The 72,089-nt window shown below is 38.2% G+C and overlaps 2 protein-coding genes across 3 annotated transcripts; both read left to right on the forward strand.

Moving 5' to 3' along the window:
• The first annotated feature begins 32,901 nt into the window (after nt 1-32,901).
• LOC114274306 (uncharacterized) lies at nt 32,902-37,506 on the forward strand. Of its 2 annotated transcripts, none has more exons than XM_082874251.1 (7): nt 32,902-33,433; nt 33,555-33,827; nt 36,071-36,231; nt 36,391-36,496; nt 36,589-36,711; nt 36,940-37,064; nt 37,259-37,506. In XM_082874251.1, the coding sequence occupies exons 1-7, from the start codon at nt 33,242-33,244 to the stop codon at nt 37,284-37,286; spliced, it is 1,008 nt and encodes a 335-aa protein (XP_082730377.1). In that variant the 5' UTR covers nt 32,902-33,241; the 3' UTR covers nt 37,287-37,506. The 2 variants fall into 2 exon arrangements, with proteins under 2 accessions (XP_082730377.1, XP_082730376.1); XM_082874250.1 differs by having other exon boundaries at nt 33,044-33,433; nt 36,038-36,231.
• Nucleotides 37,507-39,046: 1,540 nt separating this feature from the next.
• Nucleotides 39,047-40,865, forward strand: LOC114274342 (blue copper protein). Its single transcript, XM_028216251.2, has 2 exons — nt 39,047-39,994; nt 40,329-40,865. The coding sequence occupies exons 1-2, from the start codon at nt 39,829-39,831 to the stop codon at nt 40,715-40,717; spliced, it is 555 nt and encodes a 184-aa protein (XP_028072052.2). The 5' UTR covers nt 39,047-39,828; the 3' UTR covers nt 40,718-40,865.
• Nucleotides 40,866-72,089: the final 31,224 nt, after the last annotated feature.

Genomic DNA, 72,089 nt, shown 5'->3' on the forward strand with positions numbered 1-72,089 from the left:
TGCTTTTAGCACTATTTTTGATTGATAGTTGCATTTGAGCTTTGTTTTGCATGCTTGTAGTGTAATTGTCCTCATGAGTTTGGTATTTTAGACCTTAGACATCATCTTATTTGAGTTGATTGCATTTATTTATGGCTTTCCATACTTGTGATCACTCTTAATCATCTCCGCAACCTCCCTCCTTTCTTGGCTTTTGTCTTTTTTTTAAAGTAGTTCAAACTACTTGTTTGTTTTAAGCATGAAATTGAGATGTCATGCTTAATGCTTTAATTCCTTAGGGGGTTCATTACCAACGGTATAATGTCTCTTTCATGCCCAAAACAACTCTTGGTTTGAGCCCTCTTTCCATTAGAGGACTTAAACTCATTATTGGACTCAATGAATTAAAGGATGGTTAGTAATTTAAAATGAAGTAATAAAATGGGACTAAAATGGTGTAAGATAAGAATTTGTTTTTGTGTTCAATCGGACGTTAATTGAACACATGGAAGCTTGAGACATTTCATACTCATTAGTGATGAAATGATTCAAATTTTCAAGGTCACCACTTCCCTTGATCAATTCACGAAAGAGAGGAGGTTAGAGTCTTATTTCGTTGCATTTATTGAACTTCCACACTTTGATTCATAAGCCATCATGCAATGAAATTGCTTGAGTTGATGGTTTGTGGACCAAGTTTTGTCTCTCCTTTAATCTGTTCATGATAAGGAGATGTGAGTTGTGCAGACAACCCTTGAGAATACCCTGTGCATGCTCTGTTTGTTCTCTGTTACAGCAAAATGAACCCTGCAGCAGTGGCCGGCAGGCCCTCACTCCTGGCCGGTCGGCCACTAATGCAAAATCCAGCAGTGTGTTTCTTGAGCAGAGCAGAGCTATTCTGGAAGTGGACAAAGGTGTAACTGTTCTATTGTGCAACAAAGGCTTTCTGGAAGCAAAACAGTGGCTTTTCGGGTGGAAACCGGGCACGTACATGAGCATTCCTCACATACCGAGCATGTTTAAGCTTAAATATTTAACTTAGATATTTGTTGTAATTAATTAGTTGTAGCTAGTTAATTTTGTAAAGTGTTGTAATTATTTTAGTTAACTAGAATATTTAATTCATTTGTTGTAATAATTAGTTAAGTAGTTTAGCTAATTAATTTGTTTTGTAATAATTAGCTTAGATTAACTAGTTAGTTCATTCGAACTCTCCTTCGTGAGAGCGCAATGTAATAATGTGTATGTCTTTTAACCCCACATCTTTCTCTCTTTTATTTACTTGCTTATGATGATTAGTTTAGGGACATCATGTTTTGTTTAGCATACTTCATGTTTTGCATCCGCTTGTATTGCATGCACCGAGCCTCGGTTCATCATTCTAACTTGCATTGTCGTTTAAATACTTCTTTGAATACGTGCTTAGACCGCATGCTATTTAATTGATTCATATGCCATATTAGTAGTCAAGCCTATTAGTTGCATATTGTATGCGTTGCATTAGTCATATTGCATAGTTAGGAATCATGCGTTTTTCTAACTCATTTTTTTTTTTGCTTGGAGTACTAGGTGAGCCTTTACTCGCGTTAGCATATCGCATGCGTGTGATTGTTTCCATGTTTAGCATGCTTTCCATGAGGCTAATTGCTTAAGTGCTATAATTGATTGAATGCATGTGGATGAAGGCTAATTGCTTAAATTGGAATAATTTGAGCAATGTTTATATGCGATCACTTTTTCAAGTGGTACATATTTCGAAACAATTTTCAAAACAAACATGAATCGAGATGTTCCAATTCTTGCAAAGTTATTCTATAATTTTTTTGTGCGCATCACATAGCAATGCTAACCTAATAATCAGAACAAGAACATATAATATACATACGATTCATATCATGATTAGTAGAGGCCAATCTTTGATCGGGCGAGCGGGGGTATTCAATTCATGACTTTCCCTCTCGTACCTAAGTTCTCTAGTCGAGACAATCTTGGTGATGACGGACACGTGGCCTTTGGTATGAGTCATGGGTTTCCTAAATTTCTCCAAAACAAAATATTTAGTTGGCAACTCTGTATCTAGCAAAGCAGTCAATTTTTGGCAATTTGACTCAAAATTGATTTTTCAAAAGATTTGTCGGATTGAGACTCTTTGGTGATTATGTATTTCACATTGCACTTGTGGAATCAAATTCAAAACCACAAGAGTCCGATACTGTAGGGCTTTATTCAACTTCCGAAATGGGACGCGAAAAAGTCGAGCTACACACACATCGGCCACTTGCACCAAACCCTGTGTAGGTTTCACACGTCTTGAAAACTGAAGAGAAAACAAATCAACATATCTAGGAGATAGAGATAGAGAGATGGCCACGACCCATAGGACTTAACCCCAACGATGACAACGGCGACTTGGGTGGCTACTGACGACGAAGAAAACCACCCCTGACCATCAACCATGGTCTACCACTCTTCAATTCCTCAGGTTTATCTGAAAATTTCAGCCTCCACCCACCAACAAGCAACTGATTCGTGGGTCACTACTGAGGTATTGCTTCAAACAGATTCTTTGCCTTACATTGGTTGAAATATTTTTGGTTCATGATTTTGATACTGTAGGGCTTTATTCAACTTCCAAAATGGGACGCGAAAAAGTCGAGCTACACACGCGTCGGCCACTTGCACCAAACCCTGTGTAGATTTCACACACCTTGAAAACTGAAGAGTAAACAAATCAACATATCTAGGAGATAGAGAGAGAGAGATGACCACGACCCATAGGACTTAACCCCAACGATGACAACGACGACTTGGGTGGCTACCGACGACGAAGAAAACCACCCCTGACCATCAACCATGGTCTACCACTCTTCAATTCCTCAGGTTTATTTGAAAATTTCAGCCACCACCCACCAACAAGCAACTGATTCGTGGGTCACTACTGAGGTATTGCTTCAAACAGATTCTTTGCCTTACATTGGTTGAAATCTTTTTGGTTCATGATTTTGCTCCTGTTTGCTTCATATCACCAGGCCCTTTAACTTGTTTTAACCATGATTTTGGTGTTTTTGTATTGATACATTCTATGCATTTGTTGAAAGTCCACATAGAAAGATTTTGTTTGGTTATTGATGCATTCTGTGGGTTTAAAGCCATTTTCTGAGTGAATTTTGTCAACTTCACATAATGCATTTGAAGGTTTTGGTCTTTTCATTGTTGATGAACTGATAGTTCAAACATGGATTTAAGTCTAAGAACCTAATTGTTACAAGTGAGGACTATTGTTTTTTATCTTGGTAATTTGCTATTCTGAGACTGTAATTAGGTTTTAGATGTATTGTTAGTTTTATTATGTGTAGAATTTTTAGTTTGTGCTTGTTTTTCTTGTTGTGGAGGTTTGGTTTCTATTTTATTTTCCTATCGGAATTCAATTTTGCATGGTCCAGTTGTGTCATTGTTGGTTTAGTGTTGATTGGTCTTCAAAGGCACTTACTATGGATTAAACTCTATTATGAAAGCTAACATTTGCTTATATCTTTAGGAAACATATTCTTCTAATGTTTGAGTTTTTCTTTCAATTTTAAATGTGGATAAGAAAAAAAAATTAACGGCAGGCCCTCACTTGCTGTATAAGATTTTATGTTTTTCTTCTCTGTCTTTCTTGATTAATTGATTGACTATCTAATTCAAGATGGAACTTATAAAAATTAAAATTAAAAACCCTGCCTGAACATGATTTTCCTAGGATTTAGGTATCTTACTTGAAATTATCATGGAAATTTGATGTTGTGCTATTTACGTTCATTGTTTGTTAGAAGGAAAGTTGCTCCTCATTTTCCATAGTTTTCATAGGAAACAAACAGGAAAAAAAAAAAAAAAAAGAGATCATCATAGAATAAGGGATGAATGAGAGAATTTAAATGCACATGTAAATAATAATTAAAAAAAAATTGCTTATATCACTATTCAATAGAGACACATAGACAGCAAAGGCACAAAGACAGTGCTTGGTTAAGGGAAAATTTAACATCTTGTCTTGATTTTTAAAACTTTAATAAGATGAAAATTTTTATCTTGGAGAACAATACTAGTATAGAATATGAAATTGAAGCCAAAACTGACTAATGTGCTTCATTTTGAATGTAAATTGAGTTTATTCATTTAGAAATACTATTATTATTGCTCTTTTTTAGCACTAACTGAGCCCCATATTTTTCTCTCCATCTATTTTAATTTTTTAATTGAATTTTTTATTTCAATATGAACCTACAAACTTGAAAGAGCAACAAAAGGATGGAAGGTTCAAACAATCCATGTAAGAAAGTTCAAGAACTAGAGAATGGTGAAGTTGAAGAACCTAAGCAGGGGATGTGTTTTACCTCAAAGGAAGAAGTGTATTTATTTTATGCAAAATATGTGAAGCACCTTGGATTTGCTATGGCTTATGGAACACCCAATTTTGGTAATGATGGGAAACTGAAATACTTTTGGAATTGAATGTACTTGGGCGAGGACAAGAAGAAAAATACCCAAAATAAACCCTCTGGAACCATCTTTGTCATCCAAAAATGATTGTAAAGCAAAAGTAAGAAGGAGTCTACAAAAGGATAGAACATTTAAGTTGACAACTGTTGTGCTTGAGCATACTCATGACTTGGTTCCTACTGACTCACGAAATATTGCAATGAATAAAAGAATTCAAACTCCTGTGAAGAGAAGATTAGAAATAAACAATGAGGCAGAGATAAGGGTGGTTAGGAATTTTTATTCTATAGTTGTTGAAGCAGGGGGATATGAGGCGTCAACATTTGACGAATGAGATGCAAGGAATTACATTGAGAATGCTAGAAGATTGAGGCTTGGGGTAGGAGATGCTGAATCAGTTGCACTTTATTTTCATAGGATGCAACAAAAAAACTCAAACTTCTATTCTACAATGGACTTTGGAGAAGGACGCTTGCAAAACTTATTTTAGGTTGATGCAAGGAGTAGGGTAGCTTATTAAACATTTGGGGATGTTGTTACATTTGACACAACCTACCTCACAAACAAATATGACATGTCGTTTGCTCCGTTTGTAGGAGTTAATCACCATGGACAGCCAATTTTGTTTGGTTGTGGGCTGTTATGTAATGAGAACATTGAGATATTTGTATGACTATTCAGAACTTGGTTAAGTTGCATGTTAGACATTCCTCCAAAAGCTATAATAACTGACTAGTGCAAAGCTATGCAAAATGCCTCAACATCATTGGTTCTTATGGCATATAATGAAGAAAATTTTGAAAAAAATTGAGAGGATATTCGCAATATGAATCCATAAATTTTGCTTTGCAAAATGCAATTTATGATTCTTTCACAAAACATGAATTTGATGAAGAATGGCAAGCAATGATTGCAAAGTTCAGTCTAAATGATAACGAGTGGTTGGGGATATTATGCGGTGAGCCCGACATAGGTGGATTCCTGCCTATGTTAAAGACATTTTTTGGATTAGCATGTCAACTGCATAACGAAGTGAGAGCATGAATGCATTTTTTTGATGGATATGTGAACTCCTAGATGACTTTAAAGCAATTTGGTAAGCATTATGACTAGAGAAGTAAGGTGGAGAAGGAGACCAAAATAGACTTTAAATCTCGAAACAAATTGTATGATTGCTTAACGATGTATGCCTTTGAAAAGCAATTTCGTGCAGCCTATACAAATGCAAAATTTAAAGAAGTTCAAACAAAAATGGAATGCCTATTGTACTGTTATGTGACTCTTGTCAAAGAGGAAGGATCAATTTGTACTTATCATGTGAAAAAGGCTGTTTTAGTTGGTGAGAAGATGAGGAAAGTGAAATTTGTTGTGTACTATAATTCAATTGAATATGACATCCAATGTATGTGTCGGTGGTTTGAGTTTAGGGGCGTTTTGTATGCCCATTCACTTTGGGTGCTCCTTAAAGGGTGCATATATGAGGTTTCAGATAAATATAGAACAGATTTGGAAAGAGGGTACACATGCATTCCAACCACATACACTAACTCTGGGCCTGTTCTCAATGCAAAGGTGCATGATAACTACCATGAGACATTGGATGAAATTATAGAAATTGCTTCCAAAGATGATGGTAAACACAAAGTCATTCAACTTGGGTTAATAGAAATCAATGATAGAGTGAGACAAGATCAATCGGGTTATGCAAGTCATATGCCACCTTCTACTACTACTGTCTCACCTTCTGATACTTCCCCCAAAACTGAGCTTGGTCACAGTACTACAAATACAAGCATGACTCGCAAGGTGCTTAGTCCTATGGTTGTTTGCTGAAGAGGCCGTCCATGTACCAATCGAAAGGGTAGCAACGTGGATGAAATTGTGAATCAGTTGAAGGGAAAGAATAAAAAGGCTACAAAGTACAAGTAAATTTTTCATTTTGTTTGATATGCAAATTTCATAATTTTTTTTACTTAGATTATTCACCAATGTGTGTTCCTATAGGGTCGTAAGTTCAATTTTGCTTGTATGGATGGCATGCAAGTGAGTACGCACAAACCGGTATGTGTTTCAAAGTAAACTTCATATTTTTGTATGGTATTTATTTTAATATTTGAAAGTATTAATGAAATTGTGTTACTATGATCATAAGGCTCCGCAAGCTCACCCTAATTATTTTCTTTCTACTGATGACATGCAACTAAGTATGTATGAACCGGTATATCTTCAAGAAAGGACAACCGAGTATTTTTTCATTGTTTTTATTTTCATTTTGAAATTACTAATCAAGAGACTATGTTTGTAAGGTGCCACAAGCTCAACCATACTATTTTCCTTGTATGGACAGCACACAAGAGAGTATGTATGTACCGGTATGTACTAAAGATATGACATGAATTTTTTTTGCTTTTTGTGATTTGCAGATATGTTTGTGACAAAAAATTTTAATATTATTTACTTTCTCATTGAATAGGCACGAGGTAGCCTAATGCAAATGGTGGACAATATTAGAAGCGCGTCTCTTAGTCATTCAGGAATGGTGAACAACATAAGCAGTCAAAGTTCGACAATTGCTTCAAAATTTGTTAACTTGAATATAGATGTGGATCCAAATACCCCATTTTATTTTTAGTTTCGCAGTAGTAATTTTATGACTTTGGTTTGTAAACTTTGGATACTTTAATTTGTAAATGTAGAAATGTTTATGGTTGGACACATTTTATGATTTATGGACAAGTGACATATTGCATTAATCTGGCCCTACTCAAAATTCGATTGATTTGTTATGAGAATGTTTCAATATATGGATGATACAAGTGACATCATTATGAATGTCTATGCTTGTCTGATGGTGGTTCAATATATGGAGAATTGGTTCAATATATGGATAATACAACTGACATCATTATGAATCTCTATTACTTTGTTATCAAGATGATTCACATTTCTATTGCTTTCTCTATGGTTTATTAAACTAGTTTTTTTATTTATTTATTTTTTCTATGTGAAATTAATATATGGTTGTACTTATGATTTGTTGCAGGTGTAATTACATTTAGGGTCACCCAGTAGCTTCTCATTCTAATTGAGCTTTCTCATAAAAAATTGAAGACATATTTCTATTCTATGCTATTGTAACTGATTCGCCAACATCTTTTAATCTCTTCCCTTGTGTGCGTGTTGATTTCTGACCACACAACCAAAGGGGAAACTTAGTTGGAGAGCACCAGCAGAATAGATTAAGCCCGAACAACCTGTCACAGAAATATAAGAATCCGATGGTGGTTCGTCCACCTGGGGCCACTCCGACGCTCAAGTCAATAATCAAATATCTCTCAAAGATAGCAAATTGTGCTTAACTCACAAGAAAGAACTTATTACTCTTAGTATATCACCCATACCCGAGACCCACGGGGGTGCACTACTTTTATAGCTAGCACTGACCTGATCTCTATAGAAGCCTCACTTTAGTAGACTCAGGTTCAATGCTCATCCTGGATGCTCAGCTAGATAGGGATAAACTCCCTAAGAGCTTTATCTTTATCCAGACTTAGATCATCTCCTATTCTAGGACTCTTGTCCCTTATCCGCTCATCTCGGATTCCTGTATCTCCGTAGATAACCTCAGCATCAGGACCAAACCACGTGGCACCTCGACTGACACTTCGGCATCACCTTGGCCACGTGCTGTCATTCACGAAATATGTCCCTACAACTGCCCCCTAGGTTCTATTACCTCGGCAATCTGAGGTGATGGAACCTACACCGTTCGTCCAGATTTTATGTCGGCTAAGAATTCACATATCCTTCTAACAGAGATCATGGCTCGTCGGCTTCATACAACCAGGACTCAACTGTCCATCTTTATCAATGGCCAAGAACCAAGAGCCAAGTTATTTAAGTTCCGTAACCGAGATCGCTCCTTTAGCTAAGGTTTTTGCTTCATTAAATCAAGAATTCCAAGAGTTTGTCTGCGCATAAGCTGTCACGCACGGTTTTTCTCAACTGTTTTTGCCACGCGTCCTTTTCGCATTGGTTCATACCTGACACGCGCTATCAGGTCATGTCGCTTCTGCACACGCCGCCTGACAGACACGTCGCCCAAGGCATATCATTATGGTTTGCCGCCTTTTTATATTTTTGACAAAACTTCTTATTCTCTCTCTGTCTCTTCACTTTTGAGAATTCAATTTGCCTTCAAATTTTCTCTCTCTAACTCTCCTCTCCGAAACCTCCATTTCTGTCAAATTTTCTCTCTCTAACTCTCCTCTCCGAAACCTCCATTTCCGTGCTTCTAAGCTCCTACAATTGCTCCAATCATTTCCTCCAGCAAGCATTTCGTCGTTTGGTTCTAATTGTTCACGCTATCTAACTTTAGCAAGACTTATTCTAGCGTCCCTTCCATCGACTTGATTCGGTAAGTCCTCAGTTTCTTCTTTCTACTTCCTAGTCATGTTCTTCAATACATCTTCCTTTTGAGTTTTGCCATATGCTCCACTCTGTATCTGTTACTGTGGAAGTTATATCTGTTTTCGTAGTTGTATTTTGTTTAGTATGAGTCATTCTCTGTTCTTAAATCTGTCTTGTTCCTCGAAGTTTCGTCATTGCATTTGCTTGTGATTTATGTACATTGCTTTCACACACTCACACAGCGTTTGTAATTCTTCATGTTCTTGGATTTTGTTTGCCTTTGATGCTTCTTGACTCTGAATCATGCTCCTTTTGCTGCTTTTCTTGTTGTATTTCTAGATTTTTCCCTCAATTCCTATTTCTGTAGTTTCTAGGATTGGGATTTTCTTTAGAACCTTGTTCTTTAGGAAAATCAAAACGAATCCCTCTTAGATCTTCAAAAACCCTTGCACCAATGCCTGTTTAGGTTTTAGCCGAGGTATTCAAACCTATATCCATCACTCTGTTACCCAATCCCTTCTTGCCGAGATAATGGGTATGTTCAGGTAGAAGGTAGATGCCCCAGAAAAACTTGAGTACTTTAGGAGAGAGTTTTTTATCCCAGTCGATGTCCAGATTAGGTTAGCTGAAGAGGATGACTCTATCATGCTAGATGGAGACTCCATGCCCTTCCCCGTGGTTGCCTTTATCGAATGTGGACTTCAGTTTCCCCTAGACACTCTCTTTCGCGAAATCCTCCACTTTTTCAAACTTAACCCTATGCAACTTGCCATAAACTCTTATAGGGTCATCAATGGCATAATCGAACTAGCACACCGAGAAAAGGCTAGGATCACTTTAGCGACATCCAATTCTTCTATACCGTGTGTGGCCTTAAGTCTGAAAAATGCTACATATATTACCTCAAGCCCAGGTCCACTACCTACAAATTAATAGCCGACCTCCCAGACTCTAACAAGGGTGCTAAAGATGATTACTTCATCATCTCGGGCAACTGGAAATTTGCGTCTGACGACGATTTTCATCTTTATCCTCTACTCCGATCGGTGTTTAAAGAGGGTGATGGTAAGAGCTAAGTTATCCTTTCAATCATATTTCAGCTAGGACTTGTCAGTATATATTTGTTTTTTGAATGTTTTCTTCTCACTTTTTTTTGCAACTTTTCTCCAGCCAGCAAAGGATTTCCAACAAACCTTCTTCCCCAGCCCTGACCTAAATAGGCTTTTAGGTTTGGATATTAATAAGCCCAAGGCCCCTTTGTTACTTAATTATATCCCGACCTACAAGTTCGCGTTACCCGACGTCCCACGCCGAAGCAAGACTTCCCCATCAGCAACAACTTCAACAATTGTTTCATCGCCAAGGCCAGATCAGGCCTCTTCATCAAACCCAGTAGAGCAACCTTCTACTTCTGCTCCAGCTCAACTAATCTCACCATTTCATCGCCGACGCCGACGTCGTGCTCTACCAAATGTACCAACAGGCAGAACTCGTAGCCGCAAACGACAAGATTCTAAGGCGTCGGCCTACGATCTAGCCAATCCTCCAATCACCATTCCTGCCATTTATTTCGACACCAAAGTTACACTTACCGCCACTGCCGACGAAATGGGCCGCAAACCTGTCGTCGTTGAAGACCTTCTGGCCAATATCCCTGGGGTAATGACTGTGCAGTCCTCCTCTTCTCTCTCTCAATCCAAGCCAAAGCCTAAAAGAGTCAAGAAGGCTAAGGCCAAGGCTATAGTGACTTAGGTTGATTTTGAAGACACTTTACCGTTCTCCAAACTGGCCGAGACTGAAAAGAGTATCCTTATTGCCAACAAGAGGCCAGCCAAGGTCCCATCGCCCGACGTCCCTCCGGAAAAGAAGCCGAGGTCTGACCATCCTGAAGGTAGCAGCAGCTTTCCCCGTAGCATGATCAGGGCGCTCGAGGTCATGGTAGGAGATAGACCTTTGACAGTCGGTGACAACGCGATCCAAGACGTAGAGGTCGACGCCGCCTTGTCAATGGATGTGCTCCTACCATAAGATTTGAATCAAATGGCCAACCTCCACGATTACGAGAACTTCAGCTTGATAATGTAGCACTCTATCTTGGTAAGTTTCCTTATTTACCTTTTTAAAGTTTTTCAATACTTAGTCAAATTTTTCTAATATGTTTCAATCCTTGCAGGCCATCTAGCACGCTCATTCAAACACGATCAAGACAGAGATGACAAGGAAGGAGTTGGCAAAGAAAACTCAAGAAGCTACCAAACTCCTTTCCTCGTTCAATCATGCAAAAGCCAACAATCAAACTCTATTGGATCAAGCCATGGCTTCCAAGGCTACTCAGAACCAAGCTGAGAAAAAAACAAAAACTGTCGAGGCTAACACCGAAACCACTAAGGCCAATCTCAAGGCTACCTAGGCTAAGGCCATTGAGTTAGAGGCCAAACTCCAAGAGGCCCCTTAACTCAAAGGATGTCGAGGTCAAGACGACTGATGAGAAGGTTTTTGAAAAGGGCTAAGCCGCCGTCCGCGACCAGTACAAAAGGCAAGTCAACCTGGCTTGCAACCGAGGTTATTACCTCGGCTAGATGGCGGCGCTCAACAAGATATCTGTCCAAATGAACTCCCCACTTTGAGATATTAACCAACTCCAAGTGCCCTTCCCTCCGGCTCTGAAGGAATCCGATGATGATGCCGAGGAAGATGACGCTGAGGATGAAGAAAAGGCTGTTATTTGGGCCAAGTCCCCAACTCTAAATGAGAAAGTCCTTGACTTGACTCAAGATGAGAAGGATGAGGTCTCCAAGAGTGCCTATCCTAAGAGGACGGCGCCCGAGGCCGAGGTACAGACAGTCGAGAAGAGCCTCGACCAAACTCTTCTTGAGATCGTTGCCAAGATTGAGGAGGAGAAGACTGCTAAGAAGTTTCGCAGCTGTTTGTTGAGGCCGATACACAACCAATCGCCGATGCAGAAGGGTCCACTTAGAATATTTTTCTCTATTTGTACTTTTTTGTAACCTTTTTGTTTGAACAATGTTTTAGCTTTTATATTTGGCCGATGTGCCCCTCGTATTTCCGAACAAGTTTTTCTTTTGCAATTTAGACAAGCAATCTCCTATGCCAGGCCGAAGTGCCTTTTTGTATCCGAACAAGTTGCTTTGCTAAATGCATGCCTTGTTTCCTTCTAAGCGTTGTATGTTTTCTTTTCCTTATGCTTTACTGCTCCCATACTTAGAATAATTTTCCACTTCTTCAAAGTACACCTTAATTGTGTATTCACCTCGGGGTAAAGTACCTCAGTTATACCCTGACTTTTTGTCTCAGCCAACAACTGGGATACCTAAGCTGACACTTAAAAATGTCTTGAAACATTTTTACAAGTGTTGTTTCTTTAAACTTTATGTAGTATACTTGCTTCTTCACTTCCACTTACTGTCTTCTATCAAGACTTCACCCTTCCAAGCTTGGCAACCTGGTTAGTTATCTCGAGTAATATGTGCCTCAGATACTTCTTTCATTATTACCTCAGCTAACTTCAACTTGTAAATTTTTCTGAAATTTCAACAAGTGTTAAGCCAATTCTAACTTGTAAATTTTTTTAAAAGATTTCAACAAGTCCCAAACTCTTAAGTTTATTCATCATTCCAGCTCCCTACCCCCTAATGTGAACCTAAGTTCCACTTAAGTTCACATTCTGTGTTTATAGTCTTTCGTCGAAGTCAAATTCAAACAAAGACTAGCCGAGGTGTTCAACCTTGGTTTCTTTATTAATCCAACTAAAGCACATTTAGTTCCATTTTGAGTTTAACTCTGGCAACATGGCATGCCTAGATTAATTTAACTTAATTCAACTCTATTATATGCAAGTATAATTCAACTCTGCCATATAATAAATCTAAGTTATTCGTCATGTTTCATTCAAAAACATCGCCAACTTAGTTCAACTCTATTATATGCAAGTATAATTCAACTCTGTCATATAATATGTCTAAGTTATTCGTTATGTTTTATTCAAAAACATCACCAACTTAGTTCAACTCTATTATATGCAAGTATAATTCAACTCTGCCATATAATAAGTCTAAGTTATTCGTCATGTTTCATTTAGAAACATTGCTAACTTAGTTCAGCTCTATTATATGCAAGTATAATTCAACTCTTCCATATAATAAGTCTAAGTTATTCGTCATGTTTCATTCGGAAACATCAGACAAATTTCTAATTCAAAAAAAATCAAAGTAACATTTTATTATTACTTCAGCTAATAAAATTATGATATAAACTTCGCAAAAACAAAAAAAAAAAAACAAAAAACTAATGATAAAAAAACTTCAACTTTCAAGTGTTCTAAGGTCCTGGCAACTCTTTGCCCCCAGTGTCTTCAAGCTGATATGCCCCATTGGCGGCAACTGAGATGATTCTGTAAGGCTCCTCCCAATTTGGGTAAAGTTTTCCCTCCCTAGGATACTTCTTGTTGCCGACGACCTTTCTTAGGACGAGGTCCCCAATCTTAAGCTCTCTTGGGTTGACCTTCTTGTTGTAAGCCCTAACAAGTTGTTGCTAGTATGCCCCCAGCCGAATTGCTGCTCTTTCTCTTTTCTCTTCTAGTAGGTCTAGATCTCGGGCTAGGAATGCCTCATTAGTCCCATTTTCCACTCGCTGGGTTCTGATCCCAAGGATGCCGACTTCCAATGGAATAACTACTTCAGCGCCATAAGCCATGGAAAATGGAGACTCCCCAGTTAATCTTCTCAGCGTAGTTCGATATGCCCAGAGTACACTGGGCAACTCGTCCACCAATTTTCCCTTTGCTGTTTCCAGCCCTTTTTTGATCCCATCCAAGATAGTCTTATTGGATGTTTCTGCTTAACTATTGCTCTGAGGGAAACTTGGAGTAGAGTAGTAATTCTTAATTTTGTACTTTGAACATAAGTTTTTGATTAGCTTACTGTCAAATTGTATACCATTGTTTGCTATTATTGCCTTTGAGATCCCAAACCTGGTGATGATGTTCTTCCATATGAAGTTTTTCACATCAATATCTTAAATATTTGCAAGGGGTTCAGCTTCTACCCATTTTGTAAAGTAATCAGTTGCTACCAGCAGAAACTTTCTTTGCCTAGTTACTTAGGGCAGTTGCCGAACAAGATCCATGCCCCACTGGGCAAATGGCCAAAGGCTGGATACTAGGTTTAAATCTACTGCTGGTTGATGTATCAAAGGTGCAAACCTTTGACACTTCTCGCACTTTCTGACATAGGCTTCTGCATCCTTCTGCATGTAGAACCACCAGTACCCCTAAGTAATGGCCCTGTGAGCAAATGATCTGCCCCCAGCATGGCTTCCGTATACTCTTTCATGTATTTTATACAAGAAGTCTTCAAATTAGAAGGGATGCACACACCTCAAAAGGGGACCAGTGAAGGATCTCCTATTAAGGTGGTCATCTGCCGTTAGGCTAAACCTGGCTGACTTCAACCTGATCTTATGTGCCTCTTTTCGGTCGTCTGGTAGCTTGTCATCCGTAAGGAACATCACTATTACATCCATCCAACTTGGACCCATCTCTACACACATTGTTTTTACTCTATGATCAGTGATTCCACACTTGGGCCGGACAAATAATCAACCATTATTGTCCTTGCCTCTCCTGATTTCATTGCACTAGCCAGGTTTGCCAAGCATTAGCATGACTGTTATTATCTCGGCTAACCTGCTGTAGCCGGCAATCCTGGAACAATGCCAGCAGTTTAACAACTTCTTTGACATAGACTATCATTCTTTCATCCTAGGCGGCATACTCTCATGTTGCCTGATTCACAATAAGTTGGGAGTCATAGAAGACTACCACATCATCGACTTCCATTGATACTACTAACTTCAACCCTACGATCAGTGCCTCATACTCTACTTCATTATTTGAGGCTTTGAACCCCAAACGAATAGATTGCTCCAACATCCGCCCATCTGGCGATACTAACACTATTTCTGCCCCCACTCCTTGACGGTTTGAACTTCCATCAATAAACAGACGGAAGGAGTCACCAATGTAGATGTCGCAAGGCTTTGGTTTCTCTTCTTTCTTCTATTTTGCTTGTGGGGTTCTTTGGCTCCAACTGGGTTTCTTCTTGCTTTGTTGGGCACCCCAAACTGCGGCTTACCGGAGTCCAACGTGGGATGGCACCAGGTGTGAACTCAGCCACAAAGTCAGCCAAAACTTGGCCCTTAATTGTTGTGCTGGGCCTAAATTCCAGGTCATATTGGCCCAACACTACTGCCCATCTGGCTATCCTACCTATCAGATCTCCTTCCTGCAACAGGGATTTCAAAGGATGTTCAATTATTATCACAATTTTGTGGGCTTGGAAGCAGTGATTCAGTTTTTTTGAAGCCATCACCAAGGCTAGTGTCAACTTTTCCAGGGGTAAGTACCTGGTCTCTACACTTGCTAGGGTTTTACTCACATAGTATACTGCCCTTTGTTCTCCCTTCTCTTCTCTGATTACCACTGCACTCACTGCGTGCTCTGAAACTGCCAAGTATAAGAATAGTTCCTCTCCAGGTACTGGATTTGACAGAGTTGGAGCTGTTGTCAGGTACTTTTTTAAGTCGGCCAAGGCGACTTCACACTCTTCTGTCCATAAAAAATCTGTGGCCTTTTTTAACAAACTAAAAAATGGTTTACACTTGTCTGAACTTCTGCTTATAAACCTATTCAAGGCGGCGGCCCTTCCAGTCAACATCTCCACTTGTTTTGCTGATGTCGAGCTTTTCAAGTCAAGGATGGCCTTGATTTGATCCAGGCTTGCCTCGATGCCCCTTCTGGTAACCAAGTATCCCAAGAATTTACTAGACTCGACTCTAAATACACATTTCGAAGCATTGAGTCGGAGCTAATATAGTCTCAGGATATCAAATACTGCTTTCAAGTCGGTAAGATGACTCCCAGGTTCTTTGGTCTTCACGACCATGTCATCAATGTACACTTCTACTATCTTGCCAATCAAATGTCTAAACATCTTGGTTACTAGCCTCTGGTAGGTTGCTCCTGCATTTTTCAACCCAAAAGGCATCACTCTGTAACAGTACAGCCCTTTTTGGGTGATAAATGCAGTCTTCTTCTCATCAGGGGGATACATTGCTATCTGGTGGTATCCCTTGTAAGCATCCAGGAAGCTTATCTGTCCATGCCCTGAAGTGGCATCTATTAACTGATCAATCTTGGGGAGTGGAAAACTATCCTTGGGGCAAGCCTTATTCAGGCTGGTGAAATCGACACAAACCCTCCACTTGTCGTTTTTCTTTTTCACTACTACAGTATTGGATAGCCAAGTAGGGTAGTTCACCTCTCAAATGGCTTTGGCTTCCAGCAGTTTGTCCACTTTCTCCTCAACTGTCTCAACATGCATTAACGTCGGCCTCTTTGCTCGTTGGATGACTGGTTTAGCCAACCTATCTTCATTGAGCATATGACATGTGTCCTCGGGGTCAATGCCTGGCATCTCGTATGGCGTCCAGGCAAATACTTCTATGTTGGCCCGTAAGAAAGCTTCCAAATCCTTTTCCTCATCCTCGGCCAGGCCTAAGCCAAGAAGGAGGAAGCGTTCTTCATCTCCTTCTTGGACCAAAATTTTCTTCAAGACTTCCTCACTCTTCTCGGCTGGTTCTTTGCTGACATCATCTATAACCTCCACGTCTTCATCTTCAATTTCTACTATTTCTGTCTCTCGCATGTTGCAGGTGGATTTCATTGCTGCCATGGAGTAATTTTTTGCCTGCACCTGATCTCCTCTGACCTTCTCAATTCCATGCTCTGTTGGGAATCGCAACAGTTGGTACAATGTTGAGGGAACAGCCCTCATTGCGTGCAACCAGGGCCTTTCCAAGATAATATTGTAATGGAAGAAGGTGTCAATTACTGTAAACTCTGTGCTTGCTTTCCCGGTGCCCGCCTGCACCTCCAGATTCATTGCCCCTAAAGGCCATATTGGCGTTCCATTAAACCCAACCATTAGGCTATTGGACTACTCCAAATCATCGCGATGAAAGCCAAGCTCCTTATAACACCTGACATACATGACCACCAGAGCATCGTTGCATGGATGCTATACCATGTCTAGGTCTGCCTCAGTGAAGGACACCATCGGTCCCCGGTACTCATTTGTCCTAGGCATTTTTTGCTGGACCTGACACACATGCTGTAAGTGTTTTACCTTCTGGGTCTCTCATCGTATAGCGATCCCGATTGTCCCTTTACTGTTCTGTTGTATTCCGGACTCAGTTCCGTGGAGTTGGTAGTTGTATCTATCTTGTTGTCGTCCTTTAATTCCATTTGTTTGAGTTTTAGGATGTGTAGGGCATGTTTCGAACTGGTGGGTTGAACCTTGGTCTAAAATCTTGTTGCCAGGTTTTTTGTCGTTCCGCTCGAGCAGGCCTTGTTGCACTCGAGCGGAGATGGCACACTCCTAGTATTTCGTGTCCCTGCAAAACTTCTGCAGGTGTGATTTTTACGCTCGAGCGGGTTTCTTTACGCTCGAGCCGTCGCGCTCGAGCGGGTACTCTGGCGCTCGAGCGGGTAGTACTTTTTGGTGTAAGTTTTGGGAGGGGGAAATCTACGCTCGAGTGGACTGGTTTTCGCGCTCGAGCGAATGCACTTTATTCTTGTGTCTTGGCGCTCGAGCGGGCCTTCTTGCGCTCGAGTGTACCTAGTTTTTTGTTCTTGACGCTCGAGCGTTGTGTTCTCCGCTCGAGTGGGAATGTCGTATATCAGTTGGCAGTTGGGCATTTTAAAATCACTTTTTACATTCTCTCTCTCTATCTTACTTTCTAAAAAGATATTTTGAGAGCTCCTCTCTCTAGAAACTCCCTTCTCTCTAGGGTTTGATCTAGTTAGAGTGTCTTCCTATCCTCCGGCCTTTGCAAAAAGTGTGTTGATCGTCGAGGGCTCCATTTTGATCCGTGGATCTTTGAGTTTGGAATGTCATATATCAGTTGGCAGCTGGGCATTTTAAAATCACTTTTTACATTCTCTCTCTCTATCTTACTTTCTAAAAAGATATTTTGAGAGCTCCTCTCTCTAGAAACTCTTTTCTCTCTAGGGTTTGATCTAGTTAGAGTGTCTTCCTATCCTCCGGCCTTTGTAAAAAGTGTGTTGATCGTCGAGGGCTCCATTTTGATCCGTGGATCTTTGAGTTTGGAGCATTTTGGTTTTCTTCAACTTCCCCATTTGAGCTCTAACTTCGAGGTAGGGATATCCTACTCCTCTTTATGAGCTTTGTCTTTGAATTTTAGCATTTTGATATGTTGGGGGTTGTTGGGTAATTTTGAGAAAGTTTGGGTCTTTGTGTAATTTTACAAAAGATGGGGTTTTATTTATGTTTAAACCTATATGCATGCTTGGCATAGAGAAATGATATAGATGATGAACTATGGATGAAAGTGGAACCTTGGGGTTGTTATGTTAATTATGGAAAAATGCCCTAATTAGTTGGATAAATTAATTTGTATAATTAATTTTGAGAAATGAGGAATTGAATTGAGAGTATTCAAATTGAAAATATTATGGGATAAACGGGTGTAGTCGGATTCATTTAATCGCTCACCCAGATTGAATGTTGATAATCTATCCATTTGGTGCATTTATTTCCTGTTTAGAAATAACTACTTTGGGCTATCGGTGGAGGATAGTCTTGATTGTTGTAGACAATGCATGATGATTAGGCAAACTAAAACTAATCAATTGAGTATGCTATTGAATATAGCGGTTGGAATAATACATCGATTTTATGTATTGATTGTTTGTGTATATGATCTATGTTTATATACATTGTTTGTATGTGGGAGGAGATAGGGGATGTACTCCACGGTTTAGGGAAAGATAGGGGATGGACCTCTAAGCCGGACTGTGTGTGACATTAATACAGCACTACCATGTGTATCAAGTGTTGATTATGGAAGTGTTTAAATTGATTTGATATAGCACTAAAATGTATATCGTTATCAATTGTGAGATATAGAAATGTTTCTATGTTATGTTGATACAGTACCAAAATGTGTATCGTTCGTATAGTATGGAAATGGCTTATGTGTTATTGATACAGCATCAAAATGTGTATCCACCATGAATTTCGAAAGTGTTTTAAGATGAATCTTATTCTCATCAAGTTATTTGGCTAAGTTTTGAACCTTGTTTTCAAACTCAAAGTTGAAAAAGAAATGAGAAATGAAATGTAACATGGACTTAAATGTTATGAAATCGGGATGTGATATAAGTGAGTGTATCGGTGTTGACCATCTATCAACTGCTAATCTTTTAGTCATTGTTCATAGCTGGTTTAGCGTATTCCTGCTGGGCTGTGGCTCACCCTTTATGGGACATCATTTTCAGGTACAGGTAGCATGCCACCTCCAAGGACATAGCTTGGGAGGCTAGAGGCAGACAGACTACTTTGTTATTTGCTTTCTTTTGATGTATTACACGTAAATTCAAGCCAAGGGCTTAATATGTATTAAGTTAGCACTCTTCTTTTTGTAACCAAGTGTTAACTTGGAAAGCTGTAAGCCCGTAGGGCATTTGCTTTTGTTGTTAACATGTAATACTTTTGTAAGAACTACTCAGATTAATGGAAAGATGGTTGGTTTCTTTGTATCAATGCATGTCTACAGAGATGGGTTTTATGTATTTTTTTTGAGGGCATTACAACTTGGTATCAGAACTTACCGGGTTTGAATACTTTGGGTACGTGAGAAGTGATTAGTATCACAATGGGTTTGTCTCGCTTGTTAGAGACTTATGTGCGACATTATGTGTTTATTTGATAACATGTTTATGTGACTACTTGGGTATGGGATTTAGTTTCTAGGATGTTGATTGGATCCTTGGGTTTCTGTGAGTCTTGTTGGAAAAGCACTTGATCAATGTTGTTTCTAACCAGAACTCTAGTAACACCGCGGGACTATCATTATCCGGAAATGAAATTCGTAAGTGCTTATGTGTTTATGTGCTTACGTGGAGTGAATTACAGTTGTCTATGTATTAGGACGCGAGTATTTAGTTTTGGCACATTTATGAATGTGCTAACGTTCTTCGTTACCTTTATTAGGATGTCAGGACGAGGACGTGGTAGACGTGGCAGACGTGGTAGGCAGGAGATGCCTTTATCGGATGATATTCCGACACAGCAAGAGGGGGTTGGCCAGGCCAATGTGGCCGAGCCAACAGGTCAGGAGGCTATGGGCGCTTTAGCCCTAGGGATAGCCGATGCTTTGAGGGAGTCTGGAGTATTTTCCCAGCTGAGAATCCAGTTCAGGCTCCAGTTCAGGCCCAGGTTGTTGAGGCAGGGCCTTCCTTCTTGAAAAGGGAGTTCTTCCGGTCTAACCCAGACGAGTTTATTGGGGATTCGAAGGAGCCACTGAAGGCTAACGAGTGGTTAGAGCAAATGAGTAAGACGTTCGAGATGCTTAGCATCGAGGACGGAGCGTTGAAAGTGACCATGGCATCCTTCCAGCTTAAAGGGGGTGCGGGTCAGTGGTGGAAATACATGAGGGGCCGTATTGCTGGCACGTGGGAGGCTTTTGTGGAGGCCTTTCAGGAGAAGTATTTGTCTCCAGCAGTTAGGGAGAAGCTGAGAGACCAGTTCTGTCAGCTTTTGCAGTTGAGTTCTTTAGTAGCCGAGTATGAGGCTGCTTTTACTAGCTTGTCCAGGTTCGCGCCTGAACTTGTGGCGTCCGAGGAACGCCGCTGTATCGAGTTCGAGAAGAGGTTGAGGCGCGGCCTCAAGATGAGAGTTAGAGGTTCGATGATCCGAGATTATGGGCGCTTGGTTAATGCTGCAGTCCATATGGAGATCATGATGCAGGAAGAGGAGGGACAGAGAGGCTCCAAGAGGAGCCAAGATGGTCAGGGTGATGGCAGGAGATAGAGGGGTGCTAACCCTCAACAGTCTCAGGGTGGTGTTGCTAGGTCGACCTTTCCAGTGCCGAGTGCAGGCTCGCGGAGAGGAATTAGGGGGAGTTCACCTGTTACAAGTGTGGTCAGTTAGGCCACAAGGCTTCAGTTTGCCCACAGAGGGAGGAGGTCAGAGAGCTGCTTCATCTTCAGCTAGACCGCAGAGCCAGAGTCAGGGCAGGGGTCAGCCTTTGTCTTGTTATCAGTGTGGTCAGCCTGGGCACCTGAAGAGGTTTTGCCCACAGTTGAGTGCCACTTCGGGCGCGTCTGGTTCTAGGCAGACGCAGGGTTTTCAGTCAACTCAGTCTGTGCAGGCCTCGAGGGCCAATCCGGGAGCTTCGTCGTCCCAGTTAGTGCAGCAGTCGTTTGCTCCGAGGGGTGAGCAGTTGGATCAGGGGCCTACAGGACGCGTGTATGCTATTACCACGCAGGACCTAGTACCGGCTCCATCAGTAGTGAGAGGTACCTTTCTGTTTTGCAACTCGGTTGCTAGTGTATTGATTGATATGGGTGCATCTCATTCTTTTGTATCTACTGCATTTGCATCTGTTTTGGAATTGGAGTTGGCACAGTTAGCATCTCCTATATGTGTAGTATCGCCTGTTGGTGGTGAGTTGATCTTGAAACAAGGTGTTAGAGGTTGTGATATAGAGGTCGCCGATCATAGGCTTCCTTTTCCTTTTGTTGTCATGCCCATGAAGGGTTTTGATGTTATTTTGGGTATGGACTGGCTATCGTCATACCGAGCTGTTATTGATTGCTACCACCAGAGGGTCACAGTTTGTACCTTGAGCGGGGAGTGTTTCCATTTCTTGGGGGATCGGGTTGGTAGTGTGTTGCCACCGATGTATGATCCACAAAGGCGGAATAAGCTTAGTGGTCTACTTGCTAGCTTTATAAGTGGTGAGTGTGATGAGACCCAGATTGTATTGCCGATGGTGGTTTGTGAGTATTCGGATGTTTTTCCCGAGGATCTCGTTAGTTTGCCACCTCACCGAGAGATAGAGTTCTCTATTGATTTAGTGCCCGGCACAGCGCCGATTTCTATGGCACCTTACCGTTTTGCCCCAGCCGAGTTGAGTGAGTTGAAGATTCAGCTCTAGGAATTGCTAGATAAGGGTTTTGTTCGCCCTAGTGTTTCGCCGTGGGGAGCACCGACCCTCTTTGCTAAAAAGAAAGATGGTGCCTTGAGATTGTGTATCGACTACCGAAAGTTGAATCAGGCTACGGTTAAGAATAAGTACCCTATGCCCCGTATAGATGATTTGTTCGACCAGTTGAAGGGTTCCCGTTGTTTCTCTAAGATAGACTTGAGATCGGGTTACCACCAGTTGAGGGTCAGGGAGGAGGATATTCCTAAGACGGCATTCCGTACGCGGTATGGCCATTATGAGTTTCTGGTGATGCCATTCGGGCTTACCAATGCACCGGCAGTCTTTATGGACTTGATGAACCGGATCTTCCGGGAATTCTTGGATCGATTTGTAGTCGTTTTCGTGGACGACATTCTTATCTATTTGCCTTCTGAGGAGGAGCACGAGGAACATTTGAGAGTGGTGCTTGAGTTGCTTAAAGCCCATAGGCTGTATGCCAAGTTTGGGAAGTGTGAGTTCTGGCTAGGAGAGGTTAAATTCTTAGGCCATGTGGTATCCGGGGAAGGGGTGTCTGTTGATACATCCAAGGTGGAGGCAGTCCAAGATTGGGCAAAGCCTAAGAATGTGTTTGAGATCCGCAGTTTTCTGGGATTAGCTGGGTATTACCGTCGGTTTGTGAAAGATTTCTCCAGGCTAGCTTCGTCGTTGACTAGATTGACGCGAAAAGGGGTCAAGTTTGTGTGGAGTGAGACTTGCGAAAAGTCGTTCCAGGAGTTGAAGATTAGATTGACCACCGCTCCGATTTTGATTATTCCAGAGAGAGGGTTAGGTTATGCGGTTTACTATGATGCCTCACGAGAGGGTTTGGGTTGTGTGTTGATGCAAGAGGGGAAAGTGGTTGCCTATGGCTCACGTTAGTTGAAAATACACAAGAAAAATTACCCTACACACGACCTAGAGTTAGCAACAGTGATCTTCGCCTTGAAGATTTGGAGGCACTACCTTTATGGTGAGAGGTTCAAGGTGTTCTCGGATCACAAGAGTTTGAGATATCTGTTTACACAGAGGGACTTGAATTTGAGGCAGAGGAGATGGATAGAGTTCATTGAGGACTACGATTTTGAGTTGCATTATCACCCGGGAAGGGCCAATGTTGTGGCCGATGCCCTTAGTAGGAAATCCATTAGTGATGTAGCTTGTATAGCCATCCGGGAATGGGAGATGTTGGGTACACTTGGCGAGTTTGATTTGCTTCTGGGCGAATCTGTTGAGGCTGCAACCTTGTTTTCTGTTGTTGCGCAGTCTACACTTGTGACCCGAGTATTAGAGGCACAGAGAGGTGACCTTAAGGTAGAGTCCTTCCGAGAGAAGATCTCCAGTGGGAAGGTTGAGAAGGGTTTGGCAGCGTATCCCGACCAGAGTATGAGATACCGAGACTGTTTGTTTGTGCCGGAGTCTTGCCGAGAGGAAGTACTCCGAGAGTTCCATCATTCACGCCTTGCGGTGCATCCGGGAGGCACTAAGATGTATCGGGATTTGGGTCGCCAGTTTTGGTGGCGGGGTATGAAGAGAGATGTGGCTGTTTTCATATCGAAGTGCCTTACTTGCCAACAAGTGAAGGCGGAGCATCAGAGGTCAACGGGTTTGTTGCAACCCTTGCCTATTGCCGAGTGGAAGTGGGAGTATGTCACTATGGACTTCGTTGTAGGTCTTCCAAGGACTCAGCGGGGTAGTGATGCCATTTGGGTGGTTGTAGACCAGTTGACTAAGTCGGCGCACTTCATTCCTATGCACGTGAGAGATTCGGTAGATCATCTCGCCGACTTGTATATTCGGGACATAGTGAGATTGCACGGGGTCCCAGTGACGATCGTCTCAGATAAAGATCCTCGTTTTACTGCTAGGTTGTGGCAGAGTTTACAGAGTGCCTTGGGCACTAAGTTGACCTTTAGTACGGCTTATCATCCTCAGACTGACGGGCAGTCTGAGCGTACTATTCAGATTCTTGAGGATATGCTTCGAGGTTGTGTCCTTGACTTTAGTGGGACGTGGGAGAGGCACTTACCCTTGGTGGAGTTTGCCTACAACAACAGTTTTCAGTCTAGTATCGGTATGGCACTGTTTGAGGCCTTGTATGGCCGACCGTGTAGGTCTCCAGTGTGTTGGGCCGAGGTGGGTGATGCACTTTTTTTGGGTCCGGAGTTGGTTAGGAAGACGACGGATAAAGTTGAGCTTATCCGTAGGAGGCTTGTTACAGCCCAGAGTCGCCAAAAGAGTTATACCGACCGTAGGAGGAAGCCTTTGGCGTTTGAGGTAGGTGATCATGTCTTCTTGAAAATATCACCTAGGCGAGGTTTGATGAGGTTTGGGAAGAGTGGGAAGTTATCCCCTCGGTTTATTGGTCCCTTTGAGATCCTTGAGAGGATTGGGGAGGTCGCTTATCGTTTAGTTTTACCACCGCAGTTGTCCGGAGTGCATGACGTGTTTCATGTGAGTATGCTTCGGAAGTATGAGCCGGATCCGTCCCATGTGTTAGATTGGACCGACTTAGAGGTAAATGAGGATGCCTCGTATGAGGAGAGACCAGTTCGAGTCTTGGATAGGCGGGATCAAGTCCTGCGTGGCAAGACCACTCCTTTGGTAAAGGTTTTGTGGAAACATCATGGAGTGGAAGAAGCCACTTGGGAACGTGAGTTGGAAGTCCGTGAGAAATATCCGGACTTGTTTGTTGATGTGTAACCATGCATTGGTAATTTTGTAATATCGTTGAACTTTAAGAGCATTATATATGTCTTAAGTTGTAAAACATTGTAAATGTTTTGGTTAATGGAAGTTTGTTTTAACATTGCGTATGTTAAGTATATTGTGGAAATGCAAGCATGATATTAATGTTGCATGTGTTAAGAAATTGTGGGAAACAGGTTGAAACTGGTAATTTTCAAAGGAATGCCTATTGATAATGCAGGCTGTTATGTGTAATGTGAAATGCCTCTTGAAAGAGATGGGATTGACCGATAATGGGTCGGATTGTTTAATATTATGTTGTAATATTGTTGAGAATGGAGAAAACCTGTTTTTGAAAAACTTGTGTTTAATTTCGGGGACAAAATTCTTTAAGGGGGGGAGGTTATAGCGATCCCGGTTGTCCATTTACTGTTCTGTTGTATTCCAGACTCAGTTCCGTGGAGTTGGTAGTTGTATCTATCTTGTTGTCGTCTTTTAATTCCATTTGTTTGAGTTTTAGGATGTGTTGGGGATGTTTCGAACAGGTGGGTTGAACCTTGGTCTAAAATCTTGTTGCCAGGTTTTTGGTCGTTCCGCTCGAGCAGGCCTTGTTGCACTCGAGCGGAGATTGCACACTCCCAGTATTTCGTGTCCCTGCAAAACTTCTGCAGGTGTGATTTTTACGCTCGAGCAGGTAGTACTTTTTGGTGTAAGTTCTGGGAGAGGGAAATCTACGCTCGAGCGGACTGGTTTTCGCGCTCGAGCGGATGTACTTTATTCTTGTGTCTTGGCGCTCGAGCGGGCCTTCTTGCACTCGAGCGTACCTAGTTTTTTGTTCTTGACGCTCGAGCGTTGTGTTCTCCGCTCGAGCGGGAATGTCGTATATCAATTGGCAGCTGGGCATTTTAAAATCACTTTTTACATTCTCTCTCTCTCTCTCTTACTTTCTAAAAAGATATTTTGAGAGCTCCTCTCTCTAGAAACTCCCTTCTCTCTAGGGTTTGATCTAGTTAGAGTGTCTCCCTATCCTCCGGCCTTTGTAAAAAGTGTGTTGATCGTCGAGGGCTCCATTTTGATCCATGGATCTTTGAGTTTGGAGCATTTTGGTTTTCTTCAACTTCCCCGTTTGAGCTCTAACTTCGAGGTAGGGATATCCTACTCCTCTTTATGAGCTTTGTCTTTGAATTTTAGCATTTTGATATGTTGGGGGTTATTGGGTAATTTTGAGAAAGTTTAGGTCTTTGTGTAATTTTACAAACGATGGGGTTTTATTTATGTTTAAACCTATATGCATGCTTGGCATGGAGAAATGATATAGATGATGAACTATGGATGAAAGTGGAACCTTGGGGTTGTTATGTTAATTATGGGAAAATGCCCTAATTAGTTGGATAAATTAATTTGTATAATTAATTTTGAGAAATGAGGAATTGAATTGAGAGTATTCAAATTGAAAATATTATGGGATAAACGGGTGTAGTCGGATTCATTTAATCGCTCACCCAGATTGAATGTTGATAATCTATCCATTTGGTGCATTTATTTCCTGTTTAGAAATAACTACTTTGGGCTATCGGTGGAGGATAGTCTTGATTGTTGTAGACAATGCATGATGATTAGGCAAACTAAAACTAATCAATTGAGTATGCTATTGAATATAGCGGTTGGCATAATACATCGACTTTATGTATTGATTGTTTGTGTATATGATCTATGTTTATATACATTGTGTGTGTGTGGAAGGAGATAGAGGATGTACTCCACGGTTTAGGGAAAGATAGGGGATGGACCTCTAAGCCGGATTGTGTGTGACATTGATACAACACTACCATGTATATCAAGTGTTGATTATGGAAGTATTTAAATTGATTTGATATAGTACTAAAATGTATATCGTTATCAATTGTGAGATATAGAAGTGTTTCTATGTTATGTTGATACAGCACCAAAATGTGTATCGTTCGTATAGTATGGAAGTGGCTTATATGTTATTGATACAGCATCAAAATGTGTATCCACCATGAATTTCGAAAGTGTTTTAAGATGAATCTTATTCTCATCAAGTTATTTGGCTAAGTTTTGAACCTTGTTTTCAAACTCAAAGTTGAAAAAGAAATGAGAAATGAAATGTAACATGGACTTAAATGTCATGAAACCGGGATGTGATATAAGTGAGTGTATCGGTGTTGACCATCTATCAACTGCTAATCTTTTAGTCATTGTTCATAGCTGGTTTAGCGTATTTCTGCTGGGCTGTGGCTCACCCTTTATGGGACATCATTTTCAAGTACAGGTAGCATGCCACCTCCAAGGACATAGCTTGGGAGGCTAGAGGCAGACAGACTACTTTGTTATTTGCTTTCTTTTGATGTATTACATGTAAATTCAAGCCAAGGTCTTAATATGTATTGAGTTAGCACTCTTCTTTTTGTAACCAAGTGTTAACTTGGAAAGCTGTAAGCCCGTAGGGCATTTGCTTTTGTTGTTAACATGTAATACTTTTGTAAGAACTACTCAGATTAATGGAAAGATAGTTGGTTTCTTTGTATCAATGCATGTCTACAGAGATGGGTTTTATGTATTTTTTTTGAGGGCGTTACATATATGACCACCAAAGCATCGTTGTATGGATGTTGTACCATGTCTAGGTCTGCCTCGGTGAATGACACCATCGGTCCCCGGTACTCATTTGTCCTAGGCATTTTTTGCTGGACCTGACTCACATGCTGTAAGTGTTTTACCTTCTGGGTCTCTCCTCGTATATCATTCTCATTAACCTTCGAATGGATCATATTGATCACCCGAGGTTCTGTTTGCTGTGGTTATGGCGGGGGTGGTGCTATCAATGCCTGGGGCAATCTCGCTTACTCTTCCCTCATTCTGGCCTCGTCTACTAGGTCTCTCAAGTGACCCTGTCTGACTAGATCTTCCAAGTGTGCCTTCAGGGCTCTGCACTCCTGAGTAAGGTGCCCATCCTCATTGTGGTAAGCATAGTGCTTCCCAAGACTTATCTCCATAAACTCGCCAGGAATCCTCTCTGGCGCTCTATAATACAGCTGGTTCCTGATCCTTTCTAGAACTTTATAGACCGGGATCCAGAACACAGTGGTGACTACCTATGCAGCCCTCAGCCTTGTTTCTTGCCTATTAAATCCAGTATTACCTCGGCCTCGCTTTAGTGAGTCGTTTCTCTTTTCCTGCTTCTGTGCCTTTGTTCCTAATGTATCCTCTTCTGCTCTGGCATATTTTTCGATCCTTGCCATGAGCTCCTCCATACTTTTTGGTAGAGTCTTTGCCAGCGATTTCTGAAGCATGCAGTCATCCTCCAAGCCGTTCTTAAAAGACACGACCGCCAACTCCTGGTTGCATCCTGGTATTCGGTTAAACACATCATAATACCTTTTGGCATAAGCCTTAAGGCTCTCACTCTCGCCAATTTTCAAAGCCATCAGGGAGTCTACCCTTAATAGTTGCAGCTTGTTCGTGACAAACCTAGCCATGAACATCTTGTCCAGGCCTTCCCAACTCTTCACAGTTCCTTTCGACAATTTGTGAAACCAATCCGATACAATTTCCCCAAAGGATGAGGGGAACACCTTGCACAACAACGATTCGTTCCCGGTATACAAGGCTATTAAATTCATATATAAGTCGACGTGAAAGTTCAGATCAGACTTACCGTCATATATCTAGAACCTCGACATATGGAACCTTTTTGGGGCCTCAAACCTATCCAACTCTATTGAGAACAGTGTTCTTGGTTTGATGGGTGATGTGACCTCGGCATTCTGCTGTTTCCTCTGGAGGTAGTCCCTCAAATCCTCCTTTGTCCAACCAGAAGCTCGGCTGTCAATGGATTTCAGCCTTTTTGGTGCGTTACTCCCATTGTCGTTATGCATCCTCTTGGACTTCTCTTCATTCACCGTGTCAAAACAAAGTTTCTTCCCTTGAACATGCCGATGTTCCTTGGCTTAAGTTCCCTTGGTATGAGGCATCCTCTGAGACTCTTCTCATATTGACTCTGCTCGCCCGACATCCCGTGAAGGCCGATGTAAGCGTTCCTTAACTTTGCCATGTTGAGGGACTGCCATAATTGCTTTCTGCTCCCTTTCTTTTCGTCGTTCTTGGTCGCTACAATCGGCGTGTCCTTCAACGGAAACGGTGGCTGCATGATGATGTTCTGCATCATGAAGTTGACAACCGATTACAGGTCTGCCAGCTTGTTTGCCATTCCCTTCATCTCGTCGTCCCTCCTCAGGCATGTATCTTTCCATACCTAGAGGTCGCTTTCATTGTAATACTCGTCTTGGCCTGCTTTCTTCGGTGTGTCTCCCTCTTGGCCGGCGTCTTTCTCCCCGGGATTCTGATCCCATGTTCCTTTGTTATGGTTTTCCTCCTCCATGTTTGGATCGACATGTTTACCACTCCTACTAGGGATGTCATCCCTGATCATTTGTTTTTGCCCGTCGTTGGCCATCTATTCTCCTTGCGTTTCCACAGACAGCGCCAAATTGTGGATGTTGATTTCTGACCACACAACCAAAGGGGGAACTCAACTGAAGAGCACCAGCAGAATAAATTAAGCCCGAACAACCTGTCACAGAAAAATAAGAATCCGGTGGTGGTTCGTCCACCCGGGGCCACTCTGACGCTCAAGTCAGTAATCAAATATCTCTCAAAGATAGCAAATTGTGCTTAACACACAAGAAAGAACTTATTACTCTTAGTATATCACCCATACCTGAGACCCACGGGGGTGCATTGCTTTTATAGCCAGCACTGACCTGATCCCTATAGAAGCCTCACTTCAGTAGACTCGGGCTCAATGCTCATTCTAGACTCTCAGCTAGATAGGGATAAACTCTCTAAGAACTTTATCTTTATCCAGACTAAGATCATCCCCTATTTTAGGACTCTTGTCCCTTATCCGCGCATTTCGGATTCTGGTATCTCCGCAGATAAACTCGACCTAGCCAAGATAACCTCGGTATCAGGACCAAGCCACGTGGCACCTCGGATGACACTTCGGCGTCACCTTGGCCACGTGCTGTCATTCATGAAATATGTCCCCACACCTTGTATAAAAATTAATTCGGCAGTATACGATCATCAATCCACAATTATTTAGTATTGTAATAAAAAATTTCTCAAACAAAATGAACTAGGAAGATCATCTTATACATCATCTACATCAACAACATATTCTTTTCCACCTAAAGAGATATCCATATTCCATCAATTGATGACAACAGCTACCCACAATCCATAAAATTACAAGAAAACTAACAAGTCACTAATATACATCATAAAGTAGAAAATGATACAAAATAGAAGAAAACTAACAAGTCACTAATTTACATCATAAAGTAGAAAATGGTATAAAATATAATAACATAAATCATTGCCATCAATTTCTTTTCCATCCTTTAAAGCCTTCTATCATGGTCATGAAATTCATTTTCCATCTCAGAAAGTATTGTCCTTAGCTGGTTAAATTCTTCAATTGTTATAGTTTTACGAGGTCCAATGTGCCTTATTACTCTACAATGCATGAAAATGAGTTAGTCAAACGACACAAATAAATTTTCAAAAACTAAAGGATTAATTTCTATAATAGATACTGACATACAATAAAGCTTGGTACTTACATATTTTGTTGGGCAAACAAAGAACAAACGCCATTGATTTCCATTCTCATTGCACTACAAAAAATTAAGGCTTTAGAGACTAAAATTTAGGGACAAAATTATTTTTTAGGGACCAAATATTTTTGTTGCGAAAAGTGTCGATATTATATTTTTAGCAACGAAAATTAGACATTAGTGATGAATTATTATGCTTTTGGGACCAAATTATTTTGTCCCTAAAAGTCTATTTGTCAGTGACATTTTCAAAATTTTGTTGCTAAAAGCCTTGTTGACATTTTAGCGACTATCCTCATGACAATAGAAATTGGTTCCTAAATGTCTTTTGCAACAAAATTTTCACTTTTAGAGACCAAAACATTTGGTCTCAAAAACTCTTATATGTTATAGTGTTGGTTCGTACAATATACATGGCAACTATTCTCCCACAGTCATACATTCTTGGTTTCAATCTAATGTTGTTATGGTTAGTAGAGGAATAAGCCTTTTTTTTTTCTACATAACCAATACCAAAGCCATTTTAATTTTGTCTGAGTCTTCCTCATTTGAAATAAAAATATATAATAGCGACTCATACAAAACTATATGGAATGGCCACTGCCAATGACGATGGATATCATGTGTGTTTTGTATGCACTAAAATTAGTGGTCAGATCACCTTTTATGGTGGAATGGGACACATACAGAGAACAAGAGCTGGATTCAACACATAAACATGAAATGGCTCAAGCACATATGTCATACAAATGTTCATCAATGTGTAATCAATTAAAATCTCCAACAACAACAACTATATTCAAATTTAGTATGATCATCTCCAACAACAACAACTAAATTCAAATTTGATATAATGTAGGCCACACCTAAAATAAATTTGATCTATAGTTTTATTTTCATAGTATTTTTAAGAATATTATGGCCAAAGTTCAAAGGGAGAAAGATAAGAGCAAACTTTTCATAAACTGATATACAAACTGACCTCAATTTCTTATTCACAAATTGAAATCCAAACTACAAACTGACCCCAATTTCTCATTCACATCAAGTTGCAAACTGATATACAAACCGACCCTAATTTCTCATTCACAAATTCAAATCCAGACTACAAATTGACCCCAATTCTGATTCACAAATTCTGATCCAAACTGATATATACAAATTCAAACCCAATTTTTGTTTTATAGATTCAAATCCAAATTGATATAATAAGCCTCAATTTCTGATTTACAAGGCCAAAATCCAAACCCTAGGTACTGTGATGTCGAGACTTACTTGAGAGAGAGACAGAGATATTTTTCTAGTAGGTCATGAGAGTCCAAACCATCGACGACAGCAGCGGTGAGGAGGGCTCTGGTGATTTGCCGACGTCAATACAGTGAGGAAGGCTCTAGCGGTTTGATGAAAGACGATGGAGAGAACGACACACAAGCAAGAGAGGTGACATGGAGCAAAAAGACGAGAGAGATGAGAGGAAGAGAGAACCTGAGCTGTTTCGAGAGGAATGAGAAAAGAGCTGCTTCAGTTTTGGATTTGAATAAAGGAGAGAGAGAGAGAGAGAGAGGCCACGTTTTATTTCAGAGAGAGGACGATTCGAGCCATTCACACCTCTATCTCTCGAGGGTGCCTTTATTTACACACCACCTTTCATCTAAAGGCACACCATTAATTGGTTTAATTTTTATTACAATATTAACCTTATGTAAAATGACCACAAAGAACAAAGGGCTATGATGCGCACTTTTTGTAAAATTACCATAAAGGACAATAATAAATACAATACACACCAAGTATCTCAAACGTTACTTACGTATCTTCTCTCTCAAGAATGCAAAAACCCTAAGACAAAAACCAAAAACTCTTAAAGAAACAACCAAAAATATACGCAGTGGGTGGAATACGCAAAGGATCAACCATTTCTGAAAATCAAAGAGAAAATAGTAAATGATAAGTCCGTTTGAAAGTACAGAGTTGGACCATTCAATTTTGTTCGACACTCAAATTTCGAACATATTGAAATTGTTCGACAGACTAAGTCCGAATAGTTTATTTAAGCTCGCCACTAAAATGTCGAACATATTGAATTTATTTGACAGAAACACTCTAGACAAAAGGTTAATGTTCGACAGAACAATGTCGAACGGTTCGTAAAATCAAACTTTCATATACAATGTCACTAGTTCACAAAATCAAACATTCATATACAATGCTCATGGCAATAGAAAAACATACATAAAACCCTCAAATCGAAGCAAAATGAGAATTTTTACCTACTATATCTCTAATGTAGAGTTGTTTCCACCAGCGTCTTTGATGAAACAAAGAATGGAGAAGAATGGGTCTTCACCACTGGCGTCCTTGAAGAAACAGAGAATAAAGGAGGAGATGAAAGATCGTGGATGGGATGTATGAATGAGTAAGGTGAAGATGGAAGATGTAGGTGGAGTGTGTTAGTAAGGATAAAGATGGAATATATGTAGTGTGCATTGAACAAATTTTATATTTATTAAATTACTAAAAGTATATCTTGAATAATAATATATTTTAAAATAAAAAATGGTCTGTAAATAGAGAGACTCATCTCTCGAGACACCAAGCATATTTGAAAGTATATTTTGCCCTCAATTTCTAACACAAATATTAGGACAGGTAACCGGTTCCTCAATCCGTACCCATCGATTTCAAATAGTGGACGCATTCTAACGGCTACCCCAACAATTCCAACTCTCCAAAAAATATAAAAAATATTTCAGACCAAACCCCCCCTCCTTCTTGCCCTCTCTCTTCAGTTCACAACCCCTCTCAATCGGTAATCCCCATTTTCAGACTTCGTAAAGTTGCAAAGACATACTTGACATTCAAATCTTCATTACATTTCTTCCATAAATTTACTTTACCTTCTGGGTCTCTATAAACCCATTGCAAAAACAAAGAAGCACTGTCAATTTTTAGGGTTTAAAAAAAAAAAAAGAATGGATCTTTCACAAGAAATCGACGATTACATCAAAGAATCGATCGAGTACTCCCTTGGCCTCCCTGTTTCAACTCATACTCTGGAGTCGAAGCTTCAAGCGTCTCAAGAAGCCCGTGAGCGTCTTCGAGACCAGAACTGTTATCTTCAGATGAGAATTAAAGAGAAAGATGACGTCATAGAACGTGCTAGGGTTTATATTCTCTCCATTTCTGCCAATAAATTGATTTCTTTTTTTTTTTTTTTTTTTTTACCTATACCTTATGAGTTCAGTTAGGGTTGATGTTGGTGTATTTGTTGTTGATTGAATTTAGGCTGAATCGAGTATGAATGCTCTAGCCTTGAAGAAATTTGTGGAGGAAAATCAGAAATTGGCAATGGAGTGCTCGAATCTTTTGAGTCAGTGTACGAGGTGGGAGAAGGAATGCTCATTGTATGATCGCGATCGAGAAGTGTTGATGGATTTTGCAAATGAAGCCGATGAACGTGCGAAGGAGGCTGAGACTCGAGTTCATGAGATGGAGGAGGAGTTGAGAGGGGTGAAAGAAGCAATGCAGTTCTACAAGCATCGGTGTGAGATGAACCTGGTAAACATATTTTTTTTCTTATTTCATACATAGTATTGGCTATTTTTAATTTACAATTAATTTTTTTTTCCATTTCTAGTAGATTGCTCAGAATTTTGATTCAGTTGTCTTTCTCTTCAGATTGAAAGAATAATAGAGTAAAATTATCTAACCAATTTGATTAGTTGAATTAGGGAATGGGTGAAGGATGGTTAGTGGAGGGAAAACTTTTCTTATCATGCTTGCTGTATGGTAATGGACTATTTGAATTAGTCACTAGTGAAATCTAATAAAATAGCTCCATTAACATCTTTGGTGAATATTTTCTCTCACATTGAGGCAACACAAATCAAAATTCTGTTGAGTTTTTCAAGTGCATTCAGTGTAATGCATTTATTCTTAGGAGCTCTGTTAGTGATCCTTGTTTAGTTGTTTCAGCTTCTTGCATCCAGAAGTTCTATTGTTAAGATGTGACTTCATTTTACTCCAATTTAATGCTGCTGCTTGTAGCACAATAAGATTCTTGTTTTTCCACTGGAGTTTAATGCTCAGTCACCGCAATGTTTGGCTGTTTGAATAATAATAGATTGTACAAGTACTACTTTTCTGTTTAAGGCCTTGTTTGGCATGATCTAAAAAAGTCAAAAAATCAAAAAGTCACTATCCTATTTAAGTCACATCATCTTATTTAAGTCACATCACCTCTCTAACAGATCACTTCAAACCCAACACATATCCAACCAATATTTCATAAAAAGTCAAAAAGTGCACTTATTTAGATCATCCCAAACCATCCCTAAATGTTTTATTGTTTTCTTAATGTAATACCATTCCATGTTTTATAAAGGCTTTACTTGTAAGACCTTATTACTTGCTTTTAAAAAAAAATAGTTACTTCCTTTTTTATTGGTAGCAGCAAGATGTTGAGTTGTTTGACACGTTTTTTCCTTCTTTTTTTTTTTTTTTTTTGGTTTTTTGGAACAAGATAATTATTGGGTGCAAAATTTGTATATGAAGAGAAAATATTAAGAGATCCAAAAAGTGAGGAAATCCTAGAGAGTAGAGAGAAGGATTGAGAGTTTTGTTTCTTAAGAGGCAGAATAAGTGATTTCTAGGTTGCATACAATTAGTACCAAGGCGGTTGCCTTTCTATGGTCAAAACCATACATGTGAAAACATTTAATGCTTACGCTGCTACCTCATTTTGAATTATGCCGTATATCTCCAAATACAGTACACACGGCATGCATTGTGCATTATATACAAATTCCTTGTACTGATAGCCACAATACATTTTACAAGAGTATCTGTTTTTTGATGCATGTTTTCAATGGAGGTTGCACCATATTGATAAGTGTAAAAAATGGATTCGTGTTCCTTTTCACATATGGATTTTAGTATTAGATAACATGTGGACTGCTGTACCAGCCCCTTAAATCTTTCTTTAGGATGTCACTGTAAAATTATCATACTCTGAAGTATGTCTTGCTGTGAAATCTTTGGTAAATGATAGGTGTGTAGGAAGATTTAGTGCAAACTATATTCTTGTCTGGCATATTGGGAAAATGGAACTTGAATTTCTCGCTGTTTGGTCCGATTGAAACTTAAATGTGGGGTTTGTCCAATCTAGGATTTCTAGTATTTAAATATTCTTGATAAATGAACTTTAATTCCAAGTCACTCTTAATTTGATTTAAAAAATTTTAATGTGATAAATATCATAGTATCATGGTGCTTGGAACATAAGAAATTACTTCTTTATCTATCTAAAGTGAACAACAAAATATTATACATAGTTTACTATTTTCTTTTTCATTTTTAATTTGTTTCCCTTTTGATGATTGTCATGGTTATTTTACTATGTCAATGCTAACATGTAATTAAGTTGCAGCAAGAACTTGGGTGTTTTGAGTCATGAACTTCATACTGGAATTACACAGGTTGTTCCACGTTCTTTCTCTTTTGAAACTGAGAGCTTGTGCAGATAAAATGGTGGCATAGATATTTTACTCTGTCAATGCTAATATATAATTAAGCTTCATAGGAACTTAAGTGTGTGTGAGGCATGAACTTCAGTCCAAGTGAAACAGGTGGTTCCCATATTCAGGTTGTGAACCAAATCCATTCTATAAGGTGTTCTTTTATTTTTCTTTCTTCCCTTACCTTTTTGACTGTTGCACTGTGCTGATTACTTGTGTAAAATTGATGGGTTGATGCATTATCGAGTGAAGGCTGATGGTCATCTGAACTGTTGTATCTTAAAGGTTGATTCGTCTGCAGAAGGTTCAGCTACGGAACACCTTTTACTTGAGTCATTAATCACAACTTCGGTTGGCAACAACGAATCTGCACCAACTGCACATGCATTTTTAGAAGCAAATAGTGGACTGGATGTGTGCCATAGGTTGCTCAAAATGTGGAATAGGTTAGATTATTATCTCTATTAGTTGGACAATTTTTATTATTATGAGAAATAGATATCTACATGGAATTCCCTATCACAAAGTGTAGCAAAATTCTAGGTTTTGAGTTTTGTCAACTCTGAAATTTCCTCTACTGAAATTTTCTTTTCCACCTTGGGTAGTCTGAGGCCTTCAACTCATAAAGTTCTGGCATTGGCCGCTGAAGTCAAAACTCTACAGAAAGATAAGGAGCATTTGAGGATTAACCTTGCTAGGGCCGAAGAGGAGGTAAGCAGCATACTTGTTTGCTTATTTTATTTGTTATTATGGCATATTAGTAGTAAAGGAATCATTTTATTTTGTTTATTTTTAATGCTTAGGTGAAAGTGTTGTTTGAAGAAAACAAAATACTGGATAAGGAGAATAAAAGGTTGGTGAGGCACCACAAAGAAAGGTGCCATACTGGTTCTGGTGAAAAACATACCAGCAGTGCTTCTGCCAAGGTGAGAAAGAGGAGATAATAACTCATTAAGGGATGCCATATGAACATAAAATGTATACAAAATTCGTGTACAGACTTATTATTTTAAGACAAAGTTAATTACAAAAATGTCACTGCCACATCATTCTGATAGAGAATTCTGTATAAGAATTTTGCAAGAATAGTGTGTTTTCCTAACTTCATTTGCATGCCGAATGGTGGTAACATGATTTATGTTCCCTCTATGCAGGGGAACAAGAGAAAATCTAGCCCTACGATGTGGAGTCCAATTGAGGGCAAAATTGATTTCACTGATGTTGATTCTCCAAGAAAGCCTTTGTCATCCTTGCAACATTACTCCCCCGAGTCTAGAATGTATAAGAAGTAAAATAAGATTTTATTTTATTTTGCATTGCTTCAATTTTATTTTCATGTTTTTAAAATCTTACATCTTATCGGTAACTTCTGATTCATTGCATTTAAAAGAAAATGCATTTCCTTGGAAGAGCGACACCACAATTGTTGTTTGTAAAAAGTGTGTTTTTCTAAGTTTCTCTCCTGTTCTGCAGGATCATCCTGGAAAGTCAGATAGACTGAAAGAGGCAAATGTGCTTTGCATCATATACATTTTAGGATGATAATTAGTTGATTATCTATGAAATTGTCTCTTTGTTTGATTGCTGCATTCGGATATCATCCTGGAATCTTGCGGCTTATGAGCTGTTAAAAATCATGATTTGATCCATACATAATCTCAAAGCATACTAAAAATTTCATCGCATATTTTTGCATAAGTCTGGTATTCAAAAAAAACAAAGGTTTAGAAAATCCAAGTGGAAGTAGATGTGTGTGGTTTTTTAGTGTCACTATTCAGTCGGAATGTCACGTTTTTGTAACTTAACTCACTCAACTGTGTTCATAATTATAGTTTGAAAAATAGTCTCTTATCTTTTTGAAATCAAATATGTCGATGAAGTTATTTGATTAGTATATTTTTTTTAATAGATAATCTAGATGCAAGAGTTCATAAAATAAATGAATTATAAATATTAGAGTGAGACTCGTGTTGTATTTATTGGATGAGAGTACACTAACTACCTTCTTATTTAACTCATAATACATATTATTTTTCAAAAAAAATTTAAATACAATTCTATCCCTCACTGAAATTATCGTAAAGATATATCAATCCAAACCTTTTCACTAGTTGTTGCCAGTGCAAATCTTGTTGTCAGCTCCCCACCAGCCCCCAACTCTTTTCTCCACCTTTTTGCACCTCACAACACGTCTCCCACCCTTCATTATCACCTCCTTTTGCCACTTCTCACTTCCCTCAACGATATACCTTTTCGCTTCTACAAAATCACTGCACCCAAGGTTCTGAAAAGCGATTGCGGTCGTCGTAACGGTGGCGGTGGCGCAGTTGCGATTGCGGAATGTAAAGGCCGTAGAGTAACGGTTGCGGTAACCGGAATCGTGAATTTTTTATTTTTCGCACAATTTAAAAAAAAAAATTATCCATACGCACATTTTTTTTCCATGATCATATTTATTGGGTTTTAAAATAAAATATTGATCAATATTTATAAATTTTTAAGTTTGATCCAATATATTTCATATTTTTAAATCACTATAAACTGAGTTTTTTACATTTTATTTTAATAATTAATGACTTTATATTATACAAAAATCAATCACTAATTATTATATATAAGATAAATAATGACAAAAATAAGAGAATAAATAAAATCTTAAATATATATATATATATATATATTGATCAAGCCAAATAGATAATGATCACACCTATTATTATTATTATTATTATTATTATTATTATTATTATTATTATTAAACAATATATAGATAGACACACACAAACAAAATAGTTGAGTGATATCAGCTGAATAGAATTGCATAGGTCTTACAACTTTAACAAATCAATAATATGTTCTTCATCTTTCCTCTTCTCTCTCTCTATCTCTTGTTCTTCCATCTTCCTTCTTCTCTCTCTATCTCTCTTCCCCCATTTTCAACTTTTTTTTTTTTTGTGTTTTTTTCCGAAATAAGCAATTCGGAACCGTTATGTAACGGTGCGTAACAGGTCGTTACAGCACCGTTACGACCGCTATAGCTGCCGCTATGGCTGATATACCTATGAATCTCAATCACACTGCAAAAGCGGCCGTAACGGGTGGCGATAACTACCATAACCGTTACGTAACGGTTGCGGCCGCTTTTTAAAACCTTGACTGCGCCCCTCCCTCGTCATTCTTTTTTCTTTTCCTTTGAAAACCCTAGATCTAGGTACGGGTGGTTGTTGTCTTCTTCGTTCCTCTTCTCATTTTTCTCTCTAGAAAACCTTATATATGAGGTGGGAAAAGACTGGATGGAGGATCATTGTGATGGTTCAGGTGCCTAGTTTGTGGTGGTAGTGGTGGTAGTGATGTGCCGTGGTGTTGGGATTTGAAGAGGAGGCAACAAGAAAGGTAGGGGAGCTAGTAAAGAGGTGGCGATAGAGCAACAGAGATGAAAAGAAGCAGCACTGATGCCAAAGATAACAATAATGAGTGGTTGTTTAGGGATAGGTTTAAAAAAATGGAAAGAAATGTTGAAGGTAAGAATATTATAGGAAATTGGTGGTGTGAATAGAGAAGAATATCAAAAAATTAAATAAAAAAATTAAATTGTTTGTATTATAAATTGAGAAATGGCGTGTAATGAGAGGATATATGTGGCCTTCAATTAGAATTACCCCCTACAAAATACCATTCTGAAAGCTTATTTTACAAGCATCGTACATGCATTACCTATACAAGTTTCTAAAGTATTATAATTACTATAGGATAAATCCTTTTTCAACAGCGTTCAAAGTGAAATTAAAAATAAAGAAAACCAAAAGAATCATCAGCACCCATTTTAATTGGAAGCATTAGGTATAGAGTCCGACTCAAGTCATCCTCCAGGTAATTGACGAGTTCCTTTACAACCTTGCACTTTATTGGATTAATAATTAGTATATATATATAGCCAAATAATTACTTACTCAATCCCCTTTATACCCCTATATAAGGTACACCCACGTCCCTTTTGTCATCTCTCTCTCTCTCTCTCTAAAATTAATATACAGATACACACAATGGCAAGTTCCGGTGCCGGAGTTGTATGTTTGCTCTTAGTCTTGTGCTCAACAGTGCCTTGTTTGGCCACAGTCTTCACTGTCGGTGACTCGAGTGGCTGGACCTTGGGTGTTGATTACACCAACTGGACAAGTGGGAAGACCTTCATGGTTGGTGACAGCCTTGGTGAGTTCTTAGCTCTCTCTATTAACTCATTTCTGTCTAAACACTATTATTACTTTCTTGAACAAACACAATAACAACTCAACATGATTTTAAATATCAGAAGATATGTTCTTTTTCATAACCAATGATTTTGAAAATTGGTTAATTACACTTACCCCTTCTTGACAATCATTAAATATTACTTTACCCTATTCAACTTTAAAATTAGACTTTTCAATTATAAAATTTGCTTGTGACTCGATTCTCAATTTAGTATAGTTACATCACATAATTATGAAGTGTTTATTGATCCTCAAAGCCCTAATGTGATGATTGAATCATCTTCTGTATGTAGTGTTTAATTATGGAAGTGGGCACACAGTGGATGAAGTGAGTGAAAGTGACTACAACACTTGCACTTTAGGAAATTCGATCAGAACATACAACAGTGGGTCCACCACCATTGCTCTCAATGCTGTTGGGACTCAATTCTACATCTGTGGTGTGATTGGCCACTGTGCCTCTGGCATGAAGTTAACTGTCAATGTCACTGGAGGAGCCACCACCGCCGCAGCACCATCACCCGGCAACACCACCACCACTAGTACCACCGCTGCACCGCCAACCACGTATTTTTCCCCGCCATTTGGCACTGTTTCGGAAACATCTTCATCTGGAACTCTCTCTCATTTTGTAGCTATTCTGATCACTTTGGTTGAATTGTTTAAGTTTGTTGTTTCATGATTTTGTCAAGGGTGTACGCATACTGCCAGGATAGAGGCAGTGCTCTCTCTCTCTCTCTCTCATTGAGATTTTCATGCATCTTGTCAAGATTAAGTTGTCTGGGATTATTATCTTAAATTTATTCAAAAATATTAATATGTGACCTAAATTCATCTTACAATTTCATATGGATTGGCTCCGTTTGGCAAGGAGGTTTGAGGCTATTTTAGCCACAAAAGACAAATAAACTATTTTAACCACAACAAACAAAACATTACATCCAACACATAATCATTACACTCCTCTCTCACAAAAAAATTCAAAAAAGTCAAAAAACTCTTCCCAAACCAAGCTTTTTAGCTCAGGCTAAAATAGTCAAAAAAACCAAAAAGTCAAAAAGCCAACTCACTTCCCAAACGGAAGCAATATATCAAATTCAATCTTATTCATATGACATTTAGGCAAAATTATAGACCCATTTCTCAAATTCTGTCCTTTTGATCCAAAATAATCATATTTATTTAATTATATGTGAATTTCCAATGATTGTATTTTTTTTTTTTTTTCTTTTTTCAAATAGAGACAGACAATCATGTAGGATAAAATGAATGATTATGATTCATGATTTGGGCTCATACCCCGCTTTTTTTTTCTTTTTCTTTTTTTTTTCCCGGGAAACAAGGATGATTAACTTGGATGAAAATCAGCCTTGATTGGATGTTATGCAGTGCGGGTGAAGCCCAATTTTCTGGCTCTCTAAGTAAGCAGCTAGGCAAGTGGTTTATATAGTTGTCTTAAGACAATGTCAGAAATTTAGAATTTGAGTGAATAAAGTCACTACGATTTTTTTGTTATAATTTAATTTATTAATTCATAACATCCTTTCGTATGGCCAAAAAAAAAAAAAAAATTACTTAGGCCACATAGGAAAAAGAAAAAAAAATTACTTAGGCACATAGGAACCATAGCTAGCGTCAAAGTTAAGAAGGGTGTGGTGTTTTTTATTTTTTTTTTCAAAAAAAAAAGATGATGTTTCGTGGGCATCACAGCATCCGCAGACCCTAACTCCGAAGTAATCGGTTACCAGATAAATTTAACCTAATCTATAAGAAGGGATCCACCATCGTCTAGTCCAATAGCTAGAGTGAAAGTTAAGAAGGATTTAGATTTTTTTTTTTTTTTTTTTTTATAAACAAAAAAGAGGATGTTTCATGGGCATCACAGCATCCGCGGATCCTGACTCCGAAGTGATCGATTACCAGTCAAATTTAACCTACTCTATAAGAAGGGATCCACCATCATCTAGTCCACGCATTTTTAAGTATTTCTAGCATATTGTGGGACTCACTGGTACTCTAAATTTGAAGTTACTTGGTGTTTAGGTTTGCTTTTTTGTGGTTGTTTTATTGGTATATTTTTATTTTTAGTAAAAACATAAAATTAAAAAAAAAAGGAGTAAATTTTTAGATTCTACTTGACGAGATGAAAAGAAAATTTTTAAAAATTATAATTTTAGAAAATATAAAATTAAGCTAAAAATAGTTTGTTTTTTCCTTTTTCTTTTTTTTTTTTTTTCTTTTTTGCTTAGAATGAAGGGATAAAGTGGCACCTCATCATTCATTGTTTTAAGTTCAATGATACAAAAGTCAAGAATCTAAAAACGTTATCTAAAAATTTATTAGAAAATTGATCTGCATTTTAAATTTAGATCAATGATTCATTCGCACAAATTATTTTTAACTTTGTGCATTCAAGCAAAGCAAATTATGTATATGTAGCCATGCTGTTAAATTTAATTGTTGTACAATGAAAACTCTCATTTAAATCCAAGCAATGGTTTTTTTAAAGTTATGTTTATGTTATGGATTTGGATTAAAAAATAAAATAAAATAAAATGTGAGAGTAATGTAAACGAAATATAAATTAAATCTTTTATTTATTTTTTTTAATTCTTACATAAATTTACGATCTAACCACAACTTAAATATATTTTTTGAGTAGAACTTTTAGATACCTTACTTTGCTTTTATGCTGTGTTTGGTTGGGAGATTTGGGAATAGATTTGGAAATGGAAAGGGAAAGGGAAAAGGTGTGTGAAACTATGTGAAATATATGTATTTTTTTTTTCACATTTCACCTATCTTTTTTATTTCCCTTTCCAAATCTCTTCTCAAATCCCTCAACCAAACACATATTAATGATAACCAGGTTACCATTGGTAAAGGAATTTGTGGAAGATAAAAAATTGGCCAAGGCGACTTAGACCCAAACAGGCCCCAAAAGGTGATGTCATCCCAATACTTGAGAACGAAGCTCGTTCGGCTATAAAAAGAATCAAAAGGAGACAATTACCATGATCAGTTCAAATTAGTACAATCTAACCGACCTATACAAAATAACTTTTGACAAGGTACTTGTCCATTCAATTTAATTATATTTAATCTTAGATTTGACTTAATCGTCGGAAGGTCTCTTGATCAATATAAGTCTAAAAGGCCTCTAACTTTGGGATTTTTCTTGCAGGAAAGACCGAGACGAAGCACATCGTCAAGCTAAATTCTTGTGGAGACAAATTCACTATCCAAAAAAAAAAAACCTTAAATTTGACTTTAATGTGTTGTACTTGATTTTAATTGATGTGTATGGTTTGTGTTAGAATAGTAGAGAGCGAGAAAATAATATATATTGTATTCAATGTATTAATTAATTCTATATAATAGAAAGCCTGTATATATAGACTGAAAAATAGTATCTTACTAGAAATCTAACTATGAGAAAGGGTATTTTATAAGAAACCTAATTATGACTATTCGTAAATATATCTAGGAAATCAATATCTAGTATATCTAGAAATATCACATATACATTAACAATTTGTAAGTGACTACGTTTATTCATGTTTCACTCTAGGGTTCTAGTAATAATGACAATTTTAAGGGCGGTTAATAAGCATCACAAAAGTTTAAAAAAAATATAATCTCAATATATTTTTGAAGGAATTATTACCCGGTGGAGCAAAAGAAAAAAAATTACAGAATGAAGGGATGCAAGTCTCATGGAAGGGTGCAAGTGAGACTTGCACTACTACAAATTTTCACTTGCAACCTACTATAGAATCACTTGCACTCCTAATGTGTTTATAATTTTTTTTCTTCTCTCTAATGGATAGTAATTCCCCCTATATTTTTCATATATTCCAAAATAGTTTTACAATTCAACACGCACTTTTTCAATACTAATAATGGTTCTTAAGACTGTTCTTAATATTTTCCTTTATTTTATAGATATGGGTCCAATTTAACCTGGACCGTCTTTGGAAGCCTAGTTATCTTATATTTTTAACTAATTTGGCTAATTAATTATTAAAAAAAAAAAAAAACCTATTGCAACAACCTTATAATAATAGAGGCACATTTGAACAAAAGTTTATAATTTAAATTTAAAGAAAGAATGACAAAATATTAATAACTGAAATAAAGTGTACTGTTATAGAGCATATGAAAAGTGGCTAGGTTTTTTTTTTTTTTTTGGATAAATTACACAGATGCCCCCTAAGGTTTATATTTATTATAATTTTTCCTTCACCTTTTGAAAATTACATCTCTCCCCCTGAGGTTTAAAGTTTCATTACAGATTCCCCCCTTCAGCAATTTAATTTTTTTAAATACTAATTTTGCCCTCATTGGGTAAATTACATTGACACCTCTCACATTTTAGAAATTAGAATCCCCTCCCTAAGGTTTAAAGTAGCATTACCAATTGCTTCCTTGGTTAGTATTAGTTGGAAAAAAAATTCATTGAAAAAAAAAAATTGATTGGAAAAAAAATTATTTGAAAAAAAAAATTAATTGAAAAAAAAAATTGTTAGTAAAGTTTTTAAATTTCTATTTAAAAACTAACGTAAGCTCATTTTTTGAATTTACGTTTTTTTCTCAAATTTACAAACCGAGACAACCTTTTATAAACCAAAAAATTATCAAACAAGTTTTTATGACAAATTTTTTTTTTATTTTGGTAAATATAAATTGAAAATTGAAAACGAAATGGTTACCAAACAGGCTTGATGGTAAAAATGTCGTAAAATTAACAAATAATTAAATAAGTTACCAACCTAAGAAATGACTTATCAAAAGATTCTTAGGTTATGTATGGTTTAATTTTTTAAAAAAAAATTAAAAATTAATTTGGTTAAGAAATAAAAAATAAAAAAGTAAAAAATATTATGTGTTTGGTGGTACATAGCCTAAGAATTTAGGCTATGTATGGTTTGATAATTATTTTTTATTTTTTATTTCTTAACCAAATTAATTTTTAATTTTAAAAAAAAATCTAAAAATCAAATCATATATAGCCTAAGAATCTTTTAATAAGTCATTTCTTACGTTGGTAACTTATTTAATTATTTGTTAATTTTACGATATTTTTACCATCAAGCCTGTTTGGTAACCATTTCGTTTTCAGTTTTCAATTTGTATTTACAAAAATTTTAAAAACTGTCATAAAAACTTGTTTGATAATTTTTTTTGATTTGTAAAAGGTTGTCTCAGTTTGTAAATTTGAGAAAAAAATGTAAATTCAAAAAACGAGTTTACGTTGGTTTTTAAACAGAAATTTAAAAACTTCACTAACAGATTTTTTTTTCAAATAATTTTTTTTTCCCGATTAATTTTTTTTCCAACTAATACTAACCAAAGGGGCAATTGATAATGCTACTTTAAACCTTAGGGAGAGGATTGTAATTTTTAAAATTTGAGGGCTGTCAATGTAATTTACCTAATGAGGGCAAAATTGGTATTTAAAAAAATTAAATTTCTGAAGGGAGGAATTTGTAATGAAACTTTAAACCTGAGGGGAGAAGATATAATTTCCAAAAGGTGAGGGGAGAAACTGTAATAAATATAAATCTCAGGGGGGTGTCAGTGATATTTACCTTTTTTTTTTTTTTTTTTTTTTTGAATGGAATGCAAAGTGGCTAGTTGAAATAGAAAATATACATTTTATTCATTATTTTTTTCTAACTATGGGAGGAGTACTTGCTTTGGGTCGAGCATATTTCTATGGCCTTCGTTGGGCTCATTTCGGACCACACTTTTATAATTTGAACAGTTTATCTTATTTTTTGATAAATAAGTAAACTTTATTAAAAAGTATCAAGACAATGCGAAAAATACACAAGAAAGGCCCACCAAACACTAGAAAAAACTAACCAATCAAATCTTCTACAAAATCAACAAAAACCAAAACATTTAGATCAACTATACCCTTAATCCAACTATGCACTGCCATCAGTAATCTACTTTCCAACCATGAAACGGAATGACATTTATCTTGAAACACACGGCCATTCCTTTCCAACCAAGCCAACCAGAGCAAACAATGGGAAGATAACACCCAGGCCTTGCGACGCCTCTTCCCCACCCTAGCCCCACCCCAACTCTGTAATACACCCAACACAGAAACCAGTTGCATCCACACCATGCCAAACAGAGCAACCACAAAATTCCAAAGCCGAGAAGCAACAGGGCAATGAAGAAGTAAGTGATCCACTATCTCTGTATCTCTACAGCACATGCAACACCAACTGACCAACACATGCCGACGCCGAATCAAGTTATCAATAATAAGAATATGAGCCAAAGCAGCTGTCCAAACAAAAAAAGCCACCTTCGTTGGAGAACCCGTCCCCTAAACACACTGCCAAGGAAACACATCAACATCATCCCCTACAAGCACCCCATAAAATGAAGCCATTGAGAATGCACCTTTAGACCGCTGAACATCTCATACTACATAATCCACCCCATCCCCCCCTTGCGACAACCCATATAAAAAGCCCAAAAGGTCCACCAATTGGTCTACCTCCCAATCTTGCACATCCCGGCGAAGACGAACCTTCCAAACAACTGATAGCCCATGTCTCCTTCTCACTGAAGCAACAATCTCCTCCTCATCAATGGCAATAATATAAATCAACGGAAATCTAACAACCACTGACTTCCCGCCACACCACCAATCCAACCAAAAACGAACCCTATCCCCCATCCCCACTTAGAACTGAACTCTCTCCCAAAAATCCCCTCTCCCCAACCATATCCCCTTCCACAACCCACGACCATGGGTGTGAACCACCCGACTTGAACACTAACACCCCATCGTCGCCCCATACTTAGCCAAAATCACCCTCTGCCAGAAGTGGTCCCTTTCCTGCACAAAACGCCACAATCACTTTCCCAATAAAACCCAATTAAAAACCTCCAATCGACGAACACCCAAACCCCTTGTCCTTCGGGACACAAACTCGCTCCCAATCCACCAAATGGTAATGACCACCTCCCCCTCCCCCAACCCACAAGAAATCCCGCTGAAGCTTCTTCAACCTCTTCGCTACCGCCACAGGAATCACATGGACAGACATGAAATACATCGGGATACTAGACAAAACACTCTTAATCGAAGTAATCTACCCCCCTTTGGACAAGTACTGATGCTTCTATCCTACCAACCGTTGTTGCACCCTATCCATCACCCACCTCATACCACACCCTTGACTCCTTAAAGGTAGACCCCAAAGGAAGACCCAAATAAGAAACTGGTAAGGTGGCCACCTTACAGCCCAAAATAGCTGCTAACACCGAAAGGCACACCATCTCGCCCACCAGAATCAATTCTAGTTTGAACAAATTAACCCGAAGCCCAAAGACTGCCTCAAAACAGAGCAATACACATCGCAAATGACCTATTTGAACAGTATCCGCAACACAAAAAATCAAAGCATCATCCGTATAGAAGAGATAAGATGCCACCAGAGGATCAGACGTCACCCCTACCTCCAAACTCGACAACAAACCACCATGAACAGCCCTAAGAAGCAACCGGCTCAACACCTCCATAACCAGAGTGAATAAAAGTGGAGACAAAAGATCCCCTTGCCGTAACCCTCGCCAAGTAGGAAAAAAACCCAATGGACTCCCATTTACCAAAATAGACATCCGAACAATAGAAATATAGAAATAGATCCATCTCCTCCACCGCTCCCCAAAGCCCATCCTTTCCAGCACATACATCAAAAACTGCCAATTCACATTATTATTGGCCTTCTCAACATCCAATTTACAAATAATCCCCTCCTCACCTTGCCGAAGCTGCGAATCCACATACTCATTTTCTATAAGAACAGCATCCAAAATCTACCGCCCACCCACAAAAGCATTTTGTGATTCTGAAACCACCCCCTCTAACACACCCTGAAGATGATTAGCCAGAACCTTGGCCAATAACTTATAAACACTACCCAGAAGACTAATGGGTCAAAAATCACGGATATCCTCTGCACCGCCCTTCTTGGGGATTAAAGCTATAAAAGTAGCATTTAAACATCTCTCAAACTGACCCGTCTGATAAAACTGGTCAAACATAGCCAACACCTTCCTTTTTACCACCCTCCAACAATGCTGAAGAAAACCAATGAAAAAACCATCCAGTCCTGGCGCCTTGTCTCCAAGCATACTCCTCAATACCCCCAAAACCTCCTCCGCGGAAAATGGTCTCTCCAACAATAATTCGTCCTCCTCAATAATATAATCAAAGACAACCCCATCCAGCCGCTGCCTCCAACCCTCTCCCTCAATACGAAAAAGATACTGATAGAACCCTACAATACCTTCCTTAATGCCCTCTTCAGACAAGAGCACCACTCCATTTACCCCAATCTTCCCTATTTGATTCACACGCTGGTGAGTATTCGCCACACAGTGGAAGAATCTCGTATTTCAATCCCCATCTTTCAGTCACAAGCACCTAGATTTTTGCTGGAAACTAATCTCCTCCAATCAAGCCACCCTCACATAATCCTCTCGAGCCGCAACCCTACAAACCACATCCTCCTCAACAAGGCCCTCATCAGCTTCCTTCTCATCCAATCCTTGCAGAACTAACAAAATATTCACTTTTTGAGCCCCCACATGACCGAAAACCTCTACATTCCACCTCTACATTCCACCTCTTCATATCAGCCTTAAGAAGTTTCAATTTCTGAGACAATCTACGACTTGGCGTCCCTTCCCTAAGATACTGCCTCCACCAAGCCCCCACTCTTTCCAAAAAACCCTCTGCTTGTAACCACATATTCTCAAAACGAAATGGCAACGACCCCCGCCGAACGGCCCCACTATCCAACAAAAGTGGCCAATGATCAGAAATCGAATGAAGCAACCGCAATTGAAACATCCAAGAAAAGTGCTCCTCCAAATCTCCAGAAACTAGGAATCTATCAATCTGAGAGATAGCCCTACTGCCATACCAAGTATAGCCTTCCCCTTGCAAAGGCAAGTCCATTAGCGCTATCTCATCAATAAAGGAAGAAAAACCCTTCATGGCCTCCTGTACCTGACTTCCCATCGATTTCTCCTCCGGACTCCGCACAACATTAAAGTCTCCCCTTACACACCAAGGCAACCCCCAGCAGAACGCAACATCTTGTAATTCCTACCAAAAACCATGCCTCTCCGACCCGCGAACAGGACCATAGACCCCAGTAAAAGCCCACTAAAAATCATCCTCAATACACCGAAACAAACAAGACAGAGAAACCCCCTATTTCTTCCTCCTCATTCTCCACCACCCGACTATTCCAACAAAGAATAACACTACCAGGCACCCCTATTGCTAGCTGAAAAGCCCACTCCACATGCCTCCCACCCTATGGGTCCCGGAGAATCTCCGCCCCAACCACCTCCATTTTAATTTCTTGCAGATACACCACATCCACCTTAGCACTCTTCAACACAGACTTAACCACTAGCCGTTTACCTTTCTTATTCAAACCCCGCACATTCCAAGACAAAATTTTCAATTGCATGGCAACAGAAGTGGACCCTCACGCCTTTTCCCCAGTCTACTCGCCTCTCCCTACATGCGTCGATCATAATTGATAGAACATTCTAGACGCCTTAGCTCCCGGACCCCTTTATCCTTTTGGCCAACCACTTGTGCATCCTTTGTGCCCCTTGCATCCCCTGTCCAGGATGACTCAATTGCAGTAAACAACTTAAGTGCCTCGTCCTCGTGCCTTTCAAAAGAAACACCCAGAAATTTACTAACCTCCTCAATGCGGGAAATGACCCATTTTAACACCTCCTCCGAGCTCGAAATCCCATCTCCCTGAAAGTCTGCAGGTAGTTTGTAATCATCCTCCTCAATTACAACACCCCCTACCGCTTTCCCATTACTTACCACTTCAGGTCAAACCACCATTGCCAATTCATATCCTCAATCCCCATCGTTTGTCACCTAACCAGACATTCCAGCGCCGCCTGGGGTTGTTTCTCTGCCACAACACTATCACAACACAACTGAGAATCAGCATCGGCACACTCAAATAGTAGCTGGGGGCCCACTAAACGATCAACAACTTCCCCCTCCGGCGCATACGCATCCTCCAACAACGCTACTAGTCCGACAAGGCTCAAACCTGCCGTAGAGTGAAGCGAAAACCCGATTGAGTTTTGGGTTAAGTTGTACTGGCACAGAATGGGCTAATTCACTCCCTCCTGGACTGAATCCATGCCGTTGGTGGCCCACACTGAACTCCACATAAGACAGGCCCACAGCTGGTTTAGTCATAACTGTAGGCTGACCCGCTAAGGCCCCCAAATCCTTTTGGGCCTTATCCAGGCCCAGCTAACTCCTTTTAGTAACCTCTTTTGAGCCTACTTCCATCTGTATCTGGGTTTGGTGCATAAACCAACCCTAAGGAACCCTAGATGCAATCTGGCCCCCAAATCTACGTAGATATTCCGTCACCCCCACACTCTTCGCGATTCTGTAATCCAATCGCCGTAAATCATGCCAGTCCTGATTCGATCTATGGCTAGCTCCCTGCACAACTGACGGCACGACAAGTTCAACCGTCGGTCCTACCTCTACTCATACCGACACCGAATACTACCATGAACCCCACCAAAAAGAGACAACCGATGGCATGTTCTCTGATCTCCTAACACATAGACGAAGGGAACCCAGATCCACCGATGACTCATCCGACTCCACGAAGCCGCCACACTGGTCATCAATCACACGGTACACCTCCTCCCTACGAAGATAGAGCATCAAACCCATTAGTTAGATCCAAACCCTCTTCTTCGGCAACAGCTTCGTCCTTAAGGTGTAAAGGGCCAAAGGTGTCAACCAATCCAACACCAAATCACAGCCATCAACTGTCCACCGCCGAAGCATAAGAGCCTCGTTGCATCTAGTAGGCAAAACAAACAGAAATGCCTGATTTCCTAGCAGCCGCACCTCTACCTGCCTCGAATCCGTCCACCAAAGGCGAACACAACTAGACATGGTCGCAAAGCTCAATCCTCTACCACCCAACGCCCGTAGATGGCCCACCAGTGATCGATCCAGAATTCGAAACCACTCTACCTCCATCGTCGTCTGAACCGCCGTGACCCTGCTCGACGCACCACAATTTGCCACTACCCTTGGCCTAGATGTAGACAACGCTTGTCCCTGCCTTCCACCATGACATCTCATCCAACCATTCCCAAACTCGAAACCGTCGACTACTAGAGCCATATCCTCTCACCCATCTCTGAAATCTGACACCGGGACAAAAATTTGATCCCTTCGCTTCCCCACTGCCACCACTATTTGGAACGAAGATCCACTGTCTGCCTCTCCGCGAACCCAAATTACTACACTGCGACTGCCCCCAGTAAGTCGACCCAAAAGTCTGAAAGCCCCTGGAGCCGACGAGGCCACCTGCAGTTTTTCCACAATCCAACATATTTCAAAGCCAATCAAAACTATAGCCCTCCTGAGCCCCTGATCCCTTCTCTACAATCGATAAACTCTGATGCCCAATCGCGTCCACCATCAATTCCTCCAATTCAAATGATCGACCACCGAGAAAAAGGATTCGTCCACGTAGTCCAACTTCTGGGGTAATAGGTACCATTATTCCTCCTAAAATCTCGGAGCATTTTTCTTTGAACAGTTTATCGTATATAATTTAGATAAATTATTTATATAAAAAATTAATATAATTAAATATTTATAACTATTTAATCGAATTATATTTATTTTTAAAAAATATGTTATTTATTTTCAAAATCACATTTGTTATTTATTTTTTTAATACTAATATGATCTGATATATGATTCTCAATTTTCGATCAAATAGAATATTTAATAATCTATTCAACGTATCTTATAAAATAAAAAGAGACTTACGTGTAAACTTTAATAGATGGACTTATTATTCAATAGGTCTTATAATAATTAATGGCATTTTTCATTAAACACTATTAAAAAACATCACTAATTGTTAATTTTCAGTGACAGTTTAAAAATTTTGTTATAAAAATGTCAACAATTATAAGTTTCAGCTACAGTTTAAAAAAAATCGTCATAAAAAAAATCACTAATTTTTAATTTTCAGTGATAGTTTAAAAAATTCATCAAAGAAAAACGTCACTAATTGTAAGTTTTAGCGACAATTTTTATAAATAGTAATAAAAAAAAGTCACTAATTGTTAATTTTTAGCGACATATATAAAAAATCATCATACAAAATTATTTTTAATGATAATTTTACTAGAACTTATTTTTAATAACAATTTATAAGAATTAAATCCAACTATTAAAACATATTGACAACTTATTTTAAAATAAATGGCGCATAACAGGCACAACAACTTCTGTTTCTGTTGTATTCAAAGGCACATGGTACCCCTCTTCCCTAATTAGGGATGGTTAAGAATTAAAAAAAAAATGAAGATCAAGAGTTGACCAAGTAGATGAGTTGCGCTTCATATGTTTGAATTCAGTTAACATTGTGAGTGCAAATATTGTTTTTCTTCTTGTACCTGGATGGATTGTTAAAAAAATTAAAAATAAATAAAAACAAAAAAGTTTGCATCGATGACCTGACATTTAAAAATTAAAGTTTGAGGGAACAATATTTTAAGGATTTCATAATGAGCATAAAGGAATATCGGCCTTTCAGAGAAAGAAGAGCGGGGGCTGGTGGAGTGCAAGGTTAGACTGATTGGGTGTCGTGCTCTTTTCTTTTTAGTACATGCTTTTATAATGTTATTGAGTAATTCTACACAAATTAGAGGGGAACAAAAAAACAAAAAAAAAAAACAGAAAAAACAACAACAACAGCTCATAAAGTTTAGAACAAATTTCAATTTAACTGTTGTGATTTAAGCCAAGGAGTGCATAATTCACTTATCATTTGGAAAGAAGAGCTTAACCTCCCACAATTTATGGACTAAATTGAATGCTTTAGGATCTGTTTAGATCTTAAAAATAAAAATGAAGTCGAAGCTATTCTTTCTATTCTTTTTTTTTTTCCCTCTAAAAATTTAAATCCAAAATATTAACATAGTGTTAAAATTTATCAATAAACCTACCACCACTACCACCTCACCTACTCCACTAAACCTAACCCACTACACCACTACCACCTCACCTACTCCACTAAACCTAACCCACTACACCACTACCACATCCACTACACCTACATCTATATAAGGAACCATTTGTAATAGACACAACATCAAACATCAATCAATAATACATAAATTCTTACATGGTATCAGAGCAAGGTTAAAGATCTTGGTGTTCTTCGCCTTCCGGCAGGCGGCAACCTTGCCTTGACCGCCCGCCGGATCTCAACCAATTCAAACCTCTCTCTTCCTCTGTGTCTCTGGCAGCTCAGTTGAATTCTTTAAAATCACCACCTTCTGTCCTTGATCTCTTGTTACCTGAGAACAAACCCGATTCTCCAAGACCGCTATTTTTGCCATCCGCACAACTAGATTGCGCATCGTCTTCATAATCGAAGCATTTTTGGGGTTTAACAGAGCTTGCAGCAGTGTTCATGAGTGGTGGCACATCATAACCTCCATCAAACAGTTTCCTCTTTTTGGTAGGCCAGTCCAAACTAGCAACTTCTTCATCACTTTTCTCAAACCATTCTCGTTTAGCATACAAAGTCATCATACTGGGCGAATGTCCAGTGCTTGCTTCTTTGCCATCTTCAAAATAATCGCCATTGCCGTACTCATCATTAGAGTAAAGCAATGCATTGAGCTCTTCGGTGTCTTCGTGCATCTCACTGCCCATATCATCTCCATGATTTTCATTACCCTCATCAGTCAAAATGGGCCCAGGGGAATAAATGGTATCTCTTCTGGTTCCTAGCTCTATCTTATTCCAATCATAACCATTTTAAACTATTTTCCATCCACCACCATCATCATAAACAAATATGCATTGTGTTTATTATCATTCCTCACCCATGTGATCCACTCTACCCAAAACAAATAAAATAAATAAATAAATCAGCAAATGCATTGAACCTCTCGGGCCACCCAATTCACTATTCTTATTATTATATATATATACTTTTCCATTTTAATATATTTTCCATCCACCACCATCATCATATTTTTTTTTTTCTCTTTTTCTTCTTTCCACCGCCCCACTTTTCCTGAACCTCAACTTTTTATCTTTTCTTAAAAAAAAAAAAAACAAAAACAAAAACAAAAACCTTCTATTCATTCCATCTAATTTTTCTGCTCCGTCTTGTCCCTTCACGCCATTTGGATTTGCACAATACACTCATTTTATTCATCTCGGGATCAACCCCGATCACCATTTTACAACAATACATAAAAAAAAAAAAAAAAAACAACCATACTCACAGGCGGGATTTTTCTTCTCTACTCGGCCGTCGGTCTCTTCTTCTTGCCTCCGTCCTGGCCGGCCCTTGACGGTGTTGCCTCCGTGCTTCCTAGACCACCAAGCAAGTTTCCTCCTCCCTGCTCCTCCACTACAGCATATGGTGGACCTCCAAATCGGAACATCACGGTGGCCTTCCGCTTCAGCTCCTTGTTTTCTGCCTTTAGCACACTTATCTCTGCTCGCGCATCCTTATACATGCGTTGGAGCAGAGCCAGTTGGGAGTTTAACTGCTGCACCTCATTTGTCCTACTCTGCAGCCGGTTCGACAAGTTTGTGACCGCAGTCATGGTTTCCACACATGACTTCAGAGTATACTGATTGGCCTCAATATCAGTTTGCACCGCCATTTTTTGCTCCACCGACCGCATCGGAAAGTTCAACGGAGCAAAACCAGAGGTGTTTGGTTGAGGTTCACTGGCCACCGCACCAGTTATTTCTCTTGTGGGCTCGTTCAGTTCTGGAAAGAGCGTGAGCAGACCACGGGAAGAGGAGGCCATGTTCTGGGTAGTTGGACGGGAAGACGAGGCCATGTTGCTGAGTGTTTCAGAGACGGGTTGGTTATAGAGTATTACAGAGTTTCTCTCTCAGCAAAGGAAGAGTTTTTTCAGAGAATTTTCAGAAGTTTTTTGTCTGCCTCAGCCTCCGCCTCCGCATTGGTTTATATCGACACTAACGACGCGGCTGACACGCTGCTCTGTCACCCACGTGCCTCGCCGCGTCTCCGGCTCACCTTTTGATGGCTCGACGCTTTCTGTCGGGCATGCCTTTTGATGAATTGATGGCACGCCTTTTGATGGCACGCCTTTTGACAAAATTGGGCACACCTTTTGAGGGTGCAACTTTTTCAACGGTCCGACATGACCCCATAAACTGTCCCGACATTGATTCCGGTTAGCCTTCTACAACGGTCCGACATGACCCCATAAACTGTCCCGACATTGATTCCGGTTAGCATCTAGTGTCCTCTACACCGTTATGACACCACCATACAGTGTCCTCTACCACGTTATGACACCACCATACAGTGTCCTCTACAACGTTATGACACCACCATACAGTGTCCTCTACACCGTTATGACACCACCATCCAGTGTCCTCTACCACGTTATGGCACCACCTTTCAGTGTCTTCACCAACGGTCTGACACGACCATACAGTGTCTCCTATCTTTTTTTTTATTTTTATGTATTTTCTTGTTTTGTTCCTCTCTCCAAACTCAAGTTGGTTAGTTTCTATCCTCCTTGAGTTTGCGGGGGGCTGTTAAAATTTATCAATAAACCTACCACCACTACCACCTCACCTACTCCACTAAACCTAACCCACTACACCACTACCACCTCACCTACTCCACTAAACCTAACCCACTACACCACTACCACATCCACTACACCTACATCTATAGAAGGAACCATTTGTAATAGACACAACATCAAACATCAATCAATAATACATAAATTCTTACACATAGACATAGACTAACCCCATTTGTTTATGTTTATAATCCCCCTCTTAAGGAAAGGTGAAGATTAAAACAATAGTCCTTTGGAAAATTCAATGATAATAATAATAATAATAATAATAATAATAATTATTATTATTATTATTATTATCAAAATCTGGAGATGGTAACTGAAAGAGAAGATAAAACTTCCATTTTTTACCTACTAATTGACAAGTAGACCAACCCCAATTAGTTGACACAGCCGACAACTATTAGCAAGCCGTCATATGCACTGTTCCTGAATCATCTTTGTTGGGAAGTGCCTCTCCTTTTCTAGCTATGTTTATTTACTTGGATTTCATTCTTTCTATTTGTTTCTCCCAGTTTTGGCAAAGGTGCATTCTCTGCCCCGCTTCCGTCTCAGATGCATGCGGTGTAAATCAGAGAACAAGTTAATTTTATAAATTTGAGAATATCTATATTAACAAAAAGAAAAGATCATATGATATATGTGAGGAGTGATTCTTCAATATTCTTTCGTTCCAAATAGATCTTTGTTTGATTCTCGCTCTGATTTCTAAAATAGGAAACACTTCGATCGAAAGTGTTGGAATTAGCACTCCAACGGTTAAGTTAAATTGTGTATGAGAAGGAATGAGTATGATATTTCAGAGACAAAGTCCAATTGATTGTTAGCGCATACATTTTCTCTTGTGCCTACCTTCTTTATATAGTCCTCTATTGTAGATAGTGTAGATGTTTCTTATGTAATTTGACCTGTTTGTCATCATCATTTGGATGTCAAGACCCAAGTTCCTACTACACCTCTAGAGAAGGACAGCTTGGACCACTCTAGTACTTGACATTGTAAAAATATCCATAAAGTGGTCCATATGCCACATGTTTGTTTTATTTATTTCTTTATATTATATATATTTAATTGGTTTAATGACTAATTAATTGGTTTAATGACTAATGGGTAACTCATGTCTGTTCACTATCCCATATGGTGGTTTCATGGGACTTTACAACTTCCCTGATGGTGGGAAGTTATAAGGAGTTACACTTGGATATGAGTCCAAGCCTATCTAAATATATGTCTGTGATAGCCATTAAACACAGACGTTGTTTTGTGAATAGAATAGGCTTGAAACTCTGTCCCTTTCACTTTTCCCATATGGTTCTGTAAAAGTGTTCTGTGAGTGGGTTTTTTACACATTCAAGGTTTGATCATTCAAGGATAAAGATTCAAAGGCTGGAACATCATGGCAAAAGGTATTCTTCTTTTCAAATTAAAATTATTTTAATTCTCACAATTGGTATCAGAGCCAATCTTCTATTATGTTGTTTAGTATTTGTTTCATCTACATAAAATCAAACTTCCGCATCTTACAGTGTAGAACGTTTTATTCAACAATTTACTGAATGTTTTGATGCGTACAGTCGTATACTAAATCTAATTCACACCATAAAATTTAACAATTCAGAATCATTGTATAATCAGAATGAGTAATTTATATTGCATAACTTTTGAATATCACTATTAAAGAAAAAGGAAGCACTGTTGTAATAGTAGAGTCCATTGTGATTTGTGCTAGTGGTATTTACATTAATTCAGAATTTTCTCCTACTCAGAATCTATTTTATTTAGAAGACTTGTTGTGTGCCATTAACTATTATTTTTGACACACACCTTAAAGAGCAAAATATTTAATCTGATTCTGTATAAAATCTAGAAATTCTTATACTTTTATTTGGATTTATTTGGTTTATTTTAAAAAAAAGGCATGAAAGACTTGAATTTATTTCTAGAATTTTCATAAAGAAATTTTAACATGATGTTAAGGATGTTTTCTTTATTATCGTTGCATGTTTAAATACGTCACGAGCCAAACCCGCCCCTATGAGTTTAGTACCGTAATCGGCCAGTAATCCGAGATTACCGAAGGCCTGCTTAACAGTAATATAGTAATACATAGTACAGGGGCTAGCGGAAGCCAATACAGTAAATAAACAATGTCCAATGAGCTGTGATAATCTGTATGCAAAAAGACTTTTTATTCAAATATATACAGTCAGACAAAACAGTATGTACATATATACAATCATTTAGTCAGGGACCTAATTCCTATTAAACAGTACAGTACAGTAAACAAACAGTTACAGAGACAGAAGGGGGGGGACTAAAACACCCCTAAGCCATAACTAGACAGGCTCGGAACCTCGCATTGAGGCACATAGGTTGGCTCGACAAAACTGGAGTTTACCTTGACGCTCCTAGCTGCGATCTGGTGCCTGTACACCTGCATATATATATAAGCAGTGAGCTAAAGCCCAGTGAATAACACAATGCGTAAAGGGATTAAGAATGAATGTCCTTACAGTAATGAAAACAGTTCATTAAACCAGTATTTCAGTCGTTTAGTCAGTACAGTCATATGTGGTACATCCATTAGCATAACAGTACAGTGAACAGTAGGTCTTAAAAGGCCGAGCAGTAAATGATGGCCATCAATCAGTAAACAGTAGTGGTTCCAACAAGGGAACCGACAAAGATCTCTGTAACAGTAACAGTAAACAGTAGGTGCTAAGGATGCCACAATACAGTTCAGAATATAGGACATACATTCATTCAATTAACAGTATCAATTCAGAAAGCAGTACGGTTCAATTGTTCAGAGGATAATCATTTTGAACATATCTTTACACAGTTGTTACTTACAGAGTTCTGGGTTGCAGTAAAGCTAGAGCGCATCCCCCGTCGCCAACCCTACACAGTTACAGATTGAACACACACTAAGCTACACAGTTGGGAAAGATAACAGCTTAATCCCTAATTTGTCTCGGTGTGGTTCTACATCTATATCCTCATTAAGATGTCTTAAACTAGGCCTAAGAATGCCTAGAATGAGATGAGGATGTAAAGATGCACTTTAAAAGCATTTTCAGACTTTTCAGAAAACAAGGGTTATGCTCGAGCGTAGGTTACTCCGTTCGACGGACATGCAGACGAAGGTTTCCGTTCGAGCGTAGACTTACCCGCTCGAGCGTTCTGCAAAACGGTCAAAAGTGCTGGATAGGCGAAAATCACGCTCGATTGGGCGCTCGACACCCGCTCGAGCATAAGACACAATGCCCCGCTCGAGCGTTCTGCAAAACGGTCAAAAGTGCTGGATAGGCGAAAATCACGCTCGATTGGGCGCTCGACACCCGCTCGAGCATGAGACACAATGCCCCACTCGAGCGTCAATTGTTCCGCTCGAGCGGACTTCAAAACAGAACAAAATGCTGGGAGCACGATTTCCACGCTCGAGCGCCAGTCACCCCGCTCGAGCGTGAGTCCAAATTCTGGAAATTCCAGATTTGAACCTCAAACTCAAAACCAAGTTTTAAACCATAAATTTCGATCCTCTTGAGCTAATTTTCCAGAAAACACATCAAAACTCATACTTTAACATGATTCAAAGCTCAATTTGTAAAATCAAAGCCCAAGGGTGTTTCAAATAAATCCAATTCAAACCAATTTCCATAAATATGAAGAACATGCAAACATGCATGAATTTAAATCATTTCAAAGCTCTACATACAAGCTCAAATGAGCTAACTCTTACAAAAACAAGATGAAAACATGGACTTAACATAATCATGAGCATGCATGAGACAATTCTCCATGGAATCAACTCAAAATTCAACAATTCAAACATGCATGCATGGAATGAGCTCCAATCCAACATTAATGAACCAATTCTTGACTTAGCTCTTTAAACTACCATGATCCATGCTAGAAGGAACTTAAATACACAATAAGAATGATGAAATTCATACTTAGGTTCCTCAATTACAAGTCTAGAGGCTCAATTATGCACTTAAGCTTTCAATTCTTCAAGATTCAAGCCAAATCTCTATGTTGAATTCACTATTCTCATTATCACTCTCTCTTGGTCGGCTAGCAAGGACAAGGGGCTGAGGAAATGTTTTGTTTGAGTGAAATAAGGCTCAAGGATGTCCTAGGTAGTGGCCACTAAGGATGGCAAAATTGTAAATAAGTAGAACAATGTAATTTAACAATATTTAATCTAATTTAATCATACCTAATCAGTTTTCAGATAAATATGCTATAAATTCACATAAATCACGATGATTATAAAACACTAATCGGTTTCCGGTTCGGCCGCCGATAAGGCCTTTAATTAGCAGTTTAAACACAAAGACACGAACAGATAATCAAATAACCAAACAGATAGAATTACAATAAAACAGGCATACTCAGTCAATTCAGTTTCAATTTCAGTCAGTCAGTTTAGTAGTTTATTCAGTTCACTTATCAGTCATAATCAGTTTTAGTTTAACGGTAATCAATGGTTAGTCGGTAAACCGTGACGAGGGTTGTTACAAAATAGTAAGCAAATTCAACTGAATCTCATACAGTGAATTATAACATGTTTTTTTAGTTTTTATAATTTTTTAGATTCATTGGCATGTTATCTAAAATAATGTAATATTATATTACATGCATTAAAGTAATTATTTATGCATTGAAAATTCATGTGAAATAAGAATATGAATACACTATGTGTTGGGCTTATGGAATTTATTTTGATCCAATTTTTAAGAAAATTCTAGTATAAGGTTGAATTACATATGTTTGGTCTTGGGATTTTTCATGTGATATTACTCTGATTGTATGTATTGTACATTATGTGCATTAAAAGATTATATATTTATTGCGACTATAAGGATTTGCTCACATTAGTAAATTATGCCATATTTCAAAAAATTTATTCTGTTTTAAGAGTAGCCACAGCATCTTAAGACATAAAGATGTGATTCTCAGTATTTTGATCACATAAAGTTAAATTAATTTGGCATTTTTGCATTGCAATTATGTTTTATAAATAATTTCTTGGTCCCATAGGAAAGTAATTATTTATGAAATTTATTTAGAATAAAATAATGGATTGGGTATTAAAGGGATTGAACACTCTAAACCCACAGGTATGAGTTTTCTTTTCCTTACATATTTCCGAACCCATGTCTTATTATAAAGTAATAGCAAATTTAATACAGTTTAGTGACCTCTACCCACAGGAAGGTTTAGATTTGTTACTGAATTTGACATCGGTTGATTCAGACTATAACTATTGTTTCAAAGCATTAATAATGTTCTTGGTAATTGCAATGATTTCTACCTCTGTACTATCTAATGAGTCTTCTCGTATTCCATTCTTAAACGGTGATAATTTTTCGAACTGGAAGGACAAAATCCTTCTAACATTAGAGTGCATGGACCTCGATCTGGCACTCCGTGTGGATGAACCTCCTGAACCCACGGACGAGAGTTCCGCTGCAAAAAAGAGTGCATATGATAAGTGGGAGCGATCCAATCGCTTAAGCATAAAGTCACATATCAGCCAGAGCATTAGGGGCTCAGTCCCACCATCTGATAAGGTCAAAAACTACATGAGGGCTATTGAAGAGCAATTTGTTAGTTCTGACAAAGCATTGGCAAGTACCCTAATGAACGAACCATCAGGAATGAAGCATAACAATTCTAGGAGTGTGCGTGAGCACATTATGGAAATGAGGGACATTGCAGCTCATCTTAATCCTCAGAGATTGAGAAGAAAGGTAATCTTATATCTCTTTTGTGTTATGAATCTAATTTTGCTAATACTCATCAATATGATTGGTGGATTGATTCGGGTTCTACAATTCACATTGCTAATACCATGCAAGGCTTCCTCAGCCTAAGGAAACCGACAAGAAGTGAACAAGGCATCTGTTCGGGCAATAGGATGCGTTCGCACATCGAAGCTGTTGGAACTTTCAGACTTGTTTTAAAAAATAGCTTTGTTTTGGATCTTGAAAATGCATTTTACATTCCAGCTTTTTCAAAAAACTTAATTTCTATTTCTAGACTAGTACTGTTTGGATTTGAATTTCAGTTTGTTAGTGTAAATTTTAGTTTGTTTAAAGACTCTATTTCTATAGGATTTGGTACTTTAATTAATGGTTTGTACAAATTAAATCTGGATCCTGTTTTTGAACAAAATCTTTTAACCTTGCATGGAGATATTGACATTAAGCGTAATATTGTTGATGAGTCCTCCTCTATTCTTTGGCATAGGAGATTGGGACATATCTCCATTGAGAGAATAAAGAGGTTGGTTAATGATGAAGTCCTTCCGACTCTTGATTTTACCAACTTTGGTATTTGTGTGGACTGCATAAAGGGAAAGCAGACCAACAAGACCAGTAAAGGTGCCAAAATGAGTGATGAAATTCTTGGAATCATGCACACTGATATTTGTGGACCATTTACTCCACCTTGTCTGAATGGTCAGAGATGTTTTATCTCATTTATTGATGACTTCACACGATACATGTATCTTTACCTCTTGTTTGATAAGGCCGAGGCACTTGATGCCTTTAAAGATTATAAAGCAGAGGTAGAGAAACAAGCAGAAAAAAAAATTAAAATTATGAGGTCAGACAGGAGTGGAGAATATTATGGGAGGTACACATAATTGGGACAATTACCAGGTCCATTTGCTAAATTCCTTAAGGAAGAAGGCATTATTGCACAATATTCAATGCCTGGCACACCACAACAAAATGGTGTTGTTGAAAGAAGAAACCGAACACTTATGGACATGGTAAGGAGCATGCTTAGTTATTCTAATATGTCTATAAATTTGTGGAGTGAAGCTTTGAAAACCGCTGTGTATATCTTAAATAAGGTTCCATCCAAGGTTGTTCCCAAAACACCATTTGAGTTATAGAAATGATGTAAGCCAAGTTTAAGACACTTACACGTTTGGGATTGTCTAGTTGAAGTGAGGGTGTATAGCCCACATTTAAAGAAATTGGACCCCAGAACAGTTAGTGGTTTTTTTATAGGCTATGCGGAAAACTCCAAGGGTTACAGATTTTATTGTCCTTCAAATTCACTTAGAATTGTTGAAGCCAGAAATGCTAAGTTTATTGAGGAAGTTGACCCTAGTGGGAGTTACCCTCGAAAGATAGAGTGGAAGGAATCACGGGATCCTGATACAACACCCATGAATATAGGTGAATTGGTTGTCTTTGAAGATAATCAACCCGATATTCTTGAAAATCAACAAATTCAAGAACTTTCACCACAAGAGGAACAAGTCAACATAGAGCCTGTAGCTCAAGGCCCAATTAAGACTACAGAATTAAGGAGATCCTCACGAGCTAGAAAGTTAGCAATTTCTGGTGATTATTTTGTATACTCAATGGAGTCTGATTTTGACATCGGACCTAAAGATGATCCTATTTCATTTTTCAATGCCATGAATAGGGATGATTCTAAATTATGGTATGATGCCATGAAGGAAGAGTTGGAATCTATGGCTAAGAATCAAGTTTGGGAAATTGTCGAGTTGCCTAAAGGAGTTAAAGCGGTTGGTTGTAAATGGGTCTATAAGACCAAAAAAGACTCAAATGGTAATGTCGAATGGTATAAAGCCAGACTCGTAGCTAAAGGTTTCACTCATAGAGAAGGCATCGATTATCATAATACATTTTCCCCAGTTTCTAAGAAGGATTCATTTTGAATTATCATGGCATTAGTAGCTCATTTTGATTTAAAGTTACATTAAATGGATGTGAAAATGGCATTTTTAAATGGGGATCTTGAGGAAGAAGCATACATGACCCAACCTGAAGGTTTTTGTTCTGATAAAGACAGTCACTTAGTTTGCAAGCTCAAGAAATCTATATATGGACTAAAGCAAGCTTCTCGACAGTGGTATTTAAAGTTCCACAATGTTGTTACTTCATATGGTTTCACGGAGAATGTTATGGACAACTGTATATACCTTAAGGTTAGTGGGAGCAAATACATTTTTTTAGTTCTATATGTGGATGACATTTTACTTGCATCTAATGATTTGGGATTGTTGCATGATACTAAACAATTTCTTTCTCAAAATTTTGAAATAAAGGATATGGGTGAAACTTCTTATGTCATTGGCATAGAGATTCATAGAGATAGGTCCAAAAGGACATTAGGACTGTCTCATAAAACCTACATTGAAAGAGTTTTTGGAAAAATTCAAGATGAGTGATTGCACTCCTCATGCAGCGCCCATTTTAAAGGGTGACAAATTCAGTTTAAGTCAATGTCCGAAGAATGATTTGGAAAATGAACAAATTGTTAGCATTCCCTATGCGTCTGCCGTAGGCAGTTTAATGTATGCTCTGGTTTGTACACGACCTGACATTGCATTTGCAGTTGGAATGCTTGGAAGATACCAAAGCAATCTAGGAATGGAACATTAGAAGGCTGCAAAGAAAATCATGAGGTACTTAAAGGGAACCAAGGACTACATGCTTACTTACAAGCATGCTGACTGTCTTGAGGTGGTTGGATATTCAGACTCAGATTTTGCGGGTTGTCAAGATTCCAGAAAATCCACTTTAGGATATGTCTATCTGCTAGCAGGCGGTGCTGTTTCATGGAAAAGCGCCAAAGAGACGATAATTGCATCGTCAACAATGGAAGCAGAGTTTATAGCCTGCTTTAAAGCAACCTCACAGGCTATTTGGTTAAAGAATTTTATCACAGGGCTTCAAATTGTGGATTCAATTTCTAGGCCATTAAAGGTTTACTGTGATAATTCGGCTGCGGTTTTCTTCTCTAACAACAACAAAAGTGGTAGCCGAAGCAAGCATATTGACATAAAGTATCTTGCTGTTCGAGACCGTGTTAAGAAGCAAGAAGTCAGCATTGAGCATATTAGTACCGATATGATGGTTGCAGATCCCATGACCAAAGGTCTTTCTGTAAAGGTGTTTTCAAAACACATTGAGGGCATGGGGCTGATTAGTTAGCTCAATAATTTTTCTAGTTGTTGTTTTATTTTGTTTTGTCATGACATTTTGATTATTATTAGTTAAAAGTATCCTTTTGTGCACCTAAAGTATTTGTGATGCTATGCAGTCCATTGAGACTATTGATCCATAGGGATCATTGGATTAGAAGTTATTCATAAAGAATGACACCACATAAAGTTGAGAGTGTGATACAATATAATACATGAAAGGAAATACTTAATTGATAGAGTATAACCGCCATGATTCGTGTATTATACCTCTAAGGATATTCTTATTTTTATGATCATCATCAGTTTGTTAGTTACCCAACAGTCAACAACATGTGTTATATGTGCCAAGTGGGAGAATGTAAGAATATCTATAAAGTGGCTCATATGCCACATGTTTGTTTTATTTATTTATTTAGTTATATTATATATATTTAATTGGTTTAATGGCTAATTAATTGGTTTAATGATTAATGGGTAACTCATGTCTGTTCACTATCCCATATGGTGGTTTCATGGGACTTTATAACTTCTCTGATGGTAAGAAGTTATAAGGAGTTACACTTGGATATGGGTCTAAGCCTATCAAACACTTGGATATAAGGAGTTAGCCATCAAACATAGCTATTTGCTGATTCTGCTGATATTACTCTCTCTACATATCATTTGATCGGTGAACATGTTAGTTAGCGTTTCACTCCTCAGCAATCCAATGGGTCTGGTTCAATTTGGACCCATGATGATTGGATCCAAATAGCTTTGATTGTCGAATGTGTAGCTTTTTTTACTCGGCTCGCACAATATATTATAGATAATATTTTTATAAAGTGATGAGAGTTGAAAGATATAAAGTAAGAATAAAGAACATAAAATGAATGTTAAATGTATGGAGAATTACACTAACAGTTCCAATAGTTTGCGATTTGTGTCACTTTGATCTCTAACTTTTCAATTGTGATATATTTGACCCTGAATTTTGAATCTTATTCCAAATAAGAACAATAAAAAATATTTCATTTACAAATGGTTCATATCAAGGGCCAAGTCGTCATACAATTTATTTTGTGTTGATTAACTTGTGTGTTGTTTGAAATATAATGGCCTTTTTTTAATGAATAATGTTAGAACTTTATTAGTTATAAAGTTCTATTTGGTTTGGTTTACAGAAGCTATTTTCAAAAACTAAAAATTCTAAGAAACTAAAAATTAAATTAGTGAAAAAAAATTAAAAACAAATTGTTTTTTTATTATTTTATTTTTTGGGAGGGTAAAAATATTTTTTGAAAAAATATTTTTTTTTATATTTATTTTCGTTAAATTAATTTCTATTTTTTCAAAAGTCAAATATAGAGACAACTTTAATATTATTATCAAACTAATCCATTAAATTAAAAAAAAAATCCAAAACAAAAAATATTTCATATATTAAACTTGTCGATTACACATTAAAAATCTAATAACCATCCATTACATGATAACCATTCAAAAATATCTGTTAACAACAAATACAACCATCTATTACATGATAACTATTCAAAAATATAAATAAAAACAATCATCCATTACATGATCATCATCCAAACACATATTAAAAATTAACTTGGTAAAAAATAAAAAAAAATAAAAGATTTATCATTTTTGTATGATTTTATCTTTGGTTGGTAGAAATAATTTTTAAAAATTCAAAACTATTTTTTTGATATTTACTTTTATCAAATTAGTTTATATTTTTATTAAATTGACAACTTCGTCCTTGAAATGGAGTGACGGTGTCTTCAATTGTCATTATTTAGAACGAGATTCAACATTTAAGATTAAATATATCACAATTGAATAGTTAGAGACCAAAGTAACAAAAGTCTCAAATTACTGGGACCGTTAATGTAATTCGTCATAAAATGTAATATTTAAATGTTTTAGTATTATATTTTAAAAAAATTAAATTATTATACTATATATATAAATATATTTAACAAGTATAAGCGAGCCGAACGGGGTGGGAAGAGAAAAACTCATTCCCATCCCGCTTCCTCATTGGGGGTTGAAAAAACTCGTGAGGAGTAGGGCAAGGATGTGGAATGGAGCAAGATAAATTGTCATTTCTAATTATTTGTGATTTTAAACTATAGTCTAGATGGTTGTGTAATACCTTTTCAACTCATATAGAAATAAGTATGAATTTTTTATGGTGTTTATTTCTCCACCTATTGTGGGAATTATGTATATTTAGTGTTCGATATTGGGCTTCTTTTGGGCTTAGTAATTATTGATTTTCTAATTATTGTTAAGTTAATGTTCTGCACAAAATGATAATTTTTAAATTTATAATTATTATCTTATGATTGTGAACTTATAGGTTAAAGAATAATGTTATATGCACCAAATGTTTGTACACTACCCTTGTAAAACATTTAATATTTAGAATTCCCAATATTTTTCATAATTAATTAGGGTCCATAGAAAAGAAACATGGATGGTCAACTTGCCTGAAAAAACTAAAAATCAGCATGTCTTAACGATAGTAACCTTTTAAGGGGGTTAATTAATACCACCTAATGATTAAGTGAAAACGCCTTTAATAATAATTGACCATTAAGGTAATCCTATTAGATGGTAAGACAATAAAGACCAAGATCTAAGAGTAACTCCAAGATTAATACGCATTAGGCCTACAAAAAATATATAAAAATTATGTTTTGTATTTTGCTTAATCACTTTACATAGTGTGCTCTAACAACACTTCTCACTCTTGAAATTGGTTTGCTTAGCCTCAAAAGACCTCCTAATGTAGCTAACTAATAGAGGATGAGCCAAAATGACTACAATGATGTCTATCCTGTAAGGGTGTGTTTGATTAGACGGACTGGATAAGGGGAATTAGAATCCATCGGATTTGAGTCCTGAGACTGTGAATCTCCTGGACTATTTGGTTAGATTGGATATGTATCATGTGTTTGATTTTTCATGAGATTAGATGTCTGGAAATTACTATTTTTAGTGAATCCAACGTTTGGTTGGACGGATTGGATAGGATAAATGAACAAAAGACTATTTTCCCATTTTTCAATTGTTTACTAAGTAATAGCAATATTAAACATATCTTTAATATTTTAATTATTTTTAGCTAGATTAAATAAAATTTTATTTTATTTTATTTTTTACACAATTAAATAAATTTATTTTTAAAAAAATAAATAAATAAATAAATAAAATATCAATAAAAATTTATATTATTTTTTTAATTAAAATTTTAAATAAATTTTTTTAAAAAAATAATAATAATTAAACAATGAAATTAAATAAAACATCTATTAACATTTAAATAATGAAATTAAATAAAATATAAACAAAATTTTAAAATAAAACATCAATAAAATATCTATAAAAAATTATTTAAAAATAAATAAATAAAACATCAATAAAAAGTTAAATAAAATTATTTTATTTTTAAATTGAGACATTTAAATTTTATTAAATATAATACATAATTAAATAGTAGAGAGTCAAAATAGTCATTTCACCACCTAATCCCAACAGTAAATAATCCCCTCAAAATTATCCCACACCCCCTCTAGGATAATATAATCCCCCATATGGGGAATAAAGAGTCCGGCCGGACTCCATGTCCGGCGGACTAAAAAAAAAACAAACATCGAATTGAATTTACTGTGCGAATTACAATCCGCACAGTAAATAATCCCCCTCTTATCTCCCAATCAAACACACAGTTCTATTTTGTAATGAGACTAGGCAGAATGTCTGAAGTGCTTTAAATACCTCTCCGGTTCAAAATGCTCTTAAGGCTATAAACAAATTGGAATAGTGTAGACGTCCCTGAACGCTCCCGGGAGGAACGAGCTCCCGTTCCGTTCATTTTGGGGTCACTACAGCTCAGAACTCTCAAATTTGTCACGGTTCTAAGTCTGAACCAAAGAGTCCAAATCCGGCAAATCGTTTTGAGAAAAAAAAAAAAACAAATTTTGAAAGAAGTGCCAAACATGGACTGCTTTGCCAGATACAGAGTCGCCACCTAAATGTTTTTTTAATGGGAAATTTAGGAAACCCTGACTCGGTGCCAAAGGCCACGTGTCTGTCATCACCAAAGTTGCCTCGGCTCGGGAACTTGGGTACGATTGGGGAAGGTCACTTCGTGAGCACCCCTGCTCGCCCGATCAAAGATCGGCCTCTACTAACCATGATATCTATTTTTGAAAACTTTGCATGTCCTTATTCCGGTTGTTAGCCTAGGTTACTATGTGATGCGCACAGCATATAAGTATAGACTGGGTCGCCCGAATTGGAACAAAACATTTCATGCTTGTTCATTTGAAAGATGGTTTGCTACTCGCAAGTAGGCTTAGAAAAGATGGTTTTGCCACTATCTAGTGGGCTTAAAACAAACATTTAATGATTTGTTCCAATCCAAGTAACCTGACCTTCACCCACAAGCATTCAGGCAGTTATATCACATAAGCAAATAGCCTCATGGTAAGCATGCTATTCATGGCAATCACTCACACGCATGCAAGGATGCTAAAGCATAAAACTTACCGAGTACTCCAAGCTAAAACATAAATTACATTAGAAATCATGCATGATCCTAAGTATACAGAAATGCCTAATGCAACACATGCAAAATGCAACTATAGCAGGCTCGGCTATTCTAAACATGGCATATGGAATGCTACAACTAACATGTATTCAACTTGGAATTGAAAATACAATGCAGTTAGTATGATGCGCCGAGCCCGGTGCATGCAAAACAGATGAATGATGCAAACATGCTGTCATACTGTATGCTAATTGAAATATGCCCTAATCTAACCATCATAAGCGGATAAATAAAAGGGAAGAAAGACGTGGGGTTGGAAGACATACATCCCACTCACGCACACTTATTACAGTTGCGCCCTCGCGCAGAGGGTCCGAATAAATAATACAGTCCCAAATGAAAGAATAATACAGTCCAAATATTACAGTCCAAATAATATACAAATTCTTAATTAATTAATCAAATTAACTAAGAAAGCTGTAAAACTGGCGTGCAAGCCAGGGACTGCCTTGCTTCTGATGAATGATGCATGTCTGGGCTGCCTTGCGCGGAAATCCACTGGGATGCCCCAATTAGCCTCTGTTTACAACTTTTCTTGAAATGCGCGCCAAACTCTAAAAAGCTGCTGATTCTTCATTTGCTGCAACAGAGAGCAGAAAAGGGGCATAGCAATGTATTTTCACAAATATATGCATGCCTCGATCCTCGTGCCACCAATCACGCATCTCGATGCATGATGGCAGAGGGGTCGAAATGTGCAGCTCAATATAGAATGAATGCACGTGTAAACACAACAAGAACCTAAATCCATCATGGGTAATCCGGAGTGTCGGTGACTGGGAATTGAGACACGTTCCGTCACTCGGGGTACGAAATGCACCTCGTTTCCCGTGCCCGGGCTAACTTCTATCCCGAACACGATGCAATATGCATGATATGCATGAATGCAACTAAGATACAGCCCAGCATACTCAATGCTATGAAAATGAGATGCCTCGAAATACGTGCACACGGGCATGCAAACTGAGGAAATGCATGAATGCGATCTAGGATACAACCTAGTATGCACTATGCTGTGAAAATAAGATGTCTCGAAATGCGTGCACACGGGCACGCAAACCGAGAAAATGACATACGCAATGTAAATGACATGGAAATGTGATATGGGCTTACACTAACATGAGAGAGCCTCAGCTACACTCACATAAGAGGCCGATGGATGAAAATGAAGTGCCTCGAAATGCGTGCACACGGGCACGCAAATCGAGACAATGGCATATGCAATGCAATATGGCTAAAATGGCATATGGAATGCAACATGGACTTATACTAACATGAGAGAGCCTCAGCCGCACTCACATAAGAGGCCGATGAATGAAAATGAAGTGCCTCAAAATGCGTGCACACGGGCACGTAAACCGAGGCAATGGCATACGCAATGCAATATGGCTAAAATGGCATATAGAATGCAACATGGACTTATACTAACATGAGAGAGCCTCAGCCGCACTCACATAAGAGGCCGATGGATGAAAATGAAGTGCCTCGAAATGCGTGCACACGGGCACGCAAACCGAGACAATGGCATACGCAATGCAATATGGCTAAAATGGCATATAGAATGCAACATGGACTTATACTAACATGAGAGAGCCTCAGCCGCACTCACATAAGAGGCCGATGGATGAAAATGAAGTGCCTCGAAATGCGTGCACACGGGCACGCAAGCCGAGGCAATGGCATATGCAATGCAATATGGCTAAAATGGCATATGAAATTATGCTAATGGAATTTCAGCACCGAAATGTGGGGGAAAACAACCCCGAAATGGGGCGAAAGTACACCCGATGCATGGAATCTCTCCCGAAATGCAAAATTAGGCACATAGAATGAACTACAGCTATACAAAGCATGCATAATTGGTACATGGAATGAAAAGACAGAAGCAAGGCAGCCTCAAAATAAGCATCTTTCCAGTTCAAAGCATGGCCAAACAGCAAGCAAAGATAGGTCAACAATGGCATACAAAAATGGCCCTAAACATGAGATTATGAAGCAACTCACAGCTGCTGACCTCAAACAGGTTAGGGCCCTTCAACAACATTGAAGAGGGGCCAAAAATAAGTCACTTTACAGAACTGTAAAAACGCCAAAAACAAACATAGATATGGCTAAGCTCTTATGCAAGAAAAAGGGCCAAAAGGTGGCCAAAGAGGCAAGTGGTATATGCACAGCCCAAACTGAAAAATTCCCTTCTACAACATTGAATAGGGACAAAAAATAAGCATATTTACAGAACTATAAAATCCCCAAAACAGTATACAAACATTCTAGAAATGCAATGCAAAATGAGGCTCAAAAGAGGCTATAACATGAAGTATACAAAGCATTCACCAAAAAAGCAAAGACCCTTAATAAAACATGTTAAGAAGGTCAAAATAAGGCCAATTTCAGTTCTGAAAATCGTCCAAAAATGGAAGCATAATGGGCTGCCAAAGCATGCAAGAATGGGGGCCAAAAGAGAGGTATAACACAAGGTGTATAAAATATGCCTCAAACAGTGATGAGCCCTTCTTCAATGTTGAAGAGGGGCTCAAAATAAGCCTATTTTTAGTTCTGTAAAACGCCCAAAAATGGAAGCACACTAGGCTAATAAATCATGCAAGAAAATTGACATACAAGGGGATATTGAAGCAAGTGCAATATGGGGGCCTCAAACAGGGTTGAGCCCTTAATGAAACAAGAAAATGAGCTCAAAAAAATGACCTTTTCAATTTTGGTCGAAGCTCAAAT

The sequence above is a fragment of the Camellia sinensis genome, chromosome 6, assembly GCF_055761805.1.
Source record: "Camellia sinensis isolate YWXY chromosome 6, ASM5576180v1, whole genome shotgun sequence".
Classification (NCBI taxonomy): domain Eukaryota; kingdom Viridiplantae; phylum Streptophyta; class Magnoliopsida; order Ericales; family Theaceae; genus Camellia; species Camellia sinensis.

What these genes read in the sequence shown, in the direction of transcription:
- LOC114274306 (XM_082874250.1), top strand. Translation starts at nt 33,242, where the DNA reads ATGGATCTTTCACAAGAAATCGACGATTACATCAAAGAATCGATCGAG. An exon ending in CCAGCAGTGCTTCTGCCAAG is followed by an intron (nt 36,712 to 36,939) that starts GTGAGAAAGAGG and finishes CCCTCTATGCAG; the next exon opens with GGGAACAAGAGAAAATCTAG. An exon ending in TACTCCCCCGAGTCTAGAAT is followed by an intron (nt 37,065 to 37,258) that starts GTATAAGAAGTA and finishes CCTGTTCTGCAG; the next exon opens with GATCATCCTGGAAAGTCAGA.
- LOC114274342 (XM_028216251.2), top strand. Translation starts at nt 39,829, where the DNA reads ATGGCAAGTTCCGGTGCCGGAGTTGTATGTTTGCTCTTAGTCTTGTGC. An exon ending in CATGGTTGGTGACAGCCTTG is followed by an intron (nt 39,995 to 40,328) that starts GTGAGTTCTTAG and finishes TTCTGTATGTAG; the next exon opens with TGTTTAATTATGGAAGTGGG.